Source organism: Leucoraja erinacea, chromosome 1 (assembly GCF_028641065.1).
Source record: "Leucoraja erinacea ecotype New England chromosome 1, Leri_hhj_1, whole genome shotgun sequence".
In the NCBI taxonomy this organism is placed as follows: domain Eukaryota; kingdom Metazoa; phylum Chordata; class Chondrichthyes; order Rajiformes; family Rajidae; genus Leucoraja; species Leucoraja erinaceus.
This window is the reverse complement of record NC_073377.1, coordinates 162,833,882-162,905,970: the sequence shown is the minus strand read 5'-3', so window position 1 is coordinate 162,905,970 and position 72,089 is coordinate 162,833,882. Positions and strand designations below refer to the sequence as shown.

Here is a 72,089-nt window from a genome sequence, read left to right as displayed (position 1 = left end):
CACAAAAGCAGAGGTTGTGGTTCAAATCATTGCATGTGGTCCAGTCACATCCTGAATGTGGTCAATACATTTCTGTTCATCTGGTTTGTGGTTGCAACAGTATATGTCCAGCAGAGTGTGGACAAAACAAGCTTTAGGATAATTTTCAAACCAAAACCAACAGAAATGAACAAAATATTCTGCTAGGACAGAGAAGGTCCTTTAGAAATTTACCAGGCACTAGTGGATGTGATGGAAAAAAAAAGACTAACATGTTTTAGCTACTTAGAGCTTGCACTTGAGTTTCAAGTGAAGCCATACTGTGCAAAACAAAATGCTGGAGGAACTCGGCAGGTCAAGCAGCATCTGTGGAGGGAACGGACACTTCAAGAAGGGTCTCAACCCAAATCATTGCATGTCCATTCTCTCCACAGATGGTGCCTGACCTGTTAAGTTAGAAACATAGAAAATAGGTGCAGGAGTAGGCCATTCGGCCCCTCGAGTACTTGCTCCAGTACTTTTCATTCTGCTCAAGATTCCAACATCTGGAGTTCCTTGTGTCTCCATTAAACGATGTCACATTCAGATTGAATCTGAACATTTTCATCCTTCTGCATGTAAGTCATAATGCATTAGCATTGAAAGAAAATGCCAGAAGAAAAATGAACATCCCTGTATAATTAACTCACAAAAGGAAATCCCAACTAATTTGAAGCATATCTAGTATCTTAGTTATGAATCGTATCCTCGTTTAAAAAACAACAACCAATTTCAGCATTGTTCAAGATTGCTGCGATGCCCAAGATGGTAAAATAGTTGTACACTACAATGTTGCTACAAAATTCTATCTATTTATCCGTCTATCTATCCGTCTATCTATCCGTCTATCTATCCGTCTATCTATCCGTCTATCTATCCGTCTATCTATCCGTCTATCTATCCGTCCATCCATCTATCCATCCATCTATCCATCCATCTATCCATCCATCTACACACATTGAGTTTGGTGAGAATATTTGCTAAACAATCTCAATTTAAACAAGTCAAAGTTGGTAATGCACATTTACGTTTAAAGATTATCTACTCCCGCATAACTTGGTCGAGATTCCCTGTATGGTACAATGCATATTACAGCCACTTCATACAATCATTGTATGTATGGTATTATCACCGTGGGCTCCTGCGACATATAAACATTAAACGGGAGATGGGACACACGATGAAAATTTGTGAAAGCCTGTGGTAAAAACTGGAGCAAATATCACATTCCTACACAAATGATGCAAACTGGTGGCAATCAAAACACATGGGAGGAGGGTAACCATTCAACGTTTCGAGGAAGCAATTAATTTCAATGACCAACCAACAGCTTGTTATAATAGACGAGACCGGAAAATGGGATACATGGCAACTTGGGAACCCCCTCCCCCATGCTCAGAACAAAACCTGGCACCTTAGTGAAATCTATCGTTCCGTTGCTTTAGAACAAGAGGATGCAACCAGGGCAAATGTTGATTTGCTTGTGTTACTTTACCCGAAGGTTTACAAATATCATACCCGAAGTGCCGAATGTATAATTCCAGTTATCTCGCAGCGAATAGAATGGGGGTAAACATGAAGGGGGCTTTTTCCCCCCTAATATTCTCGGCGATATAAGTATTATAGTTCAATCATCCGGTACTGTTACTCCAGCGAATATAGTTTGCGCAGTATCGAAGAGGCCCCGCGCTCGTCATTTATTCATTGGTGTAATTCACGTGTAAATTAACAAGATTGAGTCTCCCAGAGAAGTAATGTTAGAAAATTACTTACCGTACTGAAGAATGCAAACAGAATGGTGGCCAGAATGTTGGTTATACATAATTCTGTATTGGATTTCGTACAGAGAAGGATGATAATGTTTTAACTAATATTGATGCACATATTTTAATGTTTGCAAACTGTAATGGGGAAATTACACATCGTGCTGCCCATCTACTCCCAAAAGTGTTTCTCCCCCCCTCCTTTAGGTGAACTTTTTTTCTTTAGGCGAAGGGGAAAGAATGTCTTTAAAATACTGAAAGCCATCCGGCCAAAGCTGGACAAAAAATCCAAGGAATAGTTAGTTGTCTGATACGGCGTTGGCTCCAAAACCACGCACAACTGGAACAAGACGTTTTTCTTTTAAAGACGGGTTTACCACCCCCCAAGACACCATATTATTGTTGAAAAGAAACTTCGTGTAAGAAGGAACTGCAGATTTAAACCGAAGATGGATACAAAAAGCTGGAGTAACTCAGCGGTACAGGCGGCATCTCTGGAGAGAAGGAATGGGTGAGGTTTCGGGTTGAGACCCTTCTTCAAGAGTCTGGTCTTGAGTTACTCCAGCGTTTTGTCTCTGTGATGAACTTCTTCGGTTAGATTAGATAAAACACAAATAAACCAGGTGAAACAAGACTCCATTTGAATTTCGACTTGTCCCATTACTGCTGCGTATATTATAACGTGTTACACACACATTACTGCAAAGAACTAACAAGACATGTTGAAATTCAAACTGAGACACTCAAGCATTGCATCATTGAAAATGTTTCGGGGAATGATACTATTTGATAACTATAGAAGAAGAAGAAGAAATGGACAATTGTGTGTGGAATGGTAGCGGTGGATTCTCAGGTCTACCGAGAAACAATATCAAGGGAATATCTACAACTGAGATATTAATGGATTTCTGCAAATACTTACTGTTGTTATCGTTCTTCTCGCGGGTTCCGTCCACCCTGCCATCCGGCAAGATCCTCAGGAAATAGCCGCCGTTCTTACAGTAGAGTCTCTTGGGGTCCTTGAAAGCTCCCGGTGGGAAGGGGTTGGCGCCAGCATCAGGTAGTGTGTTGATCCCTCCTGCTCCAGCCGCCGCCGCCGCCATGTCCCACGCTCGCCTGGCTCTGGCCCCTGGCTCCACTCAAACCACCCACCCAACCCAGCCCAGCCCAGCCCGGCCCGGCCCGCTCCTCCTTCCCCCTCGACCCTTTCTCAAACGTGACTGCCCCTCCTTCCACTTTCTCCCTCCACCACAGCGCAACACACACACACACACCGTTAATCAGTCCTCCTCAAAATAAAGTCTCTCTCCTCCCAACTCTCTCGTCTCGTCAGGGTTTTGAGGCACGAGGAATGATGCCAACTTTTTATCAGAAGCAAAAACGGTTCATTCCATCACTTCGCAATAACTTCGTCGTCATAATTCCCGGCATTTGGCGGTGCGTGTGTGTGCGCTGCTGTTAGAGGAGTGGGAACGGGACTAGCTGGAAATGTCTACTTTCCGACAAACGCAGTGCCAAAGCCCGGCGGCCGCACTCCTCTCCCTGCGTGTGCGGCACAAGTGCGCAGGCGTCTGTGCGTGTGTGTATATTTGTGTATGTGTGTGTGTCTGGCTGTGTGTGTGTGTATTTGTGTATGTGTCTGTCTGTGTATTTGTGTATGTGTCTGTGTGTGTGTGTATCTGTGTGTGTATTTGTGTATGTGTCTGTGTGTGTCTGTGTGTGTGTATTTGTGTGTGTGTCTGTGTGTGTGTCTGTCTGTGTGTGTGTGTGTTGTGTATGTGTCTGTGTGTGTCTGTCTGTGTGTGTATTTGTGTATGTGTCTGTCTGTCTGTGTGTGTATTTGTGTATGTTGTGTATTTGTGTATGTGTCTGTGTGTGTGTGTGTGTGTGTGTGTGTATTTGTGTATGTGTGTGTGTGTGTGTGTGTGTGTGTGTGTGTGTGTGTATATATGTGTGTGTGTGTGTGTGTGTCTCTGTGTGTGTGTGTGTGTCTCTGTGTGTGTGTATATATATGTATGTGTGTGTGTGTGTGTGTATGTGTGAGTATATCTGCGTGTCTGTGTATGTGTGTGTGTGTGTGTATGTGTCTGTGTGTGTGTATATGTGTCTGTGTGTGTGTATATATGTGTGTGTGTGTGTGTGTGTATATATGCGTGTGTGTGTATATGTGTGTGTGTGTGTGTGTGTGTGTGTGTGTATATATGCGTGTGTGTATATATGTGTGTGTGTGTATATGTGTGTGTGTGTGTGTGTGTGTATGTGTCTGTGTGTGTCTGTGTGTGTGTGTGTCTGTGTGTGTGGGAGCCAACATCAAACGGCATGTTTGAGCGAGCGGAGGAAATGCGAAAGGGTGCAAGTGGTTTCAAAGAGACAACAAAATCGCTCGTGTGGCCTGGCAAGGATTTTTTTCCAATGCCAAGTCGGGTCCCCTCCTGAACTTAGTTTGTTTACACTGACCTTGCTAAATAAACGGAGAGTGACCACTAGTACATTTCTTTAAAATAAACATTTCTAATTGTTATTTATAAGAAGTAACTGGTCGCAAATATTTTTGAGACAAATTCAACGTGACGTACTAGAGAAACTATGAAATAACGCAATCGAACACTTGCACAGTGAACAAATGATCAAAAGTTTAAAACCCCCACCATAAAAAAATAAATACACAAATAACCAGCGTCATATCCTCATTTCAATTTGCAACAAAAGAATTGTTTATTTTTTCTGCTGGGAAGGGAAATATTATTTCTGCTGGTGGTTAAATTGAAATGTGGGACTTGGGCATGGGAGATGAGTGTACAAGAAGGAAGGAGTTGTCGGGTGGGTGACTTGCAGTCTTTCCAAAAGTATAATTTACTATTACAAGATGTCATTAAAAGCCAAGTTAGCAGCAACAAATTAAGATAAATTATTCTAGTAATAGCACAGGAGACCAATGATCAGATCCTCACAATCTCTTCCGGGAACAATCCAATTGGTTCAAGTTGACATAGTGGGTGAGTTCCATTTGCCTGCATTTGTCACATATCCTTACAAACCCTTCTAATACATATATCTGCCCAAATTTATTTTAAAAATCATCTGGTTCAACAGCTTCCTCTGGCAGCTCGATCCAGATATGAGTGAATTAAGTATACCTGAGGTTCCTCTTAAATCCCTCCCCACTCACCCGAAGCCTATGCCATCTCGTTTTTTAATCCTCTACCCTGAGGGGGAAATGGACTGTGAGAGTTCACTTTATCCATGGCCCTTAACATCTTGCACACATCAATAAAGTATCCCCATTCTCCTGCGCTCCAAATAAAGGAGTCCCAGCCTTTCCAACCTGTCCCTATCACTCAAGTCTGCAAGCCCATGTATCATCCGGGTGAATCACTTTTGCACTCTTTCCAACTTTGTGACATCCTTCCAATAGCTGGCAGAAATCTGCACACAGTACTCTGAGTGTGATCTCAACAACAACTTGTACAACTGCATCATGATGTCCCAATGTTTGTACCTTGTACCCTTCTCAATGAAAGATAGGGTATTGTGGTGAAGCCTTCATTACCACACTGTCCACTTGCCTTGCCACTTTCCTCATTGTGAACTATACCCTCTATTCTGAGGTCATCTGCAAATTGGCTAACATTGTTAACTACATTGTCATCCAAATCCCTAATGTATATAACAAACAGCAGCAGACCCAGCACCAACACCTGTAGCATTCCACTGGTCACTGGCCTCCAATCAGAAACACAACCCCCTACAATTACCCTTTGACTACAACTCAATTTTGAATTCCTTTAGCTAGCTCACCTTGGATTCCAAGCAACCTAACCTTCCCGAATTGCCTCCCATGTAGGATATTGTTAATGACCTTGCCACTGTCCTACTGCCCTGCCCACAAAAATTCTCTTGACTTCTTCAAAAATCTCAAATCAGATTTGTGAGATAAATTCCCATGCTCAAAGCCATACCGACCATGCAATCGATGGTAGATTCTGTCCATTAGAATCCCCTGAACATATTTTCCACCACTGATGCCAGGTTATGACAATAGACAATAGGTGCAGGATTAGGCCATTCAGCCCTTCGATTTTTAAGCCAGCACCTCTTGAAAGCCATTCAATGTGATCATGGCAGGAGATGCATCCCAGGACAATCTGTAAAAAGGGGGAAATCCTTTAAAACCGTGAGAAGAACTTTTTTCCACAGCCTTCTCCCCACAGAGGGTATCCCCCAGTGACTCCACTATCTTTAAGAGCCCTATCTAGCTCTCTCACAGACTCACAACTCTCTGTGTGAAAAAGTGTTTCCTCATCTCCGTTCTAAATGGGTTTCCCCTTATTCTTAAACAGTGGCCCCTGGTTCTGGACTCTCCCAACATCGGGAACATGTTTCCCGTCTCTAGCGTGTCCAAACCCTTAATAATCTTATATGTTTCAATAACATCCCCTATCATCCTTGCAAACTCCAGAGTATACAAGCCCAGCCGCTCCATTCTGTCAGCATATGACAGTCCCGCCATCCTGGGAATTAACCTTATAAACCTACACTGCACTGCCTAAAAGCAAGAATGTCCTTCCTCAAATTAGGGGCCAAATCTGCATACAATACTCCAAGTGGGGCCTCACTAGGGCTCTGTACAACTGCAGAAGGACCTCTTTGCTCCTATATTCGATTCCTCTTGTTATAAAGGCTAACATGCCATTCGCTTTCTTCACTGCCTGCTGTACCTGCATGCTTACTTTCATAGACTGATGTACAAGGAACCCCCAGATCCTGTTGTACTTCCCCTTTCCGAGGTTCACATCCCAGCTTCTATACTGTTGTACTTCCCCTTTCCCAGGTTCACTGGTCTAAAGTTCTATGGCTTTTCCATGCTGCCCATTTATAACTAATGGTTCGACATTAACCTCCAGTCTTCCAAAACTTCACCTATGGCTAAGGATGATGGAAATATCTCTGCACGGGTCTTTGCAAATTCTTTCTTGGCTTCCCGCAACTCCGGGGATGTATTGAAATCTGAAGAAGAGTCCCAGCCCGAAACATCACCTATCCATGTTCTCCAGAGTTACTACCTGGCCCACTGAGTTACTCCAGTACTCTGTGTCTTTTTTTTGTAGACCAGCATCTACAGCTCCTTATTTCTACAAAATGTGTTTAGTTGGCAGTGTGGCAGGAGTTTCTCCATGACAATGATGAAATGTCTGCTAGACAGTTACAAATGAGATCCTTGACTTAGGAGCAAAAAATAATAGTTCGGAGTTTAAGGAAGTCCACTGATATTTAGGACTCCATGTACACAGTTCCCAAAAATGTAGTCATATATAATGTATTTTTAACTGAAGGACGGGAGCATAAAAAATATTGAGGTTTGCTGCGTCTATACAAAGAATTAGTGAGAATATATATAGACTGATGTATTAGTTCTGAACACCAATTTTTAGAATGGGGCTCATGTTGTCGACCTCCCCATGGTGACCCCTGTCACCTGAACGACAACAGTGACTGCAGCAGAAATGCAACCTCAGTCGCCGCAGATTGGCGCCAATCCGGAGCATGCGTCGTTTTTAGGGGGGGGGGGAGGGGGGGGGCACCTATGGATGTTGAACCGGATGACATCACCCTGATGCAGACTTCTGCTGTCTCAAACGCAACAAGAAGAATCTTTAGAATGGACAGCTTGAAGATGGTCCCAACCCAAAACATTGTCTGTCTATTTCCCTCAAGAGTGGCTGCCTGTCGTGCTGAGTTCCTCCAGCACTTTTGTTTTTGTTTTAGAAAGGACAGCGTCAAGAGTCAAGTCAAGAGAGTTTATTGTCATGTGTCCCTGATAGGACAATGAAATTCTTGCTTTGCTTCAGCACAACAGAACATATAGTAGACATTGACTACAGAACAGATCAGTGTGTCCATATACCATTATATACGTAAATACACACATGACTTAGACTTCAGAAAGTGTGAAGCATAAATTCACCAGAACACCAACACACACCTGCCTGCCCTGGAAGAGATCTATAGCTCTTGATGCCTGCGGGAGACATCACACATACTAAAGGACTCATCTCATCCCGCACTTGTTTGCCCTTCTGCCCTCAGGAAAGCGTTACAGGTCCATCAAATCGCACACCGCAAGATTAACGGACAGTTTCTACCCCAAGGCCATCACCCCTCTGAACTCTGCACTGAACACACAGCCCCCATGGCCAATATTTTGTACTGCCACAACACTATACTGTGAAATATTGCACATTCTGACCACGTTTTTCTTGCCGTTTTTGTTGTTTCCATTGTCATTATTATTTATCTGTCACGTTGGAGCTCTGCTCGGGCAGTGCGCCTGAAATGTCATTGTATGTATTTACAATGACAATCAAGTGTGTTATTATTATTTAGCTTAGTTTAGTTTAGAGATCCAGCCTTTGGCCATTTGCTCCACAAGTTAGTGTCGACCAATTATCACCCATATACCTATTGGACCCTACACACAAGGGACAATTTACAGAAGCCAATTAACCTACAAAACCTGCACGTCTTTGCCAATGTGCCACCCTAACTTGGACTTCAAGGATTAAGTAGGAGATGAGGTTACATAAATCAATGTAGGCTGATATTTTCTGGAATACTGATAGTTCATCAAGTCACTGGGGTCAAGGAAAGAGCATTCACGCGCGGCCCTGTTTCCACCAACTTTCACCACTTCGCACAAGAAACACAAGACAGACACCATTATATGTGGATGCCGAGAAGTGTGTCCAGCTCTGGCTGAACAACTTCTAATCTTGTGTGTGGACTCGACAAGAAGAAGATCAAGTCACTGGAAGCTCAAGCTTTTTGAAACAAATTTTGCAAAGGACAACACAGCATTGAGGAACACTTTTCCACAACAAAATCCTTCTCAATTATTCATTTGTAATTTGTATATTTCTATTCATTAACAAAATAAAAATAATGGTTTTAGATCACATATATAATTGAATAGCAATCATTAACAAATGATTAACAAATCATGACTTCAGTTGGGAATCAGTAACATAAATTTTGTTCTTTAAATTGTACAGTCGGAGTCTATTATTTCCAGATGGAAACAGAATATTACTAGAAATACTTATCCGATTGGGCAGAATTTGGAAAGGATCTATTACAGGTTAAAGTTTAAAAAAGAGAAGTTGTACACAAAACTAGTGGACGACTAGGAAAAGGGGGAGATGCAGCGAGACCTGGGTGTCATGGTACACCAGTCATTGAAAGTAGGCATGCAGGTGCAGCAGGCAGTGAAGAAAGTGAATGGTATGTTAGCTTTCATAGCAAAAGGATTTGAGTATAGGAGCAGGGAGGTTCTACTGCAGTTGTACAGGGTCTTGGTGAGACCACACCTGGAGTATTGCATACAGTTTTGGTCTCCAAATCTGAGGAAGGACATTATTGCCATAGAGGGAGTGCAGAGAAGGTTCACCAGACTGATTACTGGGATGTCAGGACTGTCTTATGAAGAAAGACTGGATAGACTTGGTTTATACTCTCTAGAATTTAGGAGATTGCGAGGGGATCTTATAGAAACTTATAAAATTCTTAAGGGGTTGGACAGGCTAGATGCAGGAAGATTGCTCCCGATGTTGGGGAAGTCCAGGACAAGGGGTCACAGCTTAAGGATAAGGGGGAAATCCTTTAAAACCGAGATGAGAAGAACTTTTTTTCACACAGAGAGTGGTGAATCTCTGGAACTCTCTGCCACAGAGGGTAGTTGAGGCCAGTTCATTGGCTATATTTAAGAGGGAGTTAGATGTGGCCCTTGTGGCTAAAGGGATCAGAGGGTATGGAGAGAAGGCAGGTACGGGATACTGAGTTGGATGATCAGCCATGATCATATTGAATGGCGGTGCAGGCTCGAAGGGCCGAATGGCCTACTCCTGCACCTAATTTCTATGTTTCTATGTAAAATGTATTATGTTGCATATCATGATTAAGATGTATGTACAATGCTTCTAATAAAAAAATATATTTTAAAAAAAAGGAAAGAATGAAGTGTATCAGGCTCATAAGTTTAATCATAACTGAGAAAAGTTAAAAATTGTCCAGGTTTTAAGTTGCACGGAAGGCGGAGTGAGCGGAAAGAACAAAAGGAATGTTGGTAGTAGAGTAGAGACCAAGAGCGACTGATTGGTACAAGTTGGGGTGGTGTTGGCTGAGAGAGGACACTGAAGATGTGTAAGTCACAGTTAGTCTCTCTGGAGGAAATGAGATGTGAAGTGATATTGGAGATACAAAATATTGCTGATATTGGAAAAATTAAATAAAGCAGAGAAGCTGAGAAATACTCAGAATATGTGAACAAAAAATAAAGTTAACATTATGTGTTAAAAACGTTTTCTCAGAACTGTCCAGTTTGTACATTTATACTCATTATTTGTGCATTGTTTAATGATTTTAAATATTTAAGTATCTTTGAAGCATTTTAAATGAATGCAATTTTTATGTTTAAAATATTCTTGAAGTTTAAAATGTGTTAACTGGTTATTTCATTTCTATTTTTTTTTTAATGTTCCCAGATGTCAGGTTAATTTCAAATCTGTGTGGCACGGTGGCGCAGCGGTAGAGTTGCTGCCTTACAGCACCAGAGACGCAGGTTCAATCCTGCCTATGGGGGCTGTCTGTATGGAGTTTGTACGATCTCCCCGTGACCTGCGTGGTTTTCTCCAGGAGCTCCAGTTTCCTCCCACACTCCAGAGACATACAGGTATGTAGGCTAATTAGCTTGGTAAAATTGCAAATTGGTCTTAGCAGGTGTAGGATCTTGTTAGTGTGCGGGGATCGCTGTTCGACACAGACTCGGTTGGCTGAAGGGCCTGTTTCTGCGCTGCATCTCTAAACTAAACTAAGATGTTCATTCAGAAGATTAGATATTCTACCTGATTACCTTGGAAGAGTAATTAGTCAAAAACAGATTGAAAGTGAAATGGAGAATTAAAGTGATGGGCAATTTGAAGTTCACAGTCATCCTTTCAAACTAGTTCAGTCCAAAAGGGGTAGAAATATAGAAACATAGAAAATAGATGCAGGAGGAGGCCATTCTACTCCTTCGAGCCAGCACCGCCATTCATTGTGATCATGGCTGATCATCCCCTATCAATAACCCGTGCCTGCCTTCTCCCCATATCCCTTGACTCCACTATCCCCTAGAGCTCTATCTAACTCTCTCTTAAACCCATCCAGTGACTTGGCCTCCACTGCCCTCTGTGGTAGGGAATTCCATAAATTCACAACTCTCTGGGTGAAAAGGTTTTTTCTCACCTCAGTCTTAAATGACCTCCCCTTTATTCTAAGCCTGTGGCCCCTGGTTCTGGACTCACCCAACATTTGGGAACATTTTTCCTGCATCTAGCTTGTCCAGTCCTTTTATAATTTTATATGTTTCTATAAGATCCCCCCCCCCCCCCCCCTCATCCTTCTAAACTCTAGTGAATACAAGCCTAGTCTTTTCAATCTTTCCTCATACGATAGTCCCGCCATCCCAGGGATCAATCTCGTGAACCTACGCTGCACTGCCTCAATCACAAGGATGTCCTTCCTCAAATTAGGAGACCAAAACTGTACACAATACTCCAGATGAGGTCTCACCAGAGCCCTATACAACTGCAGAAGAACCTCTTTACTCCTATACTGAAATCCTCTTGTTATGAAGGCCAACATTCCATTAGCTTTCTTCACTGCCTGCTGTACCTGCACTCCAACTTTCAGTGACTGGTGTACAAGGACACCCAGGTCTCGCTGTACCTCCCCCTTACCTAACCTAACCCCGTTGAGATAATAATCTGCCCCCTTGTTCTTCAAAACAGTCTGTTTCTGGGTTCCCTATTGAAGAGGAGCACGGAATTCAGTAATCGAAAATAGACGAATAATGAGAGAATCACCTTTTCACATGAAAGAATTGTTTGGGTTCATGAATGATAGCGCGGGGGGGGGGAAGGTAAAAGGGCATGTCTGGCATTTCTTGCAGGTGATTGAGAACGACCCAGGAGAATGGTTGGTGGAGATGGAAGAGTGAACCAGAGAGTCATGAAGGAATAGTCCCTACAGATTGCTGATAGAGAGGAATTTGCCTGCTGATGAATTGTTTACTGCGAACCCACCGACACTAATGGCATGCAATACGAACCATAGCGCACATCGAGAACAATGGATACAGTCGATGAGGTTGGAGCAGGTGCAGTGAACCTCTGCCTCACCTCAGTTTCAGTTTAGTTTATTGTCATGTGTACCGATGGTACAGTGAAAAGCTTTTTGTTGCGTGCTAACCAGTCAGCAGCAAGACAATACATGATTACAATCAATCCATTTACAGTGTATAAATGCATGATTAGGGAATAACGTTTAGTGCAAAGTAAATCCAGCAAAGTCCGGTCAAGGATAGTCCGAGGGTCACCAATGAGGTAGATAGTAGTTCAACACTGCTCTCTGGTTGTGGTAGGATGCTTCAGTTGCCTGGGAAGAAACTGTCCCTGAATCTGGTGGTGTGTGTTTTCACACTTCTATACCTTGTGCCTGATAAGAGAGGGGAGAAGAGGGAGTGGCCAGGATGCGACTCGTTCTTGATTATGCTGCTGGCCTTGCCGAGGCAGCGTGAAGGGCCTGTCCCACCTTCACGAGGCAATTCACAAATTCTCCCGAGTTTTCCCCTGATTCAAACTCGCAGAATGTTCGTAACAAGTCCATAGGAGGCCGTAGGAGTCTGTAGATATATCGTAGCGGCTCGTCATGCCAGCCGTAGGTACTCGGGGAATCAGGTAAGTTGAGACGTTTTTTCCAGCCCGATGAAAAATGTCCAAAAGTTCAAAAATAGTCGGGATGAAAAAAATTGCAACTTTTTACTCGTAGTTAGTTCGTGGGTTAGACCGTGGTAGGCTGTGAGTGTAGTCGTGGGTATTTGTAGATATTTGTGGGTACTCGTAGCTCGGCAGCTGGACAGAGATAAACAGATGAGTGAAAAAAAAAAAAGCTTAAGTCAACATCAGCACGTGACCTCTGTCACTCCAGTTCATGAGCATATTCGTCGAAAGTCGTAGGAGTTCGTAGATTACCAAAATCTCAATTTTTTTTTTAGGTCCTTTAAACTCGGCAGAGGTTTTGGATTAAGTCGTGAAAGTGGGACAGGCCCTTGAGGTATAAATTGAATCAATAGGTTGGTTTGTGCGTTGACCTGGGCTGTGTCCACAATTTGCCGTAATTTCTTACAGTCCTGGATGGAGCTGTTCCCAAACCAAGCTGTGATGCTTCCTGATAAAATGCTTCCCATGGTGCACCCGTAGAAGCTGGTGAGAGTTGTTGGGGACATGCCAAACCTCCTAAGCCTTCCAAGGAAGTAGAGGCGTTGGTGTGCCTTCTTCGTCGTTGCTTCAATGAGGGTTATCCAGGAGAGGTTGCTGGTGGTATTGACTCAGACGGATTTGATATTTTCGGTCATCTCTACTTGGCACCATCAATGCAAACTGGGGTATGTTTACCGCTTTGCTTCCTGAAGTTGATCACTATCTCCTTTGTCTCTTGCTGATGTGAGAGAAAGGTTGTTGTATCGACACCCAGATTCGAGTTTCTCAATCTCCTTCCTGTACTAGATCTCATCATTATTTGATATCCGGCCCAAAATGGTGTCGTCGTCTGCGAATTTGAAAATTGAATTTGTTTTGTACATGGCTGCACAGTCGTGGGTGTACAAGGAGTAAAGAAGGGGGTTAAGAACTCATCCTTGTGAAGCACCAGTGTTGAGGATTATCATGGGAGATGATTTGTCCCATAGAAACATAGAAACATAGAAATTAGGTGCAGGAGTAGGCCATTCGGCCCTTCGAGCCTGCACCGCCATTCAATATGATCATGGATGATCATCCAACTCAGTATCCCGTACCTGCCTTCTCTCCATACCCCCTGATCCCCTTAGCCACAAGGGCCACATCTAACTCCCTCTTAAATATAGCCAATGAACTGGCCTCAACTACCCTCTGTGGCAGAGAGTTCCAGAGATTCACCACTCTCCCTAGTCACCTATTCACCACTAGTCCCCTATCCTCACTGATTGGGGTCTGTTGGTCAGGAAGTCGAGGATCCAGTTGCAGCTATGAGAGCTGTCCCCAAATCCTGCGAGTTTGGTGATAAGCCTGGATGCTATAATGGTATTAAAGGCAGAGCTATAGACCTGAAATGACTGTTGGGGGATACTGAATGGAGTCTGAGACGAGGCATTAGAACAGGTGTTGCATCTCCTGTGGTTGCAGTGGAAAGTTCCAATGGAGGGGGTGGTTTGGGTGGGAAGGGACAAGCGAACCAGGGAGTTGCGGAGAGAACGGTCACTGTTGAAAGCAGAAAGGGGTGAAGATGGGAAGATGTGTTTAGTGATGGGATCTCATTGGAGGTGGCAAAAATGTTTGAGGATGATGTGTTACATACGAATGTTGATGGGATGAAAAGTGAGGACTAGGGGATTCTGACCCTGCTGCGACTGGGGGGGAGGGCAAGTGCCTAACTACGTGATACAGAGGAGACACGTGCGAAGGCCTCATCTGTGATAGAAGAGGGGAACCCCTGTTCCCTAAAGAACGAGGGATGTCCTGGTATGGAACATCTCACCTTGGGAGCAGATGTGGCGGAGAAGGAGAAATTGGGGTTAGTGGATAGAGGCTGCTAAAGCCCATGGCATCAAAGGGAAGATACTAGCATGGATACCAGATTGTCTACATGGCAGAAAGCAGCAGCAATAAAGCCGTCTTCTTCTCGTTGGCTGCTAGTGACTAGGGGTGTTCCGCTCGGGTCGGTGCTGGGGCCGCTACTGTTCATGTTGTATATTAATGATTTGGATGAGTGATCTTTTTTGAATGACCAAGTTTGCAGATGAAAGGAAGATTTCATTTTGGGTTTTGGGAGCAGGTAGTGTAGAGAAAGCAGGGACTTTGCAGAAGAATTTGGACGGGTTGGGAGAGTGGGCAAAGAAGTGGCAGATCGGGTACAACGTCACAAATTGTGACAGATTCTTGATTGGTATGGATGACAGGGGTTATGGGGAGAAGGCAGGAGATTGGGGTTCAGGGGGAAAGATTGATCTGCCACAATGGAATGGCGGAATAGACTTGATGAGCCTAATTCTGCTCCTATAACATAAACAACTGCAGGAGATGCAACACCTGTCCTAATACGTCCTCCCTCAGCGCTATCCTCTACAGTCCTTTCAGGTCAGGCAACTGTTTACTTGCACCACCTCCAACCTCATCCACTGTATCCATACTTCTCGATGTGGGTTCCTATATATCGGTGAGACCAAGCGCAGACTCGGTGATCGTTTTGTAATACACCTACACTCAGTCTGCCTTGGCCTACACAATCTCCTGGTTCCCAAACAGAGACTAAGACTTTTGCCTCCATCACAGTGAGGAGGTGCTTGGTGAACTCACTGTGGTGGATGTTAATTTGTGTTTATTGTATGTTTTGTTTTTTATTATTATTGTGTATGACTGCAGGCAACGAAATTTCGTTCAGACCGAAAGGTCTGAATGACAATAAAGGAATCAAATCAAATCAAATTTTAACTCTCCTTCCCATTCCCATACTGACCCGGGCCTCCTCCGCTGTCAGAGTGTAGCCACACCCAAATTAGAGGAACAGTACCTCATATTTCACTTGGGCAACTTACAAGCCAGCGGTATAGAAACATAGAAAATAGGTGCAGGAGTAGGCCATTCGGCCCTTCGAGTCTGCACCGCCACTCAATATGATCGTGGCTGATCATCCAACTCAGTATCCTGTACCTGCCTTCTCTCCATACCCCCTGATTCCTTTAGCCACAAGGGCCACATCTAACTCCCTCTTAAATATAGCCAATGAACTGGCCTCAACTACCTTCTGTGGCAGAGAGTTCCACAGATTCACCACTCTCTGTGTGAAAATCATTTTTCGCATCTCAGTCCTAAAGAATTTCCCCTTTATCCTTAAACTGTGACCCCTTGTCCTGGACTTCCCCAACAGGCAACAATCTTCCTGCATCTAACCTGTCATCCTGCATCTAATCCCTTAAGAATTTTGTAAGTTTCTATAAGATCCCCCCTCAATCTTCTAAATTCTAGCGAGTACAAGCCGAGTCTATCCAGTCTTTCTTCATATGAAAGTCCTGACATCCCAGGAATCAGTCTGGTGAAACTTCTCTGTACTCCCTCTATGGCAAGAATGTCTTTCCTCAGATTTGGAGACCAAAACTGTATGCAATACTCCAGGTGTGGTCTCACCAATGCCCTGTACAACTGCAGTAGAACCTCCCTGCTCCTATACTCAAATCCTTTTGCTATGAATGCTAACATTCCATTCGCTTTCTTCACTGCCTGTTGCACCTGCATGCCTACTTTCAATGACTGGTGTACCATGACACCCACGTCTCGTTGCATCTCCCCTTTTCCTAATCGGCCACCATTTAGATAATAGTCAACTTTCCTGTTTTTGCCACCAAAGTGGATAACCTCACATTTATCCACCCAAAGTGAATAACCTCACATTTATCCATTATGAATTTTGATTTCTCTAAATTCAAGTAAACCCCTGAATTCATCCCCCAGAATTCTCCCACCCCCCCCCCCCCCCCCCCCCCCCCCCCCCCCCCCCCCCCCCCCTGCCTGCCTCGTTATCCTACTAGTTCCACTCTTCGCATCCTTGTATCCCTTTGTTATCACCCCCAGCTAACAATGGGCCAATATGGGCTCCACCTTTCCTTGGCCATCTGGTGCTTTCTTCTGGGCTTGTCTTACCTCCAGTTCCCTCCCCTCTACTTTCAATCTGAAGAATTAAGAATGATAATGATGAATTTCTCGGTGTTAATCAGCTTGCTCTGAATGGAGCTAAAGCAAAAGTAGTAAGAGTTATGCAATGCAACTTGCTGCAGAGTTTGCAAAGCTGCAAGGAGAAAATTTCAAACAAAACTCTTCGAAGGAAATTATTCTATTTATGTGTAGACAGTCTATAGCATTCATCACGCCTCCTGCTTATTTTTGCATAATACATGGAAAACTATTGTAAAGCCTTCATGAGGCGATGGCAATCTGCTGTGACATTCATTATGAAGCGGGGCCAGTCAGCAGGTTCTGAACTGTATTCAGCAGTCAAAGTTGGCAACACCAGTATTTTGCAGAGATAAAATATAATGAGATTTATGTAATTACAAGAGATGTCTATTGGTAGACTACAAACATTCTTCAGTCTTATTTTAAATGTTTAAACAAATTTGGTGGAAATCTGCAAAACAGCCCAACAATGATAATTAAAATAACTTACTAGAAAGAATGTCACAATTAGGCACAGTTGAAAGGATTGAAAAATGAAAGCTGGGAACTGTGAAATTCATGTGCACAAGGTGTATATTGGTGTATATAACAATAAACAAATCTGAATCTGTACATACTGTAACTAATGGATAAGTGTTTTCAAAATAAATCTCCTTTAAAATTTCCCCTCACATCTTAACACCTTTTTGACATTTCCAGCCTACGGGAAGATTCTGACCATCAACCCTATCTTTGCCTCACAATTTTATCTACTTCTATCAGGTCGCACCACAGCCTCCAATCCTCCATCAAAAACGATCCAGGTTTGCTCAAAGCATCCTTAGAGCTCTCCAATCTAGGCGTATCATGATAAACCTCTTCCACGCCCTCTGCAAATCTTCTGCATCCTCCCACTAATGTGACAACTCAGAACTGTGAACAATACTCTCCAGTCTGAAGAAGGGTTTCGGCCCGAAACGTTGCCTATTTCCTTCGCTCCATAGATGCTGCTGCACCCGCTGAGTTTCTCCAGCTTTTTTGTGTAACCAACAATACTCTCCATGTGGCCTTACCAAAATGTTGCTTGGTCCATTAGATACAAAGGCAGTTAGCTCTATCACATGATGTGTTACTAGTCTCCTTATCCTATGTAGTGTGAATAGGCTTTCTCGCCAAGCAGTTATTCGGCTGGAACAGCATAATTAGTGATCTGGTAGTTAAAGTGAATTTAGGGAATAATTATCTTAAGATGATGGACTTTAAGAAATAAAGCTTGACTGCAATTTAGTTCAATCTAAACCAAGGTTTTAAATCTGTATTAAGCAAACTGAAGAAATAAGATGGGGTGGAACATTGCAACTTCACGTGGGAAGAAGAAGAAGAAGAAGGAGAAGGAGAAGGAGAAGGAGAAGGAGAAGGAGAAGGAGAAGGAGAAGGAGAAGGAGAAGGAGAAGGAGAAGGAGAAGGAGAAGAAGAAAAAAAAAGGTGAAAGTTAACCTTGGCAAATTGGGAAAGTACATTAAGTAGAATGTCAGTAAACATCTTGAAAAGAGCTAACTTTGGGAACATTTTAGAATTCAGCCAAGGAGGACCAAGGCATTGATGAGGAAAGAGGAAATGGAAAACAAGAGTAGGCTAGCAAGAAACTTAAAACTTGTAAAGGTAAAAAGTAAAAGATTAGTTCAAATTAATACAGGATCCATTTCTGAATGAAGCTGGAGAAATCAAAGAGGGGAACAAGAAAATGGAAGCAATTATAAACAAGTATTTTCTGAGCGTCTTCATGAACACTACATACTTGAGCTCCCTATATCTGTGCAGAACATAATGCCGAGTTAAACTAATCTCTGCATTCTGCACACGATCCACGATTCCTTGCATATCTATGTGTTTGTTTAAAAAGCCTCTGTCATATTGTCTCCTCCACCACACCTGGCAGCACATTCTAGACATCCACCAATCTCTGTGCACAACACTGTATACAACATCCCCTCTGACCTTAAAGCTAGACCCTCTAGTCTTTGGCATTTTCACCCAGGGAAAAAGGTTCTGACAGTCTTTCCTATCGATGATCTCACAATTTTATAAATTTCTATCAGGTCCGAGGAAAAACTTCTTTACGCAGAGAGTTGTGAATCTATGGAATTCTCTGCCACAAAAGGCAGTGGAGGTCAATTCACTGGATGTTTTCAAAAGAGAGTTAGATTTAGCAGGAACAGGGTACTGATTTTAGATGATCAGCCATGATCATATTGAATGGCAGTGCTGGCTTGAAGGGCCGAATGGCCTACTCCTGCACCTATTTTTCTATGTTTCTCCACTCAAGCTCCAATGCTCCACAGAAAACAATCCAAGTTTGTCCAACCATTTTTTATAGCCAATACCCTCTAATCCAGGCAGCATTCTTTGCCTACTTTGAAGAAATTATCCTCTCTCCAACGAGTTTCCCTTATCCCTAACCAGTTTGAAGAAGGGTCTCAACCCAAAACGTCACCCATTCCTTCTCTCCAGAGATGCTGCCTGCCTTGCTGAATTACTCCAGTGTTGTGTGTCTATCTTCAGCTTCAACCAGCATCTGCTGTTCCTTCTTACACATAAAGGCTGCATTCTGCTAATTGGTCATTGACCCAAACAATTCTAGTAAACCTCTGTAGCATCCTCACCAAAGCCTCCAAGTCCTTCCTTTAATTGGGTGACAAGACCTGCACATAATACCAGAAATGCAGAGTATTATAAAGCAATGACTTCCTGACTTTTATACACAGAGCCTTGACCATTGAAGGCAAGCATATACATGTCCTTCTTTATCACACTATCTTCTTGTGTTGCCACTTTCAGGGAGCTATAGAAACATAGACACATAGAAAATAGGTGCAGGAGTAGGCCATTCGCCCCTTCGAGCCTGCACCGCTATTCAATATGATCATCCAACTCCAGTATCCCATCCCTGTCTTCTCTCCATACACCCCGATCCCTTTAGCCACAAGGGCCAGATCTAACTCCCTCTTAAATATAGCCAATGAACTGGCCTCAACTACCTTCTGTGGCAGAGAATTCCACAGATTCACCACTCTCTGTGTAAAAAATGATTTTCTCATTTCGGTCCTAAAAGACTTCCCTCTTATCCTTAAGCTGTGACCCCTTGTTCTGGACTTCCCCAACATTGGGAATAATCTTCCTGCATCTAGCCTGTCCAACCCCTTAAGAATTTTGTAAGTTTCTATAAGATCCCCCCCCCCTCAATCTTCTATATTCTAGCGAGTATTATTCTGTATTTTTATTTCTATATTGCACTATACTACGGACTGACGCTAAACTGCATTTCGTTGTACCCATACTTGTATTTGTGCAATGACATTAAAGTTGAATTGAATTGAATTGAACATGAACATTGAACAAATGACATTAAAGTTGAATTGAATTGAATTGAACAAGATCCCTCTGTACATCAATGCTATTAAGGTTCTTGCCATTAACCATACAGTGTCCCCTTGCATGCACGTATGCTGAGAAACCCATCTACATTTATATCCATGTATTTATATATCACAAACAACAGAGGTCCCAGTGCAGATCCCTGCGTAACTCCACTCGTGTTAGAGCTCCAGCCACAATAACACCATTCCACCACTACCTTCTGTGTCGTGTGGCTGACAGTTCTGAATCCAAACTACTGAGTCACTGTTGACACAGGGATTCTATAGATGTCTTTTTTTGCAAAGAAAGGTACAAAGTGCTGGAATAACTCAGCGGGTCAGGCAGCATCTCTGAAGAACATGGCCAGGTGACCTTTCATGTCAAGACACTTCTTCAGACTGTGTGTTGGGGGAAGGGAGGTGAAGAAAGCTGGAAGAGAGAAGGGGCAGGACAAAACCTGGTGAGTGATAGGTGGATACACCTGCAGGGAAATTTTGATAGGCAGATGGTTAGCCAAATGGTCGAGATGGACATACAAGATGTGTGAGATAAGGATAGAAGAGGTGTGAATTTTGAAGTGAGAAGAATGAATATAGGCGGAAGTTGAGGGGGAAGGGGAGAAATGAGTGCGGGTCCACGTCGGGCACAGGGAAGGGGGGGGGGGGGGGGGGGGGGGGGGGGTGATGGAAAGGGAAACAAAAGTGGTTTGTTTTTAAGTTAGTTAGCAAAAACTGGAGAATTCAATGATCATGCCATTAGATTTTAAGCTACCCAAGCAGAATATGGAGTGCTGCTTCTCCAGTTTTTGTATGACCTCCCGCTGCCAATGGTCTGGGGGAAAGGGGAGCACGTCACTGTGTGTTTCATACATCTTAATCTTCAATATCAGCCTACCATGAGTGATTTATCAAATGCCTTATTAAAATTCACGAAGGCAACACCCATTGTCGTCTTCTCTTCATCAATCACCTTTGTCGGCTCCTCAAAAAACTCAAATCAGCAAGTAAGTAAGTACATTTTATTTATATAGCACGTTTAAATCAACTCGCATTGAAACCAAAGTGCTTTACATAGAAGAAATAATTAAGTTTCCGTACATCCATAGAAAAATTTAAAAAAAGAAAAGAGAGTCAATTTAATTGTCATTTGGACCCCTTGAGGTTCAAACGAAATGCCGTTTCTGCAGCCATACATTACAAACAAATAGACCCCAGACACAACACAATTTAAATGACACAACACATTATAGAATTCAACATGAATGTCCCCCCACAGCAGAATCAACAATGTCCACTGTGGGGAAAGGCATCAGAAAGTTCGGTAAGACATGACCTGCCCCAGACAATGCCATGCAGCTTGTCACTAATTATCCAATTCTCTTCCAAATGTGAGAAAATCCTATGATGCCGAATCCTCTCCAATGCAGTGATTGCATCTTCCAATATTCCATAGATTCTAGAGTGCTTACTGCAGAGTGGAAGGTCGCAAATGTAACCTTAAGAAAGGAACGAGGGTGAAACCAGGGAACTTTGGAGCAGTCAAGCAACCTCAGTAATGATAAATGCTGGAATCAATTATAAAAGAATTGTTAACAGCGTTGTTCAGAATAGTTAACAACCTTTAACAGCAATGATGCACAAAGGGATGTTGGGGTCCAAGCCCATTGCTCCGCGAAAATAGAGGTAGATAGAGTGGTAATGAAGGTATATGCTTGCCTTCATTGGTCAAGCCATTGAGTATAAAAGTCAAGAAGTCATGTTGCAGCTTTGAAATGTTGAAGTTGAATATATAGTTATATTTCAGGAAACTTTTCAATTACATTAAAATTATAGCGCTGGGAAGAGTCAACATGGATTTACGAAAGCAAAATTATGTTTAACAAATCATTTGGACTATTTTGATGTTGAAACCAACCAAGTCTCTAAAATCTAAAAAGAGCTAAGGGTAAACCAGCAGATATAGTGTATTTTGCCTTTTAAAAGGATGTTGTTAAAATATTGTCACACGAGACTATTATATAGACTTGGAGCACATTATTTAAGTCCAATATACTGAAGTGGATTAAGGATTGGCAGAAAACCAAGCGCATAAATAAATGAGTCACTTTAGCGTAGGGAGGGAGGCTGATATGAATGGAAAAGGACATGACAGACAGAATGTGATTCAGAAAATATGAGGTCATTCACTTCAGAGGAGAACATAGAAAGAGAGGGCACTGTTTAAATGGTGAGAGATTGAAAGGGGTTGATGTTCAGAGGTATCCAATGTACTACATGAATCACTGAACATTAATATGAAGATGCAGCAAGAAATTAGGAAGGCAAAGGGTATGCTGGCCTTGGATACAGGATGATTTGACTACAAGGGTGGAGATATTTTCCCCCAATTATATTGCTTCTTGATGAGACCACATTTAGAATATTTTATAAATGAAATATCTCAAAGGATGATGGAGTGAATGCAGTGAAACTTCACCAGTTTAGCTACTTAACATAGAAACATAGAAATTAGGTGCAGGAGTAGGCCATTCGGCCCTTCGAGCCTGCACCGCCATTCAATATGATCATGGCTGATCATCCAACTCAGTATCCCGTACCTGCCTTCTCTCCATACCCCCTGATCCCCTTAGCCACAAGGGCCACATCTAACTCCCTCTTAAATATAGCCAATGAAGTGGCCTCAACTACCCTCTGTGGCAGAGAGTTCCAGAGATTCACCACTCTCTGCGTGAAAAAGTTCTTTCTCATCTCGGTTTTAAAGGATTTCCCCTTTATCCTTAAGCTGTGACCCCTTGTCCTGGACTTCCCCAACATCGGGAACAATCTTCCTGCATCTAGCCTGTCCAACCCCTTAAGAATTTTGTAAGTTTCTATAAGATCCCCTCTCAATCTTCTAAATTCTAGAGAGTATAAACCAAGTCTATCCAGTCTTTCTTCATAAGACAGTCCTGACATCCCAGGAATCAGTCTGGTGAACCGTCTCTGCACTCCCTCTATGGCAATAATGTCCTTCCTCAGATTTGGAGACCAAAACTGTACGCAATACTCCAGGTGTGGTCTCACCAAGACCATGTACAACTGCAGTAGAACCTCTCTGCTCCTATACTCAAATCCTTTTGCAATGAAAGCTAACATACCATTCGCTTTCTTTACTGCCTGCTGCACCTGCATGCCTACCTTCAATGACTGGTGTACCATGACACCCAGGTCTCGCTGCATCTCCCCCTTTCCCAATCGACCACCATTTAGATAATAGTCTGCTTTCCTGTTTTTGCCACCAAAATGGATAACCTCACATTTATCCACATTATACTGCATCTGCCAAACATTTGCCCACTCACCCAGTCTATCCAAGTCACCCTGCAGTCTCCTAGCATCCCTCCTCACAGCTAACACTGCCCCCCAGCTTAGTGTCATCCGCAAACTTGGAGATATTGCCTTCAATTCCCTCATCCAGATCATTAATATATATTGTAAATAATAGCCTTGGGGTCCCAGTACTGAGCCTTGGGGTACCCCACTAGTCACTGCCTGCCATTGTGAAAAGGACCCGTTTACTCCTACTCTTTGCTTCCTGTTTGCCAGCCAGTTCTCTATCCACATCAATACTGAACCCCCAATGCCTTGTGCTTTAAGTTTGCATACTAATTTTTTATGTGGGACCTTGTCGAAAGCCTTCTGGAAGCCTTCTGGAAGTCCAGATACACCACATCCACTGGTTCTCCCCTATCCACGCTACTAGTTACATCCTCGAAAAATTCTATAAGATTCGTCAGACATGATTTACCTTTCGTAAATCCATGCTGACTTTGTCCAATGATTTCACCACTTTCCAAATGTGCTGCTATCCCATCTTTAATAACTGACTCTAGCAGTTTCCCCACTACCGATGTTAGACTAACTGGTCTGTAATTCCCCATTTTCTCTCTCCCTCCCTTCTTAAAAAGTGGGGTTACGTTTGCTACCCGCCAATCTTCAGGAACTACTCCAGAATCTAAAGAGTTTTGAAAGATTATTACTAATGCATCCACTATTTCTGGAGCTACTTCCTTAAGTACTCTGGGATGCAGCCTATCTGGCCCTGGGGATTTATCGGCCTTTAATCCATTCAATTTACCCAACACCACTTCCCGGCTAACCTGGATTTCACTCAATTCCTCCAACTCCTTTGACCCGCGGTCCCCTGCTATTTCCGGCAAATTATTTATGTCTTCCTTACTGGAGCAAAGGTTTTGTCACAAGAGGAGAGATTGGGGAGCCGCAGTGGTAGAACTGCTGCCCCACAGCGCCAGAGACTCCGGTTTCATTCCAACCTCAGGTGCTGTCTGTGTGGAGTTTGCACATTCTTCCCTGTGACCATCTGGGCTTCCTCCACATACTCCGATTTCCTCCCATATCACAAAGATGTACAGGTTGTAAGTTAATTGGCCTCTATAAATTGTTCCATGGTGTAGTGGGATAACTAGTGTGACCAGGCCAGCATGGACTCTGTGGGCCAAAGGGACTGTTTCTATGCTCTATCCCTAAAAAACAAAAAAACAGATTAATTAGTTTGGCCCCATTCTCCTCAGTTTAGAAGAATGAAGGCTGAATGTAAAAGATTCTTATGGAGGTTGATGGGTTAGATTCATTTGATGTTTGTCTTACTGAAGTTTCTAGACTCAGTTGGTGAGTATATTCTAGGCAGAGGTCAATAGATAGTTAGACAATAAGGTAATCAATGGAAATGGGAATAGCACAGGACGTCGCAATTATGTCAAAATGGCCAGCCATAATCTTATTGACTGGTAGAGCAGGCATAAAGGGCCTGTCCCACGAGCATGCGACTGCATGCGGCAAGCGCGACCAAACCGGAAGCGGGGGCCGCGCGGAGGTCGAGTGATCCCCGTACAGGGCCGGCCCCACCAGCATGCGACTGCATGCGGCGAGCGCGACCAAACCAGTAGCGGGGGCCGCGCGGAGGTCGGGTGAGTGACGTGAAGTTCGAGCGAAGTCCGCGCGTGGCGTACGCCGTCAAGACGCTACGTACGGCATCGAGACGCTGCGTCCGGCATCGAGACGCTGTGCACGCCCGTCGAGGCGGTGCGTACGACCTCAATGTGGTTGCGGGCCGGCAGGCCGTTGCCACGCAGAATTTTTGAACACGGTCAGTTTTTCGGAGCCCCGCGCGATGTCGGGACCAGCTCCGCACAACTCCATACAGCTCTGGCGATCGAAGTGGGACCGGCCCCGCGAGGCCGTACGGCTCAAGCGACCACGTTAGGTCGCGCTTGCCGCATGGAGTCGCATGTCCGTGGGACAGGCCCTTTAGGTTTTTAATGACCTCCTTCTGTTTATGCTTCTTATGTACTTGAGGAGTTAATAGGGTCGACTTGCTACATTAATTAAGTTGTTGGTCAGCTGTCAATGTTGATACCTGGCTGATGTTTTCTCCCTCCACTATTGATTTAATTCGAGCTTTTCCTCAGTACTGGACTGCCTGGCTGCTTAATTTAATTCCTGTATGATCTGTCAGGTTTCAATCTGGTTTGGAAAGAGAGGGTCGGCAACAATGGTCATGGACTTCACACGAGGTAGCTGGAAAAATGGAGTTGATGAGCAAGACAATAAGTTTTCAAAGATTTTACATACCTTAAGCTAACTCAGGAACAATATGTGAAGCAGTGTAGATTGCCCGAAGTGCCATGGTGATGACCTCATAGAGCAATTTCATAATTCATAGGATGCTTAGCAAAAGATCTCACCACTAGTTGGAGCTGTACTCTCAAATAATCAAACATTGTGCAGAGGTTCATTACAGGTTCCAAATGAACTTTGTGTTTCATAGAAACATAGAAAATAGGTGCAGGAGGAGGCCATTCGGCCCTTCGAGCCTGCACCGCCATTCAATATGATCATGGCTGATCATCCAACTCAGTATCCCATCCCTGCCTTCTCTCCATACCCCCTGATCCCTTTAGCCACAAGGTCCACATCTAACTCCCTCTTAAATATAGCCAATGAACTGGCCTCAACTACCTTCTGTGGCAGAGAATTCCACAGATTCACCACTCTCTGTGTGAAAAAATGTTTTTCTCATCTCGATCCTAAAAGACTTCCCCCTTAAACTGTGACCCCTTGTTCTGGACTTCCCCAACATCAGGAACAATCTTCCTGTATCTAGCCTGTCCAACCCTTTAAGAATTTTGTAAGTTTCTATAAGATCCCCCTTCAATCTTCTAAATTCTAGCAAGTACAAGCCGAGTCTATCCAGTCTTTCTTCATATGAAAGTCCTGACATCCCAGGAATCAGTCTGATGAACCTTCTCTGTACTCTCTCCATGGCAAGAATGTCTTTCCTCAGATTAGGAGACCAAAACTTTACGCAATACTGCAGGTGTGGTCTCACCAAGACCCTGTACAACTGCAGTAGAACCTCCCTGCTCCTATACTCAAATCCTTTTGCTATGAATGCTAACATACCATTCGCTTTCTTCACTGCCTGCTGCACCCGCATTCCTACTTTATATAAAACTTTATATTATATTCCTGATATAAAAAGAAGCAGCATTTTAAAGCATTAGACAAAATTACTACAAAACCCACAATGGTATTGGTCGATTATTGCTACCGATACCAATAGTCAGCGAGAAACCTTTTTGTTTCTTTCCAATCAAATAACAGTATACCAGTACAAAAGGGAGTTCAGAGAGAAATACCAGAGTGCAGAATATAGTGTTACGCAACTACAGAGAAAATGCTGATTAAAAATGCTGCAGTGAGGTAGAATGGAAAAACCGAAATACACGCTTAGCGTATGAGAAGTCCATTCTGATAAGAGCACGGAAGATGCTGTTCCTGAACCTGGTAATATGTGTTTTGAAGCTTCGGTTTCTTCTGCCTGGTGGGAGGAGAGAAGAGAGAATGACCAGTGTAGAAATGGTCCTTAATTATGTTGGCAGCTTTCCCAAGCCGATGCGGTGTACATGCAATTGATGGTTTGGGGCGAGGAGGGAGTTGGTGTGATGAACTGGTCTATATCTGCAACTCTGCAATTTCTTGCAGCCTTGGGCAGAGCAGTTGCCTAACCAAGCTGTGATGATCTGTTAGCTTTTACTGCTTAAAAATTATAATCAACTGTCATAACATAATTTCAAACCCTCAGTGAGTTTCCCCCAATGCCACTGAGTAATACCCCAGGGTCTCGTCATTTTTATGTTTGATATTAATCAGATTAATATTTGTTGCTTTGGTTGACAGATGTGCCGGGGAAGAAAATGGAATTGAGCCTACTCTCGCCCTGCAGTTATAAAGCACAGGTCTGGAAACATTTTGCAGCTTCAGCTGTGGCACGTTTCAACACCTTTATGACAAAATGATCTACTCAAGCATTTCTCCCAGAAAACCCTTTATGAACAGGGCCTCCTAGTAAGGACTGCTAGTAACAGTAGCAGTCCTAAATAAAAATACTTTCACTCCCTAATCCTTGTTATTGTCCTCATGGACCCTCTATTCATTCTCCTCAATTGTCCTGAAGACAGAGATAAATAGGTATGTTACAAAAGGTACCTTCAGCGGCTCTGCAGTTCTGCCACTGGCCGTGTGCGCGACTTTGGCGCCTTTGAGGGAGGGGGGTCGGAGTCGAACTTCCGCAGGCTGTTAAGCTGATGAAGAATAATCGATCCGACTTGCTTTCTCTGAAGTTTAAAAAAAATAAAAATTGCGGGACAATTTAACCCCTGGAGTAAAGTAAAAAGATACTTCTAACGCCGTCAATGGAACGGATCTCACGTAGGGGACAAAACACAAGTTAAGTCGTGTATTTTACATATAAACTTGCTTCTTAGGACGACTTTAATCAAAATTTCCTTGCCGATAATGTGATTTTGGCCCCATACGATCCGGCAGTGTTTTTCCTGCCAATATGGGGTTCAAATTCACCGCAACCGCAACGTTCCAATCGATCGCGTTCCACAAAATTCCACTCGCAAGATGATTAAAATGCACATTAATTTCCGGGAATTAAACATTAAATTCCTTCCATTTGGCCTATAAATTCATGACAATGAGAATTAAAAATCATGTTATATTGTGAATTCTTGTGTGAATGTTATTTGGACACATAGGCTATTTAAAAATGTTAACCCTTTCTTACTTTGTTGTTGCAGCTATGTTTGTTTTTAAAGTGCTCTATAAATAAAATTATTATTATTATTATTAAGAAATGGATAGATGTTTAGATCTAGTAATTGAGATTTGGGATTAGCTACAATTAGGTAACTAACTAATTATATGCTTTAATTTCAGGTCATCTAAGTCAGATTGTTTCATATTATTTCAGAATGCTTCAATCTATAATAACTGAAAATATCAGTCAGTTCTCTTAATTTTTAAGAAAGTTATGGTTTTTTGACTGTCCTCAATCAGCTTTTGAGTTAAGTCAATGGAAAAACAATAGGGAACGAGATGTTAATTTCAGAGTATGAAAATTACCATATCTTTTTTAATACTGAAGATATGAAAGTGAATTAGGAGTCAAATTAAACTTCTTTTTATGCTTTATCTGACGGGATAAATTGCAGATTTGATTTTTTAAATCTCAAAATTTTGAAACATTGCTAAGATAAGGGCACAATGTGATGGGCAAAAGCTGGAGGAAGGATGTGAAGAAAAACATCTGAAAATCAGAAAGTGGTGATGAATTATAACTCACTGCCACATAGATTCTGAGCTTTCAAAAGGGATTGGAATGGCACTTAAAGGAAAATAACCTGTAGAACTATGGGGAAGAAGAGAAACAGCTTTGATTGATTGGTCTACAGATAAATGATGTACACCATGGGTCAAAAGTCTTCTTTTTGCACTGTAATGCTGTTTTATCCCATTTCACCATACCACTGTAGATCAGGGATTATTCACATACAAATCATTGAGACACTCCTCATACTGTAACAATATAGCTTGTGGCGCAAAATTAATAGCCAAGAGAAACGCATTCAGTTTAAATATTTCAGACAGTGTCTTGACAGTTGTGAAACAGATTCATAAAACATATGATTTTGATTACATATTTATGGAATAGTCCCAGATAGGCCAATTATTTTTAATGTAAATGGGCAATCTGAAGCATCCAGAAAATATTTGAACCTTACGCTGCTTTACTTTCTAGTATTTGCTTTCAATTATCTTTTTTACCTCAAAATGGCAAAAATAAGTGTCTTAGAGCTCGACTATGGGAATGTGAATTACTTTCGTTTTCCAGGCTGTTACATAATTTTATAAGCTAACTCGACCAAGTGCAGACCTGTTGGGTCTGCTCCCCCCACGCAAGATTCCACCACTCACCCATTCCCCCCAGCTGCGCAGGCACGGCTCATTTCTCCTCATCCCCCAGCACTCCCTCCTCTTCCTCTTCACCCTCCCTCTTCAATCTCTGCATCTTTTTGTTGAGGTAATCTGTAAATATTGTCTGCCTCCAATTCAATAATCAGATATTACTGGGAGGACGTTTAATTAGTCCGAAATTAGGTTGTCAAATTCTTCAATACATCACCATACTATTTTCCGCTTCTGGAAAGAAAAATTGAGTGAGCTGCTTACACCTCCTCCGCAGATTAAAATGATGACGCAACCTTCATTTTACAACCAGGTTAGGAGCACTGACGTTTTACAATTTTTCCAAAAGTGATCTTATTTTCTTGTCGACTCCAATTTATTACCAAAAATGACATCTGGAAAATAAATTCAGAAACTTAATCTCCATGAAAGGTATTGTTCCCAGTAGATTTCATCAATTTCTGTTTTCCAAGTATCTGCACCAGTGTAATACATTGACCAGGATAATGAAGTGTTCACAGATATTTTTTGAAAGACAGGTCCAAGCACTGCAAACCTTCCCTTTGAGAGTTCAATAATGCCAGATGACATTTAAATTTGAGATTATCCCTGGAGGGTTTTCAGAATAAAAGATCTTGGCCTGTCTAAATATTTCCTGCTCAAGCGTTTTTTGAATTATAAACTACTGTTATTTCCATTTGAGTAAGACATTAGATACGTTTGTAGACACAATAATTTTGAGGTGCTTGGGATGCGGAAGAACTGTGATATTGGAAGTGGAATCTAGATTTGTACCTCATTTACTGCAATTTTTAGGAAAAGCACAACTCCCAATTCCTCCAAGTCCAAGGCGTAGCTATGGGCACCCGCATAGGCCCCAGCTATTCTTGCCTCTTTGTAGGGTACGTTAAACAATCCCTGTTCCAGGCGTACACTGACCCTATCCCCGAACTTTATCTCGATTACATTGATGACTGCATTGGAGCTACCTCCTTCATCCATGCAGAACTCATGGACTTTATCAATTCACCACCAATTTTCATCCTGCACTCAAATTTACTTGGACCATCTCTGACACCTCCCTCCCCTTTCATGATGTCACGGTCTCCATCACAGGAAATAGACTATTGACTGACATCTATTACATAGACTGACATCTATGATGTCACTGACTCCCACAACTATCTCGACTACACTTCTTCCCACCTTACTTCCTGCAAACTCTATCCCCTAATCCCAATTCCTCCGTCTACGCCACATCTGCGCCCAAGATGAGGTGTTCCATACTAGAACATCTGAGATGTCCTTATTCTTATGGGAACAGGGGTTCCCCTCTCTCATCATAGATGAGTCCTCGCTCGTGTCTCCTTGGTAACCCGCAGCTCCGCCCTTGCTCCCCCTCCCCCTAGTTGCAACAGAGACAGAGTCCCCATAGTCCTTACCTTCCACCCCATCACCTGCAAGGTTCGCTTGCATCTCCTCCAACCCGTATCCGTTGGCCAAGATGTGGACTTTTATACATCGGCGAGTCCAAACGCAGACTGGGCGATCATTTCACGGAACATCTTTGATCTGCCCGCCTAAACTAACCGGATCTTTAATTCTCCTTCACATTGCTACACAGACCTTTCTGTCCTCGGTCTCCTCCATTGTCAGAGTAAGGCTAAACGCAAATTGGAGTAACAGCATCTCATATTTCACTTAGGCAATTTACAGCCCAGTGGTATAAATATTGATTTCTCTCACTTCAGGTAGCCCCGGCATTCCCTCTCTCCATCCCTCCCCCACCCAGGTCAATGGACAATAGACAATAGGTGCAGGAGTAGGCCATTCAGCCCTTCAAGCCAGCACCGCTATTCAATGTGATCTTGGCTGATCATCCCCAATCTGTACCCCGTTCCTGCCTTCTCCCCATATCCCCTGATTCCGCTATCTTTAAGAGCCCTATCTAGCTCTCTCACAGACTCACAACTCTCTGTGTGAAAAAGTGTTTCCTCATCTCCGTTCTAAATGGGTTTCCCCTTATTCTTAAACAGTGGCCCCTGGTTCTGGACTCCCCCAACATCGGGAACATGTTTCCCGTCTCTAACGTGTCCAAACCCTTAATAATCTTATTTGTTTCAATAAGAACACCTATCATCCTTCTAAACTCCAGAGTGTACAAGCCCAGCCGCTCCATTCTCTCAGCATATGACAGTCCCGCCATCCCGGGAATTAACCTTGTAAACCTAAGCTGCACTGCCACAATAGCAAGAATGTCCTTCCTTAAATTAGGGGACCAAAACTGCACACAATATTCCAGGTGTGGTCTCACTAGGACTCTGTACAACTGCAGAAGGAGATCTTTGCTCCTATATTTGATTTGTCCCATTATTTTTATTTTTGCAGTGACATTACTTCAAAAGACATTATTGGCTGTGACGGGTTTTTTTATGTCTGAAAGACATGAAACCCTAAGGGTTTCTCACTAGGGCTCTGTACAACTGCAGAAGGATCTCTTTGCTCCTATACTCAACTCCTCGTGTTATGAAGGCTAACATGCCATTCGCTTTCTTCATTGCCTGCTGTACCTGCATACTTACTTTCATTGACTGATGAACAAGGACCCCCCAGATCCCATTGTACTTCCCCTTTTCCCAACTTGACACCATTTAGATAGTAATCTGCCTTCCTGTTTCTGCTACCAAATATAACCTGACATTTATCCACATTAAACTGCATCTGCCATGCATCTGCCCACTCACCCAACCTGCCCAAGTCACCCTGCATTCTCATAGCATCCTCCTCACAGTTCACACTGCCATCCAGCTTTGTGTCATCTGCAAATTTGCTAATGTTACTTCGAATCCCTTCATCTAAATCATTGATGTATATTGTAAATAGCTGCAGTCCCAGCACCGAGCCTTGCGGGACCCCACTAGTCACTGCCTGCCATTCTGAAAGGGACCCGTTAATCCCTACTCTTTGTTTCCTGTCTACCAACCAATTTTCTATCCATGTCAGCAATACCATGTGCCCTAATTTTGCCCACTATTTGGGACCTTATCAAATGCTTTGTGAATCCAGGTACACTACATCCACTGGCTCTCCCTTGTCCATTTTCCTAGTCACATCCTCAAAAAAATCCAGAAGATTAGTCAAGCATGATTTCCCCTTCATAAATCCATCCATCGGACCGATCCTGTTACTGCTATCTAAATGTGCTGCTATTTCGTCTTTTATGATTGACTCCAGCATCTTCCCCACCACTGATGTCAGGCTAACTGGTCTATAATTCCGTTTTCTCTCTCCCACCTCTCTTAAAAAGTGGGATATTAGATACCCTCCAATCCCACAGGAACTGATCCTGAATCTATAGATCATTGGAAAATTATCACCAATGCGTCCACAATTTCTAGAGCCACTTCCTTAAGTACCCTGGGATGCAGACAATCAGGCCCTGGGGATTTATCAGCCTTCAGTCCCATCAGTCTACCCAACACCATTTCCTGCATAATGTGGATTTCCTTCCGTTCCTCCGTCACCCCAGATCATCTGGCCACCAGTACATACATCTGGAAGATTGTTTGTGTCATCCTTAGTGAAGACGGATCCAAAGTACCTGTTCAACTCATCTGTCATTTCCTTGTTCCCCATAATAATTTCACCTTTAAAGTTGCACTAGCTTCTCATTTTCACACTACAGCTTACAATGGCATGTTACCTTTATCACCATTACTATTTTGCATATCTTTCATTCATTGTTCTTTATCTCTCCATATCACCATCTATATCTCTCGTTTTCCTTATCCCTAACCAGTCTGAAGGGTCTTGACCTGAAACGTCACCCATTCCTTCTCTCCAGAGAGGCTGCCTGTCCCGCTGAGTTACTCCAGCTTTTTGTATCTATCTTCAATATATTTCTTTACTCAGTTGTGAAGATGTAGCAGTCTGAACAGTGGAGACGTCTTCTCCTCATCACTGAACTTTTTATGCCAATTTCCTTTCTCAGATTCTCATCTCCCAGTTTGCCATTTAAATTTATGCTGCTATTTAAGCAGTTAAGATGGCTTTCCCTGATACTCAGTTACATTTAGGAAATGCAGTGCAACAATCCTTCAAACCAATTGTAAGTTGTCCCTGGTAACATCTTTTTTTCCCATTGTAGGATGCTGAAATCAATGACCGAATGTACTTTATTAAGGATTGAATTTCCCTTAGCCTTAGTTGAAGATAATCTTGTTCCATTTCCACTGCTCTTCCCCAAGGTTCTGGGTTGTACCTTTCCAGTACCCACTCCTTATCTTATCAAATATATCCCTATGTGACTGCAACTGTTTATTGTTGGTCAAATGTTGAATGGCAATATAGTAGATTTCTGCTGGCTGCCATGATTATGGCATTTGGTTAATTTTTGTTTATTCTCTGCTCAGTTCCTCTAGCTCCAGGAATAAGTTCCCTCTTTTGTCTTTGAGTTATCCTACCCTGTCACTGGTTACTCTTGTTTTTAAAGTTTGGATGAAATGCCTTGGGATTCTCCTTCCGATACACTAAATACCTTTCATAGCCCCCTTTAGTCCTCCAGATTCCCTGTTTAAGTTCTCTTCTGCTTCATTTATATTTTTCAAGGGACCCATTGATTTCAGCTTTCTAACCCTCACAAATGTTTCCTTTCTCTTTTTGACTAAATTTACAATACCTCCTGTCATCCAAGGTTCCCAAACCATCAAATTCTTCTCTTTCTTCCTCAAGGGAACATGTAGGACCTAAATTCTGACCAGCTGGCTTTCAAATGATTATATGGCAGATTTAATCCACTGATAATTATCCTGGGATAAATTAAAGATTGTAATAGAGGTCGCACTAATTTTCTCTCCGATCTTACTTACTTTCTCAACATGTTTTTCTGTGCTATTTTCTTTATTTGTCAAGGATAAGCCCTGGTGTAGGGAAAGATAAGTGTGGCATATGGTAATAAAGTTTTGGTTAACCCCAAGGCCAGATGTGTAAACATGCTAAATCATGTCAACATCAAAAATAACTTTAAAGTTAGCAATGGAAAATATGATTGGGCCAAACTAAATGCCTCAGAATGGAGAGTTTGGGAAAGTAGCAATGCAATTTATTCTACACTTTACCTTTAAAAACTCCAATTCAAGATGAAGTACAAAGCAAGCCTTGGTATACTTGAATTATTTGTTTCAACTTTTAATTTTTAAATATATATTAGTTTCAGTGTTATGTTAACATTATATTTTAAAAGGGAATTTTCAGCTACGCATGATATTCTCCTACTACAGATTTTGACTTTTGTTATGCAATGGTTATTTATATGTATGGTACTCCTGTGAAAAGGTTCCACACAGCTAGTGTCTAGCCTCATACTTAACAGGAAGTTCACATCCATGTGAAGGACACTTTGCCAAATTCTCAGAATATCAATGATGAATGAAAATACTTTTTTTATATGATGTGGGTAGCAGACAAAGAATCTCCTCAACTTAACTGGGCAAGTCTTGTTGGGAAAGTTTGGTCTAAGAGCCAAAGTAAATTAGTATATGAAAAGAGGAAGGAAAATCTCCAAAGGCAGAAGATGAGAACACTAGCCATTATGGATTTATAGAACATAGTTTTATTTGGAACAGTCTGTACCTCTTTCAATAGAGTGTTGGAGGATCAAGCTCAAATGTAAACTTCCTTCTATGACCAGATTGGCAAATGAACACCTTGTTGTAACTGAAAAGTTCACCTGTCTCCCTGTGAAGACTATTCCACAAATACCACATTATTATCATTGTCATTTTATTGGCAATATCAGTAACTAACAGTTCTATACTTAAATAAACAATAACAATGTATGAAGGGAGACTGAGGAGAGAGAAGCAAGAGAGGAAATATTTGTGGCTGAACTTCTAAAACAGATTATTTTTCTTTGTTAAAAGAACAATAGGCAGAGAAGTTAAATGCTGGACATAATAAAAAAAAACAATTTTTTTAAACCAATGTTTGTTGTCAATACAGGAAAATAAATCTGTCATTGGCTAATTTTTGAAGTATTTTTATTTAAAGAATGATATGTTTATACATCCATTGAACTTCACAGGTCCTAAGTTCTAATGGAGAACATCACTCAATAATGTACCCATTTTAAACTATAAAAGGAACATCCGTCTTATGTGAGTCACAGAATAATACTACATGACCGTGTATTTTATAAAGGGAATGCTAACAATATTTTTATTTATTCTAATTGTCAGTATACCGTATAATCAAATGCAAAGGTCAAAGATACTGCAAAAAAAAACCAGATGCAATGAGTTGGGAAGTTCCAAAACTTCATTTTGGAACAAGATGAAAGATTTAGATTTTGCCAAGCAACGCTCATAGCTGCACTCACTATTCAAATACCCAATTAATCCTTACTTACCCGTAAGTACATCCCGAAAGATCTACTTCCTGGACAAAAGTATTGTACACTCAATGGACAATGTCCTGTGCATGGTCACGATCCCACGAGACTTAAGTAGGCCTGAAGAAGGACAGCACTTTGGTATAGCCTGACAGTTCCAGCGATGTGGGTTGAATCCTGAACTAATCTTCTTTGTGGAGTTAGTATGTTCTCTCTTGCCAACATGGGTTTCCTCTGGATGTTCCGGTTTCCTACCAATTGGCAAAGATGAATTGGTTTGTAGGCTAATTAGCAACTATATATTTCCCTTAGTGTTTAGATGTGCTAGAACCTTGAGGGAGTTGAGGGGAACGTTTAATCATTGAAAGCATTCATCTAAGACAGCATTGTGACAGATTCACTGGGAGTAACTTGTCAGCAAGTCCAGGACGTCTACATTTAGATGCTCTTGCAAAGTATTCCCTGCATTCAAATGGGTGAATGATATTAGTTTGATGCAGAATTTCCTGCAAAATGTACCATCAATAGTAGTCAACCTGTGGATAGCCTTATTTTTCCCCATACATCAAGATCCAAATTAAACTGCATTCACGAAACGATCTGCTCAAATGGATAAATATGAGTTAAGGAAATTAACTTTTCTATCAGCTGTGGAAGTTTTAGCTTGGCTACCTGTGATGATTTCAGCATCTGCTTGCAGTACCAGTAGCACTAAATTCAAAGCCCTTCGCCAGGCTTCAAGCTTGATAGTGACATTATCATGGACATTGTACTCCAAGCAACCTTCATTTAGTTTAGTAAAATCAGATGTGCCTGACATAACAAGATTCATGCCCTTCCCTGATACCTCTGAAATGATAGGAAATAACCCAACATTGTTGCAAAGGCACTTCTGCACTTCTGTTAAAGCATCCAGTGGTGTTATATACATGCCTGTATTAAACATGGCAGCCACAAGATATTCAGTTAGGCCATCAGCCAAAGACTGTAAGACTTGTGATCTATACAGTATTGTTGTGTCTACAAAGCGTGAAGAACAATGTGCATCAATTCCTGGTTTAAAAATCTTTGCTTCTAATATTAGCTGTTTTAGATGATGGAGGCATAAAAGCTCAGTGGCACCTGCACCAGGGAAGATTTGTCTCTCACGAAGGGCATAGTTTAAACGATATACACAAGTCCAGAATTGGTCTTCCATTGTCTGCAGCTTACAACTTAAAGGACTACAAAGTACTATTGTAATTACTGAGGTCTTAAATGTATTTATCTGCACAGCAACTCTATCTTCCAGGTTTGGTGCATTATTATTTTTCCAGAAACACAAATGTGCTCCTGTTCCCACACAATTTTCATTTACTTGTGTAATGTAACTTACAGTGATAGCTCCCATAGCCTCCACAAAGTTATGCATCACAGAGTCTTTCACTTCTTGAATTATCAAAATATTTTCTTTCATACACTTATCCTTTAAGCATGGAGATGTTATTCCCTTTACTAAAATCAAATTAACGTGAAATTTATGAAGTATATCCATTGCTGCATCCAACCATTCTTCTTCCAAACTTTTAGAAACATCCTTAATCTCTCGTGTAACCACAGTAACATTTGAAATTCTATTGAAACCAGGATGTTGGTACTTATCAGTCAAATCTCCATTTATGAATATAGTATGCAAGGGCAGATTTGACAGACATTTGACAATTATGGATTGCTCGCCTGAGATTAATGCAATGAAACCTGGACTAACACAGGAATAGAACTCACTCAGTCCAGGAAATAAATATATAACTAACTTCCCAACATCCAATTCAGGGAGACTTCCGTAAAAAACATTTTCTGCTCCAAAATGTTGTGTCTGGATTTTATAGGTTTCTATTGCCAATTGCATCATCTGTTCATTTCCATGGCTCAAGGATAAAGCCAATGCTGTAAAAAATGTGTAGTCAGCTGTAGATGCAAATGAATCATTTTGGCAATTACTTGATAAATCCAGTATGGTTTCTTCTTGTTTCTGGCTTTCAGGAGTAGTGAAGTGCCGGCTCATCTTTACCTTTGATTTTGATTGTTTGTGCATTGAGGTTTCTCTACCTAAGCCTGCAGAGGCGCGGGCAATAATATGTCTAGAAAAACACCCCATAGAGGCACTTTCATTGTTTTTTGTGGAACTGCCTTGAATTGAAGTTGTTGACTGAGTTGATACCGTTACTACTTCATCTGGATGCACACTAGAGCTATTCAAGGTACATGATTTACTTGTTTCTGGATTCTGTTTACAGCATGATCTTTTCAAAATGCTATCAATGGATATCTGATGTGACTTTAGTACCTCAAAACAATGTTCCAATGCTTCATACATCACAGATACTATGAATGGAATGGGAATGTCTTGCTGTAAACAATTAAGAGCAGCTTTACTCCAAGATCCAGCAAGAAAGAGAAGGGTGGTTGTACCCGATTTGTATTGCTTATGATGTGCCTGTACGGCTTCATTCAACAACTGCCCAACTGGACAATCCAGCTGTAGATTCTCCAAAAGTCTGAATGCAGAACAAATCACAGCTGTTTCTCCAGTGGTGTCATCCACAATGAATTTGTAGCATTTTTTTAAACCAAGCAATGTTCTGCCAGATGCCGCCAGCGCAGAGATCTGCTCCAGACCCAAGTGTGATTTCCTGCTTAGGAACCTGCATTGCATTCCAAAAGGCTGTCAAAAGAGAAAGTCAAAAATACTTAGCAGTATTGAAATCGTGTTGTAAATTCAAAAATCTTTAAAATGCTAATCTTTGCTGTAATTCTGTGCTCGCCCCTCTCTGACTTTTCTCCACTTGGTGCTCTGTTGGGTAATACCATCAGAAAGCATAAGAGGTTCCATGTTTGCATGGTTTATACTGTACTTGGTTCTATTCCACCAACATTCCCGATGCATTCCAAGATAAACTATTTTTCACTCAGCATGTCTGTGAAAAATTACTTAAAGCTAATAAACTTTAATACTGTATAATTAGCCTACTAGAAGACCATTTATTTTAACCACCACCTGCCACAGCTCCTCTGTTATCCAAGCCCTCAGTGACATTGTGCTTACCATTATACTTGACTATGTAATACACATCTGCCCAAATGTCCTCATTCTAAGTTATAACCTTGCCATCTAGAACTCTGGTTTTCAGATTTTAATTTGGTCATGCTCACCCATTGTCATAAAATCTTCACCCCCTCCCCCTTTAATTTTATATTCATCAAATACCCCTCATACCACTGACATTTCCTGCAGTCCTATAACTTTCCTTTGCTTTCCTATAACTACAATTGAGGAATCCCTGAATTCAATCATTCCACTTGTCTCCATATATTCAGCTATGTCCTAAATTCTGATATTCAACCCCTAAAGCTTTATTTCTCTCTTTTCTCTTATAAATCAACTTCTTTATCCATCATAAGACTTTGTGCCAATATTGTAGCTTTGAAATGATAAAAAATATTAATTACTTAAACCATATGTTCATAATATCCAAAATAAGTGAGAAAAACAGGTGATATTCTGCAGTGTGCAACAAGCGCAAAGGAGATAAATGAACTCTGATATCGAAAGCATATGATGCTGATAATATGAAAATGACATGTAACGTGTTTAGAAAAAGTAGCAAATGGTCTGAAGAAGGGTTTTGACCCGAGACGTCACCCATTCCTTCTCTCCAGAGATGCTGCCTGTCCTGCTGAGTTACTCCAGCTTTTTGTGTCTATCTTCCGTCTGGATTACTTTACTGGAGATGAAATAATGGATTGCAATGGTCTGCAACAAATGTGATAATAGAAATAGATTCCATATAAATTGTGATAAAGGATAAAATGATTCACATTACTATGAATGAACTATAGACTACTCAATTGTAAAAAGGATACAGGGAAAGAAATAGGCATAGAAATCTATTAAGTAAGCAAAATGCATCCAACTGGTTTAATCGTGAAGATTGAAATTGACGATTTCAATCATTGCAACAAAACCAGCAAGTATTGGGCATCTGGATTTTTTTGATCCAGTTCATTAAATACCTAATAAGAATTTAGATCCTGTTATTAATATGGTAAAACCCGAAACGTTGCCTATTTCTTTCGCTCCATAGATGCTGCCTCACCCGCTGAGTTTCTCCAGCATTTTTAATCTACCTTGTATAGTGGGGTGGATCGGCGCTCTGGCAGGTTGCACGGACCACAGGCTCCATCTGTTGATCTTGTTGACATTAATGATTAAGAAGGAACTGCAGATACTAGAAAATCGAAGGTAGACAAAAATGCTGGAGAAACTCAGCGGGTGCAGCAACATCTATGGAGCGAAGGAAATAGGGCCAAAACTCTTAAGGGGTTGGACAGGCTAGATGCAGGAAGATTATTCCCGATGTTGAGGAAGTCCAGAACTAGGGGTCACAGTTTAAGGATAAGAGGGAAGTCTTTTAGGACCGAGATGAGATAAACATTTTTCACACAGAGAGTGGTGAATCTCCGGAACTCTCTGCCACAGAAGGTAGTTGAGGCCAGTTCATTGGCTATAGGGAGGTTTCACGGCAGTCGGGTCACGACCCATGACCCGTACTGTTGCTACGCTACTCCAAATGGATTACACGCGATGTACTGCAGGTAGGCACTTACCATTGTTTCCAACAAAGTGGGCCCGTTAAAACCCGCTGAATTGTCAATTTTTGCGCTGTAAATAATTATGGAAATCGGGATAAGCTTGTGAGACATTTAGCCTACTTCAGAATTCCAAAAGTGAGGAGAAATGACGGCAGATAGAAACGAGAGTACTGAAGGGACAACAGCCAGAGTGCTTGGCGAACATTGGCCGTTTGCTCACTGCATTTCATCAACTAAGGCATTATTTGTGTTTTTTCTTGATTCCTTTGGCATCCAAAGAGTTTCAGAAGTGATAAATCTGGCTGTAAATTTTTTAAATCACCCATGGTTCTTGTGGGTTTTTACGTACAAAATGAAAACTCATCTGAAGAAACATTTACAGCCAGATTTATCACTTCTGAGAATTTTTACATACCAAAGGAATCAAGAAAAACACAAATAATGCCTTACTTGATGAAATGCCGTGAGCAAACGCGATAATTCTCAATATTTTCAATGTTTACCAAGCACTTTAGCTGCTGTAGTCCCTTCAGTTCTCGCTTCTCTATACCTTAATTTCGCTTCACGTTTGGAATTCTAAAGTTGGGTACATGTCTCTCACACTTATCCCGACTCCCACGATTTTTTTCAGCGCAAAAATTCAACATTTTGGCGTTTTTAACAGGTAGGAAAGTACGCGTTTCTAGCATTAATAACATGTACCAGAAGTGACGGATGTCTTCCAGTTGGATTTAGCGGCTCCGTGCGTCGAGCCCTATGACCCAGTGACCTTTCGTGCAACCACCCTATATTTAAGAGGGAGTTAGATGTTGCCCTTGTGGCTAAAGGGATCAGGGGGTATGGAGAGAAGGCAGGGACGGGATACTGAGTTGGATGATCATATTGAATGGTGGTGCAGGCTCGAAGGGCCGAATGGCCTACTCCTGCATTATTGTCTATGTTTCAGACTGATGGGGGGTGTGGGTGTGTCTGAAGAAGGGTTTCAGCCCGAAACGTCGCCTATTTCCTTCGCTCCATAGATGCTGCTGCACCCGCTGAGTTTCTCCAGCACATAGTGGGGGTGGATCAGCGCTCTGGCAGGTTGCACGGACCACAGGCTCCATCTGTTGACCTTGTTTACATTAATGATTACCTGCTCCATCAGATCAGCCGCGATGCCTTCAGCAACTTGCGCCCGGTTTGGGGAGAAGCGCCGCTTTAAAAAGCCGGCGAATAAGCCGTATTATTATTATTATTATTATTATTATTCCCAGCTCCACGTCAGGGTATGAATGGATCAATGAATATCGGCGCCCAGATCGAATGATCGAAGTAGCTGAGTAGTTTGGTCTGCAGCTTTTATTTCTTGTGCGTCGGTTGGGTTGGCGGCGGTTGGGTTGGCGGCGGTTGGCGGCGGTTGGCGGCGGCAGTTTGCGCGCGTTGTTGCTGCGAGACGGAGCGCGCGCCGCCGCCGCCCGCCGCGTGACGTCACTGACGGGGCCCGGCCGCGAGCGCCCGCGCGTTGCCGCGTGACGTCACTGAGCGGAGCGGGCGGTTGGCTGGCGCGGGCGCGTCATCGCGGGCCTCCGTCTCCGAGTGGCCGGCTGTGGTCGACTGTGACGTCACAGAGCCCCGCCCACAGCAACGGTTTGTCCGGTGAAACTGGCGGAGAGTTTGTTTACCTTCGACAGCGGCGGCTGCTGGGCGCTGTCTGTCCGCCCGCCCGCCTACCTCGAGTAGTTTATATAATTGCACGGCTTTTGAGCAATGGTAAGCTTTTTTTTTAAAAAAAGAAACAAAATAATAATAACCTGCTGACCTTATGTATTGAGCGAAACACCATGCTCTTATTCTTCAGTTACTGCTTGTGCGTTTTAACTGACGCCACTAGACCTAGACAGATACTTGATTAGTAACGTGTGTGTTGGGGGTTGCCGGGGAGAAGGCAGGGGAATGGCGTTAGCACTAGCAACAAAGATATCTTTGGTTAGGAGGGAGAGATGGATCAGCCATGATCGAATGGACGAGTAGACTCAATGGGCCGAATGGTCTAATTCTGCTCCTAGTAACATCACGTGAATTTATTCCACTCGCTGTTTCACAACAGCATGTTTGTTTTTATTCGTCAGTTACTGCTCGTGCTTTGTTTTGTTTTTTTAATTGACGCCACTTCCCTGTTCCGCATTAATAACATATATCTTTTGGAAGATACCCAACCCAACGAGTGCCCCTACCCCACCAACCAATTTTTGTCAACAAGATATCTGACTCATAATTGTTTCATCCCCACCCCACTACCTCGGGCCCAGTCCTTGTTCTCGACGAGTAAACAGCATGTGTTTACTAAAATAAAATAAAACATGTACCAGAAGTGACGGATCTCTAAAATGAAAGACAGAAAACGCTGGAAGTACTCAGCAGGTCAAACAACACGAGATAAGAGAAACGTGGTTTACGTTCAGATGAAGGGCCTCGGACCTAAATGCCAAACTCTTTCGCTTTCTTAATGAGTGTTTCCAGCATTTACTTTTTTATTGAACTTGTGGGTTGTCCGGGGTGATTTGTGATGTTTTTTTAAACAGGCGGGGGAACTGCCACACCTACAATTTGAAAGTACCACTCGTCACAGGACACTTTCGGGGAAGGAGGGCTTTTTAAATAATATACAACTGTATTATGGCTTAATGATTAAAACAATGCACATTACGTTCCAGTAATATTTCTGGGTACATTTTTTTTTAAATGCCCACGTTAACTTTCGAAGAATGATAAATAGTTATGTAGGCCGTATAGGACGTCTTCTGAATTTGCAGGTACAAACTGAAAGTATCAAACGGATTCACTCATAGTCAGTAATTGTAATATTTGAAGCTGGATTATAATGCACAGGCAAGCAAGTACACTGTATGTTAAAATAACAAATTCTAGGATATTAATTCCATGGCTCATTTTCCCCAAATCAAATAGGGATGATTGGAGGTATGGTGACATTGTAAAAACATTGTTGTGTAGGGAACTTGAATTTGATTCATTTAATACGTCAATGAATATGGAATTAAAAAAAACCTCATTAACACTAGAGATTACACTAATGGGAAGAAGAACTACAGTCCTTTCCTCGTCTGGCCTATGTGATTCCAGATTTACTAATGTGGTTGATTATTATCCCTCCCCTCAGATTGAAACCAATTGGGGATAGACAGTTAATACCAGTGTGTCTACTTCCTGTGCACAAATGAAAAAAATACCCTCTGTAAAAAGAAACCCGAGTATTTTGGTAATTTAAAGTCCATACAACTCTGTGTAATGAATCCCAGTAGCAAAATTATTCAGTTTGTTTATTGTAATTATATGTAACGTTAATAGCAAAATAAAGTAATGTTTCTATTCTCATACTGACTCTGATTTATAAGTCTATTGTATTATTGTTACAGAATATATCATTATTAGAGAACTAATCATTACAGAACTAATAACTAAGAAAACACAACAGCTGGAGAATGCAGATTTTAAAAGATAAAATTATAATCTAGAGGCACACCAAGGTAAAGAATCTTGCCATCCTGGCCAGGCCTATACTTTCCTAGATTTGAAGGATGACATTAATTCTGAGCACATGAATGGTCTATTCAACAGTCTGACAGCAGGGAGGAAGAAGCTAGTCCATGAATCTGGTGATATGTGCTTTCAAGTTTTTGTATCTTCTGCCCAATGGAAGATTGGAGAAAAGAAGATGACTGATTCGTGAGTGGTTCTTGATTATGTTGGCTGCATTCCTAAGGCAGCATGAATACTGATGCCGCTGGTGGAGCAAAGGCTAGTTTGCTCTGCAATTTCTTATTGACTTGGACAGAGCAATTGCCATAACAAGTGTGATATATCCGGATAGAATGTTTTCTATGGTGCATCTGTAGAATTTGCCAAAAGTAATTGAATATATGCCAAATTCCCTTAACCTTCGCACGAGGAGGAGTTTGTATGGGAAGTACAAATAACTGAGAGTGGTGAATCTCTGGAACTCTCTGCCACAGAGGGTAGTTGAGGCCAGTTCATTGGCTATGAGGGAGTTAGATGTGGCCCTTGTGGCTAAGGGGATCAGGGGGTATGGAGAGAAGGCAGGTAAGGGATACTGAGTTGGATGATCAGCCATGATCATATTGAATGGCGGTGCAGGCTCGAAGGGCCGAATGGCCTACTCCTGCACCTAATTTCTATGTTTCTATGTATGCTTCCTTGGCCATAGCATCAGTGTGGTTAGATCAGGACAACTTATTTGTGATATTTACAGTGGAGGGATATGCTAAAAGATATGTCCAGGAATTTGGAGATGAGTTTGGTTGGAGTTATGGAGTGGAAGGTCAAATTAAATTGTAGTCAAATTAAAATCTGATGTAGATGTCCTTGTTCCAGGAATTAGTTTAAGGTCAGGGAGATGGCGTCTGCCATGGACGTGTTGCGACAGTGGGCAAATTGCAATTGATGAAGTGGTGAATCTCTGGTATTCTCTGCCGCAGAAGGTAGTTGAGGCCAGTTCATTGGCTATATTTAAGAGGGAGTTAGATGTGGCCCTTGTGGCTAAAGGGATCAGGGGGTATGGAGAGAAGGCAGGAACAGGGTACTAAGTTGGATGATCAGCCATGATCATATTGAATGGAGGTGCAGGCTCGAAGGGCCGAATGGCCTACTCCTGCAGCTATTTTCTATGTTTCTATGAAGGCGGTTTCGAAGGCTGGAGTTGATGTGATATGGAATTGACCAGCTCCTCAAAACATTTCAAAATGATGGATGTCAGAGCCACTGGATACTTAGTGATACTCAGTTATTTAGGCACACTTTTGTGTTTTTCTTTGGCTCAGGATTTTTTCCCTCCGAGTGAGATGTCTGTGAACATACCTGCCAGGATGGCCACACAGGTTTTGAGAACATGAACAGGGACTCCGTCCGGCTAACTAATTTCAGTGGATTATATTGCAATTGTAGCTCCAAACCACCCACACATCTAGCCAGAGTGTAGGCTGCTACCCTGGTGCTATTATGATCACCATGATAATTTTAATCAGAAATTTGGCAAGATTAGCCACATACATACGGCGCCTACAAGAACAAGTCAGAAGTTGTATCTTTGACAAATGGTTCATGTCTCAAAGAAACATGGTGGAAAACTCTTCACTTGCTGAGGAAGATGATGCAGTTGCAACATCCCTCGTCATCCAGGACACAGTTAGTGAACTTTTCGACAACTAATCTAAATTTTGACTATTTTGAATTTTGGTTACTATATGCGCTGCAAGAATTTGTCAAGCAGTTTTCAGTAACACTTCCCAAACCCCCAGCATTTGCTGTTTAGAAGAACTAGGATGTAGATGCATCAGAAGACAGTTATCCACAAGTTGCAACACAGCTACTACAACTTGAATTGACTACTTATGTGTTTAAAAACCTGGAAATATAACAAGCAGTACTGTGGGATCGTGATTATCATTTAAATCTGTGGAGCAGACCGTTCGCTGAATAGCTGGCTGTCTTGACATTGGCAAAAGTGGTTCTTGTAAATTAGTTTGCCTATTCATCACCTCCATTTTTTACCAGGTTAGGTATGTAATGTTAGCACGGTTCTTCAGTTAGGGAAATGATTTGAAACTAAACATTATCAACTTAAACATTTCCCATTTTTTAAATGTGTAGGAACATTCCCTGTTGACAAATAACTAATGCAGTCCATTTCCTGAACTCCATCAAATGAATTAGTTGACAAATTTTGCAATATGGTAAGCAACATATATATGGACAGTAAATAGTACAAATAAAAAGCATCATTAAGTTGCTTGAGAAATGTATGTATAATTACCATATCAAAGACAAATTTCACTATTTGTAATCAAAAAGAAAAAAAAAACCCAGATTCTTAAAATCTTTAATGCAAACAAATAAGTGGTAGAAAGTTCAGGAAAAGTATTTGAATTGAACAGATTTGGGATTTTTCATGCCTTGTCTTTGACTTCCCCTTGTTCTTACGGACCTTTCATTTCTCTTTGAAAACATTTAATATCTAACATTTTCCCCAGTTTAGATGAAAGTCATTGCCTTGATGTATTATGTTTCACCGTTGACTTGACCTGCTAATTAATTTCTGGTATTTTTTTTTTTATTTCATGTTTTGTATGTGTATATTAGCTGTTATAGTAAATGTAAATTGTTTGAAATCAGTGCTAAGTTTTAACTGAAGAAGCCATTCTTAATGAGGGTATTAACCAAACAATATGGTATATTTGAACATAATAGGAATGCTAAACTAATTAATAAGATTGATTAGAGATGCAGGGGGTTATCAACTGGAGCAGATAATGAAGAGGGACAATTTAAGGAAGATTTAAAAAAAATACGAACAGTTTGGAATTAAATATGGACAGACTATATCCTTATGAGTGGATATTGAATGCTCCATCAATTTCATATAATCGTGGTCATGGAGCTGAACAACATGGAAGCAGGCCTTTCTGCTCACCCTGTCCATGCTGACCACGTTGGCATATTGGGCTAGTTCCATTTGTGTTCCCACAGCCCTTTAAACCTTTCCTACCCAAAATATGTCCAAATGTCTTAAGTCGTAATTGTATGCACTTCTGTAGCTTCCCTTGGCAGCTCATTCCCGATACGGACTACTTGTTGAAACTTGACATATCCGTCCTCGCAGTTTACGATACCATCGGGTTTTATGCCATTGCAAATTTACTACACTGTCATCCAAATCATTCATGGACATAGCACACAGCATCGACCACAGCGGCACACCGCTGATCGCAGGCCTCCAATCAGAAAAGCAAGAGAAACGAGTGTTTAATTGTCATATGTACCGACATGGAACAATTCAATTATTTCTTGCAACCCTTTGGCACCTTAATGTGAGCCAATTTTGAATCCAATTGATTAGCTATCATTGAAAATGAGGGGTAAGTTACAAAAATGCCTTTGCAGAGTGTTTGTGAATCATAAATTGCTTTGAGGTGAGAGTGATTGAGGTACAAATTATTTCATTTAAATGAAAATTGGAATCCACTTCGAATTGAGAAAGAAGTGAAGTTTAGGGAAAGAATGAAACCAAATGATTTAACTTTCAATTATTCCAGCAAAGTGCCAATAAAGAGACAATGAATAGAATGAGCATCTTCTCCATTTTAAACCTCTACGGTCTTTTTATAACAAACCTGATCAGAAGTGTTTAGTGCATAAATATGTTTAACAATTTGAAGTATTTTTTTTCTTTCTTTAGGCTACCAGCTTTAGGAAAGCTACTGTAGGATCTTCACAGCGCAAAAAACCTGGGCCAAAACCGGATCTCACAGAAGAACAAAAGCAAGAAATCAGAGAAGCTTTTGATTTGTTTGATACTGATGGCACAGGAACTATTGATGTAAAAGAAATCAAGGTGCTTTAAAATAATACTTACATCAATGTTATGTTATTACATGCATTTTTGTTGAATTCGATTTTAATTTTTAGAAGTATCATTAGAAAGTGCATTTGTCATCTTGGAAAACAAATTGCAACAGCAACATAGTTGCATATATTGAATCGTATTGGAGTTCTAAATGATTAACACTACATCAATTAACACTACATCAATTGCATAAACTAGCTATTTTGCGATAATATGCCACTAACGGAATGGGATAATGTTCTAATATTTTTTATTGTAGAAATTGTGAAATAGATTTTTAAAATCGAGTACATGACAATACACTGATGCAATGCTGTTTCAAATTATTTTCATAATTTCAGGCGTCTTAAAAAATGGTGTTGTGTAGAGCAGGGGTTGGCAACCTACGGCCCCCGGGCCGAATGCGGCCAGTAATCCAAAATCACCCGGCCCGCAAGCGTATTTTTTTTCCCCATAATTATCCGGCCCGCAGATTTCCGTCATCTCCGGTGAGGCCGCGACGCCCAGGTGCAGTGATGCAAGGGGGCCTGAGCGGGCGGTCGCAATGGCGGAGCCGCAGAACAGCGGCGAGCGCTGAGCTCTGGCTGTACCGCATCCTGCGTAAAGCCGCCGGCATGGCTGCACACCTGTGTCTAGGCTTTACTGTCGAGATCGGGGTTGGTAATAGGCCGGAGACGAGTGAGTGTGAGTACTTGAGCCACTGCCTTCAGGACAGAGCCAAGGCAATGGTCCGTAGGTGCGCCGTGTTCGTGAGCGCTCGTAAGTAGGGGCCAGTGCTCCAGGTAGCGTCCTCGAAGGGGCGGGGATCTATGTGAACACGTGATTTGATGCAACCTGCCCAGATTGTCGTCAAACAAAGTTTTGTATTGTGTTAGAATTTGTTGGCTAAAATCACAGGTTGTAGTCAGATGACAAAGAGAAGGGCTGAAAGAGACAAGTCCCATGTCTTGACGTGCGTTGGCACCCAGCAGAGACGGCACATCCTCATGAACAATATAGAAATTTAGGTTGTGGACATGTGAGTTAAGACAGCAGCGTAACTCAACTTGACCGATAGGGTGCACTGGACCAAATGGGAGAAGGGAGGCAGCCGTAGGAGTGACAGTTTCTGTTTTTCGTAACTTTTTAAACACAGCTAGACAAATGACATTACATCTTGCGCCTGTGTCCACTTTGAGATAAAAAGCTCTTGCCATAACGAGCATAGCGACCTTGGGGTCTAGTTGTTTATGCATTAAATCAGACAAGAAATGTACATCAGTCAAAACCTTCGCCAGCAGCCTGCAAATCCGTGGGAGCTGGTTGAGAGCATTCTGAGAGCAAGTTCTCATGGCCAAGTGAATTAACAGATTGCCTTGTTTGAACTCTGTTGCCACGTGAACGACGGCATCTGAAGAAATTATTTATTTTGTTGCAAAATTGACATAATTTTCCATTCGCAGGACAAAGGTCACGGACAGCAGCACGTGAACCCCCACAGTTAAAACAATTGTCTATTAATCTCACGATAGAGTTGTCGGGCACTTAAGGAGAACAGTGAGAGATTTGATAAGACATACCGGCAACATTAATTTCGCGGCCAGCAGAGTGCCCTAAATCTTTTGTATGAGCGTCAGCCATTTCAGCAATGCGACAGCGGTTTTCAGCAGTCTAGTGTAAGCTCAGCATCTCGCAGTAACTCGTTGCGTAATTTATAATTGCGGATGCCATAGACTAAACGGTCAGGGACAAGGCTATCACATCGCATCGATAGGCAATGTGTTTCAACGCACTGGCATACATCTCCACAGGTTCTACCTGTCTTGGGCTTCGGGGAAAAAAACAAATGCCTCTCAATGACCGAGTTAGTGCGTAACTCACATAACTGTCGGAATTTTTGCATTGTAGGCAGTCAGGGTCTCTGATAGACTCTGCGGGAGGGATCTGGACACCAGCTGGGTCAAATCTAGCCGGTTCATAATGAAACCTGGCACGTCGAGTAGCGTCTGTGCCTGCCAGATTAAGAAGAATTAACGCTCGAACACCGGGAGCAGCAGTAGGGTGAGCCGCTTCAATGTCAATTGAGAAATGCTCTTCAAATACGCGGCCCCGTTCTGCGAGGCCCTCGTCAAACACCAGGATCTCTGGTTTTCTGAGAGCAGAAGCCATAGTAATATATACTGGAGAAAACAACAAACTAAAATAAAAGCAATATAATGAAGCAAGGAGTGAGTCCGTACACTCTGACACCATGTTGAGCTTCTGCTGTCGGAATAACTTAAGTCACACACCGTGATTAAGATCCAAAGACTTTATTAACGTTACAGCATAGGTAACGTCATCTTAGCACATTACTCTAAAAGTGTGAGAGAAAGGACAGGGAGGCTTTCTGTTAAACTAGTGGGCAGAGCTACAAAGTATGACGTAGCATGAGTCACTGGTCTACATATACACACCAAGCCAATTAACCTACATACCTGTATGTCTTTGTAGTGTGGAAGGAAACCGAAGATCTCGGAGAAAACCCACGCAGTCACAGGGAGAACGTAGAAACTACGTACAGACAGCGCTAATGCTTGAAATTAATTTCTAATGAGATTTTGCACAACAATTTGGTTCTAACATCCTACTCACATTTTTCCCGTGGAGGCAATAAACATATTCCTGTCACATTTCCACCTGTAGTTATTGATCCGTGAAATTTTAAAAACAGCTCAAACTCACCCGCTTTGGGGGGGGGGGGAATCCGAGTGACGTCACAAGGCAGGCAGGACGGGACACTCCGGGAGGGAGGGGCATCCAACGCTCGTGGTGAACGAGGAGTGGCGACGGCTGCTGATGCCCTACACCTGTTGGTGAGGGTGGTGCCGTGGTCTGAGCCCGGGGTCTGGGCTGGAGCCGAGCCTGGTGCTGGAGCTGGAGTGAGGGCCGAGCCCGGGGCTTGGGATGGGGCCGTGAGAGGGGCCGAGAAAGATGCCGCCGCTGGAACCAAGGATGAGCCTGGGTCCAGGGTCAAGGTCGAGCCCGGAGATGAAGTCGGGGCCTGGACTGGAGCCCAGGCCGTGGCCGAGCTCATGGCTGCAGTCTACAGCCAGGGCCGGCCTGAGTACGAGAACCAGGCTGTGTTCCAAGCCCTGGGGCTACTCTACGACCTGGGTAGATGCTGGGGCAGGAAATGGGAGTGAGGGGAGGAGGATGAGGGAAATGAGGAGGAGGGGGTAACAAGGGTAGTTGCCATGTCCCCCTACCCCCCTCTCCCTCTCTGCCCCCTCTCCTTCTCTGCCCCTCTCCCTCCACCCTCCTCTCTCCTCCCTCTCTGCCCCCCCCCCCCTCCTCCCCCTCCCCCCCCCTCCATCCCCCTCCCTCTCTTCTCCCTCCCTCTCTGTCCCCTCCCTTTCTTCCCTCCCACTCTTCCCCCCCTGTCTGCCCCCTCCCTCTCTGCCCCCTCCCTCTCTGCCAAATCACTCTCTGCCCCCCCCTTTTCGCCCCTCTCTGCCCCTCTCCTCCCCTTCCTCCACCCCCCTTTGCTCCCCCCTCCCTCTCTACCCCCCTCCCTCTCTACCCCCCTCCCTCTCCCCCTCCCCCCCCTCTCCCCCCTCCCCCCCCTCTCTCCCCCCCCCCCCCCCCCCCCCTCCCCCCCCCCCCCCCCCCCTCCTCTCCCTCCCTCCCTCTCTTTTCTCCCCCCCCCCTCTCTCTCTCTCCCTCTGTCCCTCCCTCTCTATCTACCGCTTTCCCTCCCTCTCTCTCCATCTCCCCCCCCCCCCTTCCTCTCTAGGGATTGAAGATGGAGGGTGAGGCGGAGTTGTGAGTGCTGGGGGATGAGGATAAATGAGCTGCACTTGGTCTACTGTTGCAGGACTTCCCAAGGTACTTAGCAACAACATTATCCACCAAAAATTAACTTGAGACAAATTTGACTGGTAACTAATGTGGAGTCTCGCTGCTGTCCTCACTGCACAACACTGTCCTCTGCCTGAAAGAAAAAGCTATCTTATCTTGGGTGCCTCCTGATTAACAAAAAAAAAAACTAGGTGTATACAGATTTACAGAATTGCTCATGCAGCAGGATTCTAATTATCTCAAGGTAGACATCAATCCAATTAGCTCGATAAATGAAGAAATGTGGCATGCATTGCCCAATTAGTATTTCAAGGTTGAGTTTTCTTACTGTTTAATCTATATCCAACAATCTTGGACAAGCATGATTTGTCTATTGTATTTGTAATAAGACTAATCAAAATTGTATGTTTCCATTTTAGGTTGCCATGCGAGCCTTAGGGTTTGAACCGAAAAAAGAAGAGATTAGAAAGATGATTTCAGACATTGATAAGGAAGGATCTGGTACCATCGATTTCAATGACTTCTTAGCTATGATGACTCAGAAAATGGTGAGATGCCATCAAAACCTGTGTGCGATTAAGAATTGTCTTTGTCAAGAGTGTTTTATTATCATATGTCCCAGATAGAACAAAGAAATTCTTACTTGCTGCAGCACAACAGAATATGTAAACGTAGTACACTGTAAATGATATGATAAACGAAAGAGAAAAAGAAAAGTTCTGTATGTGTATATATATACACAAAATCACAAGCGCGCACACACACACACACACACACACACACACACACACACACACACACACAACAACACACACACACAACAATAGTAGTGCAATAATAATAATAATAATAGCCTATTATAGTTCAGAGTTTTTTGAGGTTGTAGTGTTTAATAGCCTGATGGCTGCAGGGAAGAAGCTGTTCCTGAACCTGGATGTTACAGCTTTCAGGCTCCTGTACCACCTTCCCGATGGCAATGGTGAAATGAGTGTGTGGCCAGGATGGTGTGCGTCTTTTGAGGCAGCGACTCTGATAAATCCCTTCGATGATGGGGAGGTCAGAGCCGGTGATGGACTGGGCAGTGCGCACAACTTTTTGCAGTCTTTTCCGCTCCTGGACGTTCAAGTTGCTGAACCAGGCCATAATGCAACCAGTCGATATGCTCTCTACTGTACACCTGTAGAAGAGAATCCTCTTTGACATACCGACTATCCTTAATCTTCTCAGGCGTAATTTATAAATGCATCAGTGTGCTGGGTCCAGGAAAGATCTTATGAAATATGCACGCCCAGGAATTACTCTCTACCATCGTTGATATAAACAGGATTGTGAGTCCTTCCTCTTCCAAAGTCCGCAATCAGTTCATTGGTTTTACTGATATTGAGAGCCAGGTTGTTGTGCTGGCACCATTTGATCAATCGGTCGATCTCACTTCTATACTCTGACTCATCACTATCTGTGATTCGTCCACAACGGTGGTGTCATCGGAGTTGAACATGGAGTTCGCACTATGTCTGGCAACACAGTCATGAGTTTAGAGTTTGTAGAACAGGGGGCTGAGCACGCAGCCTTAAGGTGCTCCCGTACTGATCGTTAATGAGGATGAAGTATTTCTGCAAATCGAACAGACGGTGGTCTGTGGATGAGGAAGTCGAGGATCCAATTGCAGAGGGATGCGCAGAGATCCGGTTCCGTGAGCTTGGTAACCAGCTTGGAGGGGAACGCTGAGCTGTAATCTATAAACAACAGCCTGACGTAAGTGTTTTTATGTCCAAGTGGTTCAGTGCGGAGTGGAAAGCCAGTGAGATCGCATCCTCCGTTGACCTGTTGTGGCAGTAGGAAAACTGTAGTGATTTCGAGGTTATTGTTGAAGTAGGAGTTGATATCCACCATAACCAACCTCTCAATGCACTTCATCACTACAGATGTTAGCGCCACTGGTCGATAGTCCTTGAGGCACTATTGATGCCCTATTGATGCCCTTTTAAAGCAGGTGGGAAACTGAGACCTCAGCTGTGAGAGGTTGAAAATGTCCACAAAAACTCCCGCTCGTTGGTCTGCACAGGTTTTGGGAACTCGACTGGGTACACCATCAGGTCCAGGTGCTTTCCCAGGGTTCACCGCCCTGAAGGATCTTCTGACGTCTGCCTCTGTGACTGTAATACCATCAGGGCGTATGGGGGCTCAGGAAGGCTTGGTGTTCTCCCCATCAAAGCGTGCGTAGAATGCATTGAGCTCGTCGGGTAGTGATGCCTTCGCAGTCGCTTGAGCTGCCTTCTGATTTCGCCTTGTAGGAGGTGATGGCATTCAAGCCCTGCCACAGTTGCCGAACATCCGCCCCATCCTCCGGCTTTGAGCGGAAGTCCCTTTTGGCCTTTTTGATGGCTATGCCAAGGTCGTATCTGGACTTCTTATAGACCTCTTACGACGCCAGACCTGAATGCCCGGGATCTGGTCCTCAGAAGAATGCGTATCTCCTGGTTCATCCAAGGCTTCTGGTTAGGAAACGTTCTGAATGTTTTTGTAGGAACACAGTCCTCCACACATTTCCTCCAGACATTATGAAGTCTGTAAGGACTGTGACGTATTCATTCAGGTCCGTTGTCGTGTCCTTGAACATTGCCCAGTCTACTGACTCCAAGCAGTCCTGTAGTTGTTCCTCTGCCTCCCCAGACCAGCTGTAATATTAATAACAATGATAATGGTCCTGATAATAATACCAGCTTCTCAATTTTATCTTAGAGTGAGAAAGACTCCAAAGAAGAAATTTTGAAAGCCTTCAGGTTGTTTGATGATGATGGAACAGGCAAGATATCATTCAAAAACCTGAAAAGGGTTGCTAAAGAACTAGGAGAAAATCTGACCGATGAGGAATTGCAGGTGATTTATTTTTCTTATTGTATTTTCATTATTTCAAGGTCTTATCTTTGTGTCCTAAATTCCATATGTATGCTGCTTCTGAGCAGTTAAAAAAAAACTCAGTTTCCACTTGTATTCCACTTGTATTCCACCTTACTTCTATGTATTAATTTCACCACTACCAGTGTAATACGGGGAAGATTAAAACCAGTTCCTGTCATGCACTCTGTTCTCCAATCACCAATCATGCATCTCCATGGAAACTGAAGCGGAATCAGATTGTCGGCAAGTTCCTGATGAGCTTTATCCATGGCATCACCAAGAATGCCTATTTCCATCTCCATTGCCTGACACAATTTGCTTTCTCTTTCTATTTACCTAAAACTTGGAATCATAAAAGCTGTTCCACACACATCCTAGCTTGCACTATCTAATTGAACTGACCTAAACTGACCCCACTTTAAAAACAATGTCATGAATTTAAAGTTCTCAAGATACACGCAAAATGTTGTAGTAACTCAACGGGACAGGCAGCATCTAAGGATAAAGGAAGTGGGTGATGTTTCGGGTCGAGACCCTTCAGACTGGGAGAGGGGGAGAGGGAGACACAGAGATATGGATAGCTAAGGTGTGAAAATGAGACCGAAGGGGATGAAGCTCAAGGAAAATGTAGAATATGAGGTGCTGTTCCTCCAATTGCATTGGGGCCTCACTCTGACAGTGGAGGAGGCCCAGGACAGAAGGTCAGTATCAGAATTGGAGGGGGAGTTAGTGTTTAGCAACCGGGAGATCATGTAGATCAGTGCTCTTCAACCTAGGCGGTACCGCCCACTAGTGGGCGATTTAAGCTTTCAGGTGGGCGGCAGAATAATTACATGCGGTATTAAAAACATCCAAAATATACACTCAAATCTGTGAGAGAATGTATGTGAAAAAAAAATGTTACTATAATTTTTGAGAAAAGTATTTGAATTATGTATTTTAAACTTTTATGCTGCATTAATTTTTAACTATAAAATATTGTAATGTTTAACCACCACCACCAAACACCCCGGGAGCCGGAGCTGAGCCCCCTGCGAGCCCGGCCCAACAACTCCGGACGGGGATGGCACAGTGGTGCCGGCAGCGCCGGAGACCACCCGCGCCCACTCTGGGGCTGTCAGTTGGCCCGGCGGGGCAGCGCTGCTTCTCCGCGCTAGCTGTGGGCCAACCAACAGCCACAGGAGCGACACGACAGCGGAACTCCCCTGCAGACACCATATTGGTTCACCAGTGCACATGTAGATATGCAGGGATTTGGGTTCTTGGGAAATGGCAAGTGGGTGTCTGTGAGAATGTGCTGATGACATCACTTCGCAAGATTTTCATAAGATTCCTCTCACCCAAGCAAGCTGCTGGACCTGGCTCCACTAAGTCTGGAACTTTGCAGAAGTTTCAGGAAGCTTCTGCACCTGTGACCCACTGGTTGCCACAAAGTCTGGGCTCTTGCAGGAGCTCCAGAACACTGACGCTTAATGCTTGCTTGTGATTGGTCCAGAAGGGTGGCCTGTATCTGGATGTTTCTTAATGCCCTAAAAATGTTTCTACTTTGTTTCTTTGTCTTCCCCCTGGCATTCCAGCACAGTCCAGCATGGTTTTCTGCAGTGTTTAAGACTAATCAAATTTAACAAACTCGATTAACTTTTTGGTTTATGTCAGTACTGGCCGCATCTGTTGTAAGGTTATCCATCTGCAATATTAACTCTCTATATGTGCACTGCCTGGGCATTTGTATCACTTTCTTGCCGTTTCTTTTTTTCCCATTAATCTTTTGACACATTTCTCACTTCATTTGAACAGCTCCTTTTGCTTCTAAAGTTACATTAGGGGGCGATATTTACTTTCTTAAACTCTGCTCTATTTCCAACCACCCCATTCCCCGCCCCTTCTCTTCCCCCGCCCCCACTCACACACAAACCAAAACTCTGTTCCTACACCCTGATGCCCCAACCATTGTTGGTTGTATTTGGCAATCAATAAGATAAAGTTCACTACCTGGGGAATTGTGGTTGACAAGCCACATCCTGTCATTTTGCATACAGTGTACCAATTTACAATGTCGTAATTCTACATTGGCCTCGTACTTTGTACTCATTGCTTCTATTGTGGGCTTCATAGAACTGGAGAATATTACTACAAAGAAAAAGGCTGTTAGGCCTGTCGAAACGACAACAGATTTTTCTAAAAAGAAATCCAGTTAGTTCCACACTTAACTCTTTTTACGTTTTCCCCTAAATAACTCCACATCTTTGCATCCTTTCTCTCTAAAATGTCGTGGCCAATGTTTGACTGAGTACTCCAGCCAGGGGTCACCTTTTAGAAACATAGAAAATAGGTGCAGGAGTAGGCCATTCGGCCCTTCGAGCCTGCACCTCCATTCAATATGATCATGGCTGGTCATCCAACTCAGTATCCTGTACCTGCCTTCTCTCCATACCCCCTGATACCTTTAGCCACAAGGGCCACATCTAACTCCCTCTTAAATATAGCCAATGAACTGGCCTCAACTACCTTCTGTGGCAGAAAATTCCAGAGATTCACCACTCTCTGTGTGAATTATTTTTTTTCTCATCTCGGTCCTAAAAGATTTCCCCTCCCCTTATCCTTAAACTGTGACCCCTTGTTCTGGACTTCCCCAACATCGGGAACAATCTTCCTGCATCTAGCCTGTCCAACCTCTTAAAATTGTTGTAAGTTTCTATAAGATCCCCCCTCAATCTTCTAAATTCTAGCGACTGTTTGGAACATTATTAAGAAGAAAGAGAGCACTGGTGAGCTTACTTAATCGCAAAGGGACTGGCAGGCCAAGGAAGACCTCCACAGCTGATGACAGAATAATTCTCTCTATAATAAAGAAAACCCCCCCAAACACCTGTCCGACAGATCAGAAACAGGTGTGGATTTGTCAATGACCACTGTCCGCAGAAGACTTCATGAACAGAAATATAGAGGCTACACTGCAAGATGGAAACCACTGATTAGCCGCATAAATAGGATGTCCAGTTTACAGTTTGCCAAGAAATACTTAAAAGAGCAACCACAGTTCTGGAAAAAAGATATTGTGGACAGATTAGATGAAGATTAACTTATATCATCGGGATGCCAAGAGCAAAGTATGAAGGAGAGAAAGAACTGCCCAAGATCCAAAGCATACCATCTCATCTGTGAAACACGGTGGTGTGGATGTTATGGCCTGGGCAGGTATCAGATTCAGATTCAACTTTAACTTTAATTGTCATTGTCAGTGTACAGTACAGAGACAACGAAATGCAGTTAGCATCTCCCTGGAGAGCGACATAGAATATGATTTCAATAAATAAATCTATTTACATGCATACAGTCATAGACTTCTTTTTCCTGTGGGAGGAGTGTCCGGGGGGGGGGTCACCGAGGTACATTGTTGAGTAGTGCGACAGCCGCAGGGAAGAAGCTGTTCCTGGACCTGCTGGTCCGGCAATGGAGAGACCTGTAGCGCCCCCCGGATGGTAGGAGGGTAAACAGTCCATGGTTGGGGTGAGAGCAGTCCTCCGCAGACAACGCTTGCTTTGGACAGACTCAATGGAGGGGAGCGAGGAACCGGTGATGCGTTGGGCAATTTTCACCACCCTCTGCAGTGCTTTCCGGTCGGAGACAGGGCAGTTGCCATACCATACTGTGGTACAGTTGGTAAGGATGCTCTCGATGGTGCAGCGGTGGAAGTTCACCAGGATCTGAGGAGACAGATGGACCTTCTTCAGTCTCCTCAGGAAGAAGAGACGCTGGTGAGCCTTCTTGACCAGAGTTGAGGTATTGTGGGTCCAAGAGAGGTCATCGGAGATGTTGACCCCCAGGAACCTGAAGTTGGAAACACGTTCCACCTCCGTCCCGTTGATGTGGATGGGGGTGTGCGTGCCGCCCCTAGACTTCCTGAAGTCTACAATGAGCTCCTTGGTCTTCTTGGAGTTAAGGGCCAGGTTGTTGTCAGCGCACCATGCTGCTAGGAGCTGGACCTCCTCCCTATAGGCCGACTCATCGTTGTTGCTGATGAGGCCAACCACCGTTGTTTCATCTGCATACTTGATGATGGTGTTAGTACCATGTACAGGTGTGCAGTCATAGGTGAAGAGGGAGTAGAGGAGGGGGCTCAGCACACAGCCCTGTGGAACGCCGGTGTTCAGGGTGAGGGTTGAAGAGGTGTGCTTGTCTAACCTAACAGACTGGGGTCTGTTGGGTTAGAAAGTCCAGTATCCAGTTGCAGAGGGAGGGGTCGATGCCCAGGTTACCGAGTGTGGTGATCAGTTTAGAGGGTATAATGGTGTTGAATGCTGAGCTGTAATCGATGAACAGCATTCTTACGTAAGTGTCTCTGTTGTCGAGGTGGGAGAGGGCGGAGTGAAGTGCCGTTGAGATGGCATCCTCCGTACTCCTGTTCTTGCGGTAGGCAAACTGATAGGGATCCAGTGTGGGGGGTAGGCAGCCTTTGAGGCGTGCCAGGACCAGCCTCTCGAAGCACTTGGTGATGATGGGGGTAAGTGAGGCTTGCCGCAGTGGAGTGTTTTGGCACCGGCACGATGGAGGTGGTTCTGAGGCACGTGGGGACAACTGCTTGGGCAAGTGACAGGTTGAAGATGTCAGTCCAGACGTCTGTCAGCTGCGCAGCACGGGCCCTGAGGACGCGCCGGGGGATGCCGTCAGGGCCAGCAGCCTTACGTGCATTAGTCCTACTCACTGCCACGTACACGTCGTAGGGGGTGAGTGTGAGGGGTTGGTGATCAGCACGGAGCACAGCCTTGATGGCTGTCTCTAGATTGTCCCTGGTGATGTCCATGAATCGCAGACTTCAAGCAGTCATTGCATGGAAAGGATATGCAACAAAATACTAAACATGACCTTTTCATTTATATGACATTGCTGTGTCCCAAACATGGTGCCCTGAAATGGGGGGTGGGGATAGAAGATATGTGCTCAGACTCTTAAGTCCTTCTGTTCCTGCAGCCTGGTTTCTGTTCACTTGGGATTTAACATGTGAGACAGAAAGGTTTTTTGATGGAAGTGAGTTACTGAGCAAAATATGTGAATCACTGTCGTTGCTATTATACCTGGCAATAATGCATGTATTCCCTAAGAATACCGAACTGACAAATTAGTGTCCAGCTTTGAAATATTGCATATCAACCAGACAATGCCAATTATAAAGCAAAGGCTGCAGTTCTACAGCCTGTTTGGTAATCTGGTTGAAACTATACTTGACAATATGCTTGGCGTTCTATTGGTTGAAATGTCCATGGCGAGTATAATAGGCATGAACAGATTAAATAATTTTACAATGCATACTGTAAACAGGATGTGTTCTGTCTTGATAAAGAAAGCATCAGAAACAGTAGTTATGTATAAAGAAGTGTGAAGGTACAGTACATTAGTGCTGTAGAGAGGATCTGGCATATTATTGTCAGAGCCAAATAGATCAAACTAATATCAGGTTAAAGTCTTGCACACTCTGAAAGAAGTGTAGTGGACAATTGCTAAGTAGAGGAGTTTGAAGGGCATTTTCATCCTCAATGATGGAATGAGAAAAGGCTGAAATAATTTCTAACCTTTCAATCTGAAGTGCAAAGTGGATGATATTCCTCTGCCTATTCCTGATGTTCTGACATGTTCCTCTTTATCAAAACAGAATATATCCCATTTACAGTGAACACTGCAATTTATTTCACTCCGAGATATCAAATATAGTACTGAACATGCAAAAGTTATGAGACGAGAAAACAGCCCTTCTGTTCTACGACAACTCTAGGTGACTTCTCTAATATAGACACCACACTGCCATACACCTGGTAAATTGTGTGATTATGTTCAGTCAACAAATAGCCAGACAAATTAAATCCATCTAATTGCTGTCCATTTGTTTACATGTAACCAAAGAGATGGAAAGTGCTGTTGACAGTGCAGTCAACTGGCACTTGCTGCCCAATAATGTGCTTTCTTCTTCTACTCAGTGTACACTTACCTTCAATAAGGTTACAAATTAATTATACCTTAGATTAAAATGTGGACAGAATAGTGAATTAGGTGTTTGAGAGTAATTCCCCTTGACTGCAGTGGGAATCTGGTGGCGAGCTGGAGGTATGAGGTTAAGGAGGAGAGTGTTTTGGGGAAACCTATATTGGTTGGAGTCATGCTTAGCAAGAATGGCTGTGTTTGTGGGAAGCCAATTATCTCAGCTACTGCAGTTTTTTCAGACAGAGGTTAATGTTTTTCCATTGCCTTATTAGTGAGCCTTCTTCCTTTGTAAGGTTAAAATTAGGAAAATTTGCTGTTAACTGCAGCATTCAGTTCCATTCTTAATTTCATTCTTTTGATTGGTACGACTGCAACGTTTCGGAGCCGGTTGATAATTTTTCAGTTCAATGTTCGTTGGAGATGCGTGTTGCTGCCAGCTTTCATCTGCTGACAGTGATTCACTTATTTACCTCAGTAACTCATTCCACTACTCTGTTGTTCAAAGAACGCTTCGGTGTCATACATTATAAATTCTATAAACCAGGCTGCAGTGTACAAACCTTTGAAGGTGGCAAAATTATTGAAGCAATTAAGAAAGAATGTGAGATGCTGGTATTTATAGAAGGCATAGAAAGAGGGAGAAGATTGGACTTCTGCCTTCCATCACAATGAGGAATGTGGGGAGCTGCTGTGGTGGATGTTTATGTTACATTTTATTTTATGTGGCTGTGTAATGTTGCTTTTCACTTAGTATGGGTGTATGGTAACTCAAATTTCACTGTACCATAATTGATACAGGTGACAATAAACTGACCTTGACCTTGAAATAAAAGCCATGGATATGACATACAAGGACTTGGATGTTCACCCCCTTTCAGTGATGCTCTACCCGCTATATAGTAGTGCCAACATGGTGTACCTTGCCTCCATTTGTCATAATGGTATATAACCCCATGCAAGCTTGGACTGATAAGCAATAAGTATTGTTTGCCAGGGAACGATCATCTGCAACCTCTCTATATAACTAAAAGTCTTTGTTGTGTGTGTGTGTGTGTATCTGAATGGTGGCTGACTAGGAAAGGGGGAGATGCAACGAGACCTGGGTGTCATGGTACACCAGTCATTAAAAGTAGGCATGCAGGTGCAGCAGGCAGTGAAGAAGGCGAATGGTATGTTAGCATTCATAGCAAAAGGATTTGAGTATAGGAGCAGGGAGGTTCTACTGCAGTTGTACAGGGTCTTGGTGAGACCACACCTGGAGTATTGCATACAGTTTTGGTCTCCGAATCTGAGGAAAGACATTCTTGTCATAGAGGGAGTACAGAGAAGGTTCACCAGACTGATTCCTGGGATGTCAGGACTTTCATATGAAGAAAGACTGGATAGACTCGGCTTGTACGCGCTAGAATTTAGAAGATTGAGGGGGGATCTTATAGAAACTTACAAAATTCTTAAGGGGTTGGACAGGCTTGATGCAGGAAGATTGTTCCCGATGTTTGGGAAGTCCAGAACAAGGGGTCACAGGTTAAGGATAAGGGGGAAATCTTTTATCACCGAGATGAGGAAAACATTTTTCACACAGAGAGTGGTGAATCTGTGGAATTCTCTGCCACAGAAGGTAGTTGAGGCCAGTTCATTAGCTGTATTTAAGTTGGATGTGGCCCTTGTGGCTAAAGTGATCAGGGGGTATGGAGAGAAAGCAGGTACAGGATACTGAGTTGGATGATCAGCCATGATCATATTGAATGGTGGTGCAGGCTCGAAGGGCCGAATGGCCTACTCCTGCACCTATTTTCTATGTTTCTATGCTAGGCCACAGCCTTCCCATTTTCACACATCCTACTCACATTTTTCCCATGGAGGTGATAAACAACTTCCGGTCACATTTCCACCTTTATTTCCCAAGTTATTAATTGTTGAGATTTTAAAAACAACCAAAACTGCCTTCTCGCACATCGCTTCCAACCTTCTCACCGTGATGATGTCACTATGCCTCTCACAGTGCACCAATCACAATGGGCTCTCAAGCTAGATGCCGACTGCCACAATGACATCACAATGGGACGTTGCTGCCCCTCCACCAATATCTGAAATGGCTGCTCATCAAGTTCTGGTTGAATTTTGGTCCCACAATCCTGGTGTTTGGGCACAAGGCAGAGAGTGTGGACGGCCGTTGCACCCAGAGGAGATAGAGACAATGTATTAATTCCATACGGACAACGGGCAAGGTCAGGATTGAACCCTGGTCTCCGGTGCTGTGGGGTAATGGCTCTACTGTGCCACCCAACCTCTCTTTGACATTGTTAATTGTGTCCAAATATATTAATGTCCTGAAGGCTGTTATTGAGTACAGATTTGTACAGTACTCTGGCTACAGAAACTGAACAAAAACTCCCCAAGTTCCACAGGCTAAACATGAATTGTATTTCCAAGACAGAATACATTATAGGACACTATATAGTGTGTTTGGGGGCTGGTTATCACATTTCTATCCTTGTTTATCAAGCAATTTCCTAATACTGTTCCAAGCAGGAAAAAAAGCCGCATTAGCAAAATAAAATCCAGGGTGAAGAAAATAGTTTCCTTGTAACATTCCTGCGGTAATTAAACCCAGGTTGGCAGTTTCTCCAAAGGTGCAGACTGAAATTGACAAGTAATCATTTCTATTGACATTTGTACAATGATATTCTTATTAAACAATGTAACATACCGTCTTTCGTATTTTTAGCTTGTAACAAAAATGAAACTTGAAGCTATTGTAAGGACATTTTTATTGCTGTAAATCCTTCAGGGGAATAACGTTGTCATTGGAAGTCTGACATACTCTAGCCTTCAACCATTTTCTCCCCATTGACTCAATAATGCAAGATTTTTAAGGAACGCAACTATCGTGTTCTAGCAGAACTAACTTTACATAGAAATTTTAATGCTTCAAAGGCATATAACAAATTTAACGAGGGAAAATCAAAATTAATGCAGCATTTAGGAGAAGCGTTATTATACTTACATAGCTGAACCATTCAATGGCTTTTAAAAAATAAATACATGGTGTTCAGTTGATGCTTGGGGTTTGGGGTAAATGGACAGGTAAATATTATTGAAGGAACTCAGTGGGTTGGACAGCATCTGTGGAGAGAAATAGAATGACAACATTTCGGGTCAGGACCTTTCTTCAGAAATGTCACCTTTCCTTCTGATGAAGCTGCCTGACTTCCTGAGTTCCTCCGGTAGTTTTTTTTAAATTCAAGATTTCAGTATCTACAGTCTTGTGAATCTATAGACTAATATTGTAATTTTTTAATATACCTTGCCTTATCTGTTTTACTTTCTCTTTGTCCACCCTTATTTCGCTTTCTGCGCTTGATTTGACTCCAATTAATGCATGTTAATTCATCTTTGTGACGCTGTGTTTCTTGTATCTTCAAATCTGATTGGATCAGAAAATATATTATTCTTCCCATTTTTCACCTGGTCATTACTATTTTTATATTTTGAATACGCCTGTACTTGCAGAAAATGACAGCACAAAAATATGTAAGTTGAACGGCATGAAAATATTTAATTATTTAAGGCATATGCTTCAAAATCCCCTGGCACCCAAAATGCCTGGCCTATGAAAGTCACTGACTGGGAGTTGTGTGTTTGTGTGTGCACACAGATATATGATTATTCTGATAGTTTGTTGAATGTATTCCCCAATTAAATGTAGGTTATTTAAACCTTGTTATATGAAATGCCCTCCAAATAGGGTTTAAAATATTTTTTTTTCATTCATGAACAGGAAATGATAGATGAAGCTGATCGGGATGGCGATGGTGAGATAAATGAGCAGGAATTTTTGCGGATTATGAAAAAAACAAGCCTTTATTAATTTTTTTGGTATTGTCCCACTGTCCTTAACCAGCACTAGTTGTAACTTGTTTTTATTTAAGTAATAAAGAATGAAGAAAAGCCATTGAGATATGATATATTTGTGTTCAGTATCATTTATTTAACATCAACTTTATAAATATAAATTTAAGCTATTGATACGTGATATCAATAGTTTACTCTTGGATCCCTTCCAGAGAAATATATTTGTTTCCACACTTAACACTGAGCTGTACAGTTTCTACAGTATTTTAGTCACTTACATTTCAAAATTAGTCAATTTACAGTTACATTCCCATTTATGGCGTTACATTTCTATTTATCCAGCATGCGCCTTGAGGTGGCACAAAAGAGAAGGCTGATTAATGTCATTTTTATCGCAATACAGCAACATGTTATTTGAGATAAAACAATGTTTTATATCTAGATAAAACTGACCCCTTTATGACAACAGTTATTATTTGTAAATATTTGTTTTCTAGTGGTAAGTTTACTCTTGTTTCTTCTGAAATCTTTATTACTATCTTTGGGTTCGATCCAATCGTCAATAAATTGATGACATGTCCCATACTCAGAATTTCTATAGATCTGGGGGCAATTTTGGATTATATTTAGTATGAATTAGTCAATATTTAAAAAAAACGTTTCAATATAAGAACTACATTTTTATTCATGGTATTTTTTGGAAGGGAAAGACAGCAATGTCAGATTTCTTGTTTACTAATAGAGTATGTTCACTGCATCATAAAAAGCTACAATATTTTTTTTAAGATCCATCAGCGTTGTCTTCTTTACTTCATAAAAAAGAATGCTTTTCCCACAATTGCAATAAGATATTTGGCTTTTTTCACAAGCAAATCAAAATTTATGCTGCAAAATAGGAAACCTTAAATTTCAGATAACACTGCTTAAAAATCACATTACATTATATAGCAATAGAGCATACATTGTGCTAGCTGTTATTTCTGGGTGGGAAAGTGCTATCCACATAATTTGGCCCGCACTTCCAATTGTGATCGTAACCATATCCAACATGTAGTGACAGTCTCTACGGCATCTCAAGGGTTTAGCCCTCAATAGTCACTTTAATTGATGACCGTGGATCAGAAGAATCTATACGCACCCATGAGCTCTCCATGAGGCACCCAATGCCGTTGAAGGATGAATATTCCAGAAATAGTCTCTTGATTAATGGTTTATTGAAGTACAAAGCAGTAAGATAATTCATAAAATCTGCATCTCATATACAAATCTTCATTCACAAAGAGTCCAGGTGGTAGTATTGGATTGGTCTTCAACAGAAGAATATGATTTGGTGTAAGCATTTCCAGGTTGTTCGGATCATCCGAACTCTTAGTTATAGGTCGATCATTTAAAATTGCTTCAACGTCACAGAATAAAGTTTGCAATCCTTCATCGTCCAGAACTTGTTGTTTAAGAACAGAGCGTAGCAAGTTTCTGACCGTTCGTATCAACCGTTCCCAAACACCGCCATGATGAGAACCCGCTGGAGGAGTAATGTTCCATCTTATCTCTTGTTGAAGCATAGCATTCTGGATCTTATTCTGATGTAAGCCTTTAAGTGCTTCTTTTAATTCTCTTTCCACTCCAACAAAATTCATACCATTATCTAATCTTAACAATAAAACTTGACCTCGTCGACAGATATATCTCTAATGCATGAATACAGGAGTCTGTGTCAAGTATACATGCAACTTCAAGATGTACTGCTCTATTTGCCATGCAAGTGAAGATGACACCTTTTTACAAGGCTTCATCCTCTCTTAACCTCAATAGGACTGAAGTAATCTACCCCCACATCTGTAAATGGAGGCTTATCAGGTAGAATCCTCTCCAAAGGTAAGTATGCCATTTTCTGTTCTCCAACTCTACCACACTGTCCCTACACACAGTAAAGTTTTTTATTATCTTTGTTGCAGCGGAGTTAAGCCCCTGTCACACTTGCGTGTCCTTGGCACGCTAATTACGCGACCTCGTGGTCGCTTTGAGGAGCGACGGTCCTGCGAAGGTGGCGCGCGACTTCATTCGCCCGCACAGCTGGCTGGAGCACGTGACGTCATTTGAAGATGGACATAAAATGCAGGAGTAACTCAGCGGGTCTGGCAGCATCTCTGCAGAGAAGCAATGGGTGATGTTTCGTGTCAAGACTTCTACAGACTGAAAGAAGGGTCTTGACCTGAAACGTCACCCATTGCTTCTCTCCAGAGATGCTGCTGGTCCCACTGATTTACTCCAGCATTTTGTGTCTATCTTCAATTTTCTTGGCCCTGCTCTTGGGAGTAGAAGTGGGGGCGGATCCGGACCGCAACGGCCGTGAGCCCCAGACTGAGCTCGACGATCGTTTGCCTGCTTCTGCTGCTGTTGGAGGTGAGACGTTGCGTCGCGCCAGGGTCTTGGGCCTGTCCCACTTTGGCTGTCAGTTACGCGACAGGCCGTTGGCGCGCGAAGATTTCGTTCACTACAAAAATTTCGGAGCCTCGCGCGATGTCGCGCGCAACTACATACTCCTCCGCGCTTCTCAATGGGACCGGCCATGCGAGGCCACACGATGCCCGTGTGCCTCAATGCGACAACGAGGTTGCATAATTTGCGTGCCAAGGAGACGCAAGTAGGACTTAATAAACCAATATTTTTTGCGAAGCTGGGACAGCATATAATTTATTTTTCCATGTCCGATCAGTTCATGGATATGCCGTAACAATAATGTTGATATGTGAAAGTCCTTTGAGAGAATAATAGGATGCTTAGCCTCTTCAGGCATTGCAGTCTACTTAGATGACCACCAACTCTCAGAAGTCCTTCCAATACCGGATCCAGCTTATAAAATTGACTATCCTTTTTGACATCATGTACTCCAGCTTCTAACGTCGATATCTATATTTCTAAAAGTCTGATCTTGACCGCTTTTGGCTCACTGTGCTGCGATTTCCGAGAGAACGTCGCCACCTACGGCCGTCATTTTTGGCCACCTCGCTCGGAGCCCCCCTCCGCCTTCCGGGACCAGAGGATTTTTCCCATTGATACAAAATCAGAGAGATATTAATGTTTTAAAAAAAAATAGCCATTCTCTCTGCTGCCCCTGCTGGAGGAAGGGGGAGGGACTATAAAACCAGTAAGTGGCGTGCCTCACTCAGTCTCTGCAAGATGGAGGAAGCCAGAGGGTCATGTCTCTGAGCTCTGAATAACACTGAACACATGTCTACTCAACTGTGAGTGCCCTTAATGTGGTTTGAAAATGTAAATATGGTTTGAAAATGTAAATATGGTTGGTTTGAAGTAAATATGCACTGCAAATGGGTTGAAGTAACAATGCACTGCTAATGGTTGTTTGGGTTGAAGTAAAAATGCACTGCTAATGGTTGTTTGGGTTGAAGTGAAAAGGCACTGCAAAGGGTTGTTTGTCTAAACATGACAACTTCCTGTTTGCACCATGTTGATTTTAGGTAAAATGTTTTATGGTGGTTTCACCTTGCTTGAAATAGTATGAAACTGCATTTGATGAATGTGGTGGTCTTGCACCCTGCATGAAATGGCCTGAAACTGCATTTGAATGTGGTGTCGTTGCACCCTGTATGAAATGGTATGAAACCGCATTTGAATTTGGTGGCCTTGCACCTACCTTGAAGTGGTATGAAACTGCACTTGAATTTGGTGGTCTTGAACCCTGCTTGAAGTGGTTGGAAAGTGCACTTGAATTCGGTGGCTTTGCACCCTGCTTGAAGTGGTAAGAAACTGAACCTGAATTTGGTGGCCTTGCACCCTGCTTGAAATGGTAGGAAAATGGATTTGAATTTGGTGGCCTTGCACTCTGTTTGAAATGGAATAGCCGTGAATCTATTGGAATTGGTGGAGAGGTGGTCACCAGCCCCCTCACCCCCGTGTGAACATGGGACCCAACGGGTCCCTCTTAGTCTAGTTTCTTCTTTGTATTTCTGTCTTTGACAGAAATAAATAATCGTGTTTTCTGCTCAGAAGATCCTCAAGACGTAAAAACTCCATCCACAATACGAGGCCTTAAAGGCTTGCATCTTCTCAACCTTTTCCTTTAGTTTGTCAGGATCCTTCAAAGATTCTCCTTTCTTTTTTGAGCCAACAGCAAGAGCATTGTTTAAGAAGGAATTGCAGATGCTGGAAAATCGAAGATAGACAAAAATGCTGGAGAAACTCAGTGGGTGAGGCAGCATCTATGGAGTGAAGGAAATAGGCAACGTTTCGGGTCGAAACCCTTCTTCAGGAAAAGCGTTGTTCTTAGTTTAAGAAACTAAGCTACCACGGTCTTCAACTTCTTCCATGATGAAAAGTAGGTAATTAAGTAATTTATTGTGTTTGATGAAACTTTAGCAATAACATTCACTGATGTTTTGTTTATTTTCCGGATTATTAGCAGAGATTTCAAATCCCAGCTCAAGATTTGGCCATTCTCTGCCTGGCTTACAGAGAAACTCTGGATCCATCTCTTGTTACTTAATTGACCCATCTCTTATTACTTAAGAAGCGGTCTGCTGTTAGTCCTCTAGAGGCTTCATCCGCAGGATTTTCTTTTGTGTTAACATATTTCCACTGCGACACATTTGTAGCAATCCTTACGAAAGAGATTCTGTTCACTACAAATGCAGAAGACGCAAAAGCGTTGCGGGAGCTTGCGATAATTCTTAGAAGTTGTAGCTCAATGAGACATCTCAACCACATGAAAGAAATATTGCAAACTCCTGCAATGCTTTCGCGCCTTCTGGCTTGATTGCTGACCAAGCATAGGCCTTCTTCATGTATGCATTAGTAATCTGGTGCGCGTTACCTCAGGAGTCAAGAGTTAAGGGTGTTTTATTGTCATATGTCCCAGATAGAACAATGAAATTCTTACTTGCTGCAGCTCAACAGAATATCTAATCATAATAAATAATATAACAAAAATTCAGGGGAAAAAAAGAACAGACAATAACAGTGCAATAATAATAATAATAATAATCTATTTGGTAATTGCTAATAGGTAATTATACAGAACTAATAATTAGGAGGTGGGGTGCAATTTACAATCATGTTACATGCACAAAAATTGTGATATCTAGTTTCTAGGTTCCAGTATATATTCCATATCGTACTGTCTTGATAGTAATTCGATACTTCTCTTGCCAGTGTGATTAAACTTCCTTTAAAAGCATTTCCCAATTACATTAATGTAGGGGGGCTTAGTGCCTCGGTTGAAAATGCAATTTACCTAGAGCCTAAACAGAGATAAAAGATATGCATTATTGTCCTAATTATTAGTTCTGTATAATTACCCATTTAAACAGGAATGTATTATTGAAAACCGTACGACACGGTGGCGCAGGGTAGAGTTGCTGCCATACAGCGCCAGAGAACCTAGTTTGATCCTGGCTATGGGTGTTTGTACAGAGTTTGTATGTTCTTACTGTGACTGCGTGGGTTTCCTCCAGGATCTCCGGTTTCCTTCCACATTCCAAAGATGTACAGGTTTGTAGGTTAATTGGCTTTGGTAAGAATTGGAAATTGTCCCATGTGTGTAGGAATAGTGCTTGTGGACGGGCTTCGCTCGTTAGCACGGACTTGGTGGCCCAAAGGGTCTGTTTCCACACTATCTCTAAACTAAACATTACCCAAGGTACAGGTGGGGAAACAATCCAAGTTTCCTGGCAGTTTTGAATAATGTTTAGATGTTAAGTATGAATAGCTTGTTTGTACTATGCTATTTTCCAAATGTTTCAATATTTTAAAGGATATATTTAATAAAGTAAAATAAGGGATACGAAAATAGAAAAATCGTTGAAAATGCTCTGCAGGTAAGAATGCATCGTTGGAATAAGAAACATGATTAATATTGTGGCATAATGACTTTCATCAGAACCAGAATAATTTAGAAATCAGATTTAAGATGCTGTAAAAGGATGATGAGTTTTTGTAGGGGAGTCATCAGTAATTATCTAATTCTAAAGGAGGTACTAGCCTGAAGAAATTCCCATTACATGATTTGGACAAGGTTGACCACTTGAAATAATGCCAGTGGCCTCAAACAACTGGTAATGATCAGTACAGCAAAGTATCCACAAGTTACATTAAACATAGAAAATAGGTGCAGGAGTAGGCCATTTGGCCCTTCAAGCCTGCACCGCCATTCAATATGATCATGGCTGATCATCCAAAAATAAGTGTTGGATGCTGTTTCATGTTCCACTATGTGCCCAGCGTCTTCAATCTAAATTGTAATTATGGAAGATCCAGACCTAATTTCAGGAAGTGTGCTACCTTTCTCAAAAGTACATTATCTAGTACATTACTAAAACTCTCATCTTGTTTGTTTGTGACTGTATGTGTGCATGTGTGTCTGAGATTCATGCGCTACATTATGCCAAAACGGTACACGATAACGCAACAATGTTTGGACCACTTTACTCACCATTGTCCTGTGGTCTTGTGTATCAAGTTTCATTCAGATTAATGTTATATTTTACAAGTTATTCACATTTTTAACTTTACAAAATGCCACTTTGAAAAAAATCTTTAATCTGCACTGGCAGTTAGCAGCTAGTCAATTGTCAAGAGAGTCAAGAGTGTTTTATTGTCATATATCCCGGATGGGACAATGAAATTCTTACTTACTGTAGCACAACAGAATATGTCTATATGTAAACATAATACATATGGGGGAAGAGAAAAAAAAAAGAAAATGTTCAATAAATAACAAATATAGTGCAAATAACAAATAATAATAAACTATTTTGCAGTTTAGAGCTCAGAGCTTATTCGTTGTTGTGTTGCCTGATGGCTGTAGAGAAGAAGCGGTTCCTGAACCTGTACGTTACAGTTTTCAGGCTCCAGTACCTTCTTCCTGATGGCAATGGTGAAATGAGTGTGTGGCCAGGATGGTGTGGGTCTTTGATGATTTTGGCTGCTTTTTTGAGGTAGCGACTACGATAGATCCCTTCAACGGTGGGGAGGTCAAAGCCGGTGATGGACTGGGCAGTGGTCACAACGTTTTGTAGTCTTTTTCGCTCCTGGACGTTCAAGTTGCCGAACCAGGCCACGATGCAACCAGTCAGAATGCTCTCTACCATGCACATGTAGAAGTTTAGAAGAATCCTCTTCGACATGCCGAATCTCCGTAATATTCTCAGGAAGATGTCACGATGGGATCTCATTTACATGAACTGCCTGTCAGCAGTGTTCCACTGGCAGTTAGCAGCGTATAACGTCGCAATGGGATCTCATTTATGTAAACTGTCCATCAACAGTGTTCCACCGAGTGCAATGAGAGATTTGTTACATTGTTGTAAGGAGAGGGAGGGAGTGGGGGAGGAGAGGGGGAGAAATGTTATTTAAACATTGTGTTTAGTGGGGGAGTGTGATGGGGAGAGGTGAGGAGTAGGGGAGCAGGGAGATAGAAGGAGAGGAGGGGGTAGGGAGGGGAAAGGGGTTATGGAGGGAGTGACTGAGGGTAGGGGAAAGGAGAGGGGAGTGAAGAGGGAGGGTGAAGAGGGAGTGTGAAGAGGAGGGGGAGGGATTGTTGGGGGATGAAGGGGAAATGGAGGAGGATAGGGGTAGGAAGAAGGATGGTGAGGCGCAGTTAGGGAGGGTTGCCATGACTCGCGTCACAACGGAGATCTCTGACGTCACAGCAGAACCCGTCAGCCACGCCTATGGAGTTGGGGGCTATGGGTGAGTGGTGGAATATTGCGTTTGGGGACCAGCCCTCCCATGTGACAAGGACCCGTTGGGTCCCACTTGGTCTAGTATAGATAATGCTTAAACTCTCATCTG

The 72,089-nt window shown here is 42.5% G+C and overlaps 3 protein-coding genes across 5 annotated transcripts in view; 1 reads left to right on the top strand and 2 right to left on the bottom strand.

Moving 5' to 3' along the window:
• Window positions 1-2,929, bottom strand: part of fgf2 (fibroblast growth factor 2) — a 49,338-nt gene extending 46,409 nt beyond the window's left edge. The window contains exon 1 of the mRNA XM_055647342.1: window positions 2,704-2,929. Coding sequence (XP_055503317.1) covers window positions 2,704-2,884 — 181 coding nt within the window. The 5' untranslated portion in view covers window positions 2,885-2,929. The remainder of the gene's footprint in view (window positions 1-2,703) is intronic.
• Window positions 2,930-35,182: 32,253 nt separating this feature from the next.
• On the bottom strand, window positions 35,183-41,677 carry bbs12 (Bardet-Biedl syndrome 12). Of its 3 annotated transcripts, XM_055647286.1 has the most exons (3): window positions 41,445-41,677; window positions 39,301-39,473; window positions 35,183-38,384 (listed from the first exon to the last, which is right to left on the bottom strand). In XM_055647286.1, exons 2-3 carry the CDS (start codon window positions 39,364-39,366, stop codon window positions 36,285-36,287), a joined length of 2,166 nt encoding a protein of 721 aa, XP_055503261.1. In that variant the 5' UTR covers window positions 39,367-39,473; window positions 41,445-41,677; the 3' UTR covers window positions 35,183-36,284. The 3 variants fall into 3 exon arrangements, with proteins under 3 accessions (XP_055503261.1, XP_055503270.1, XP_055503279.1); XM_055647295.1 differs by lacking the exon at window positions 39,301-39,473; XM_055647304.1 differs by lacking the exons at window positions 39,301-39,473; window positions 41,445-41,677 and adding an exon at window positions 39,170-39,286.
• A 224-nt stretch (window positions 41,678-41,901) lies between these two features.
• LOC129704266 (uncharacterized) lies at window positions 41,902-64,393 on the top strand. The gene is made up of 5 exons (XM_055647275.1): window positions 41,902-42,061; window positions 47,562-47,717; window positions 51,968-52,096; window positions 54,291-54,428; window positions 64,207-64,393. The coding sequence occupies exons 1-5, from the start codon at window positions 42,059-42,061 to the stop codon at window positions 64,294-64,296; spliced, it is 516 nt and encodes a 171-aa protein (XP_055503250.1). The 5' UTR covers window positions 41,902-42,058; the 3' UTR covers window positions 64,297-64,393.
• Window positions 64,394-72,089: the final 7,696 nt, after the last annotated feature.

What these genes read in the sequence shown, in the direction of transcription:
- bbs12 (XM_055647286.1), bottom strand. Translation starts at nt 39,366, where the DNA reads ATGGGTGACGTCTCGGGTCAAAACCCTTCTTCAGACCATTTGCTACTT. An exon ending in TTTTTCTAAACACGTTACAT is followed by an intron (nt 38,385 to 39,300) that starts GTCATTTTCATA and finishes CTCTTTTGACAG; the next exon opens with CCTTTTGGAATGCAATGCAG.
- LOC129704266 (XM_055647275.1), top strand. An exon ending in CTATGATGACTCAGAAAATG is followed by an intron (nt 52,097 to 54,290) that starts GTGAGATGCCAT and finishes ATTTTATCTTAG; the next exon opens with AGTGAGAAAGACTCCAAAGA. An exon ending in TGACCGATGAGGAATTGCAG is followed by an intron (nt 54,429 to 64,206) that starts GTGATTTATTTT and finishes ATTCATGAACAG; the next exon opens with GAAATGATAGATGAAGCTGA.